Source organism: Taurulus bubalis (genome assembly GCF_910589615.1).
Source record: "Taurulus bubalis genome assembly, chromosome: 7".
Lineage (NCBI taxonomy): Eukaryota > Metazoa > Chordata > Actinopteri > Perciformes > Cottidae > Taurulus > Taurulus bubalis.
In genome coordinates, this window is record NC_136595.1 from 11,485,956 (window position 1) to 11,558,044 (window position 72,089).

The following is a 72,089-nucleotide window of genomic DNA, read 5'->3' on the forward strand; positions in this document are numbered from 1 at the left end:
AAGTGAAGTGGCCTCAAATGAGGCCTTGTGTCTTCTGCTTCACTCTAACCTCCCTGACACTTGTATTACCGAACAGTCTGAATATACAGTGAAACCAAAAGTTAAAAGCGCCTACACCAGTTCTAAGTTGATGATGGTAACGCTGTAGCAGGTCATCCCTCTCTCTCTGTCTTCTCTTTTTCAGTTTCTCTTTGTCCCCTCATGTTTAATTCAGTCAGATCGTTATTTGATCCACGGCAGTGTAGTTATTGACAGCCAGTGGCTCGGAGTGTGTCCGCTAACTATAGAAGCTAAACGTTCTAATCTCAATGCAGATGGATTTTGCTTTGTTGCAGTATGCTCTGACCTCAAGGTTCTATGCTCTGACCTCAGGGTTCTAAACTCTGATCTCAGGGTTCTATGCTCTGACCTCAAGGTTATATGATCTGACCTCAGGGTTCTATGCTCTGACCTCAAGGTTATATGATCTGACCTCAGGGTTCTTTGCTCTGACCTCAGGGTTCTATGCTCTGACCCCAGGGTTCTATGCTCTGACCCCAGGGTTCTCTGACCTCATGGTTCTATGCTCTGACCCCAGGGTTCTATGCTCTGACCCCAGGGTTCTCTGACCTCAGGGTTCTATTCTCTGACCTCAGGGTTCTTTGCTCTGACCTCATGGTTCTATGCTCTGACCCCAGGGTTCTCTGACCTCAGGGTTCTATTCTCTGACCTCAGGGTTCTATGCTCTGACCCCAGGGTTCTCTGACCTCAAGGTTCTATGCGCTGTCCTCAGGGTTCTCAGACCTCTTCCTGCTCAAACTGAACAAATTGACATGTGAACAATTAAATGATGAGACTAATGTTGTCTTCATTGTCAGTGTTCTTTCAGGCCATTCCTGAAACCACACACGTTTTGGCATAAGGAGAAGATGTCTTCTTCTTTTAGGACTGCTGATAGATGAAGTCGAACTTAAACTTGAACATTAATTAGTTAAACATCAAGGGGTTAGAATTCAGAGGCAACATTTAGTTGAGTGCAGCTTTATAACATGTTACCTAGATTGAACCTGAACATTTTTGCTTCATAGAGAGGAAATTGTCAGATCTTTGGTTTAGAAGAAGTCTAATTCTTCTCTGATGTTTGTCTCCAGGAACCTGACAAGCCAGTGAAATCCCTTGTGGAGAATGAAGAGGAGAATCCACGGATCCTGGAAGAAAGCGTCCTGAAGGACATTGGCCTGTGGCCGACCACAGCCGACACACAAGATGCCTGAATTACACACATCCACCACACATCTGCAAGAAATATGCATTTTATATGACATTTTCACTTTTTCTATATGAATACATTTGATAGCCTTAACAGTTTTTTTTAAATAATAACTCTCTATGTTGACATAATTCATTTGGAATGCTTTTGTTTGTGTCTTTGTTGCGGTATTCACAATATTTGTCATTACTGCTAATGTCTGAATGCATTTAAAACAAATTAAAATATGATCTATTTGTGAAACATGAGAACATGTAAATTGAATCTGCAATCGACATTCAGATAATTTTTTGGTCGATGCTTCAGAGTCAAACATGGATAGTTTTCATCAAACCCCCATCTGAGATCTCGTTACAGGGTAATGCCATCCGTTTGCCCCCTCGGCCCCAACGCTCCCTGAGGATACAGTCTGGAAAACCTCAAGTCTGACCTTGTCAGGAAGTCATTTTATGGCTCTTTAGTGTCATGATACTTATTTGTTGTTTTTGTTGAAAGCTCCTATAATACATAACTCAATGTTTTATGGCTTATATTGTGTGTTGATAGAGAAATGTTTTATTAAAGTCACTGTCCTCCCTCTGGCACTGAGAGTAATTACACAAACACTGTTGACGCATGGTTTAGACGTAGGTTGGAGATCAGGCTGGGAGTGAGAGCGGCCTTAGGGTCAGATTCAATTCAATTCAGTTTATTTTGTATAGCCCAAAATCAGAAATACAAATTTGCCTCAGAGGCCTTTACAATCTGTACACATACGACATCCCTGTCCCGGGACCTCACATCGGATCAGGAAAAACTCCAAATGAAGATAGTAAAAACCCTTTCACAGGGAAAAAAGGGAAGAAACCTTCAGGAGAGCAACAGATCCTCTGGCGCTGGGGATTGAGCTGAATGTGTGTTCCTACAGCTCCACTTACTGCAGGTCTGTCTCCCTGACTGTGTAACGTGGAAGGACTCCTTTGTAGTGACAAATTAAGTTTTTCAGCTAATTGAACCTCATCCACAATGCTCTCAGTCCCCGAGCAGCCAGCTGTTTTCAACAAGAAATCTCTAAAGAAATCCTGTACACTACTTGCTCAGCACCGAATGATGAGGCAAAGTTAGCAACTAGCTAGTGAACATTGTGGAGCATTTAACAGCTGAGACAGATGTTTTTCGGAGGAGACGGTGGAAACAGAGTTAGATGTAAATATTCGCTAGGTGGCCACAATCAGACTCTAAATTGAAGCGAATGTTGCTCTCTATCAAGTTGTTCAGTATAACATGTTTTGGTAATGATTCTATATGTCAGTGTTGGGTGATGGGAGAGCAGCTCTTGGCAGCTGATGGACGGCAGAACAAGCCGTCTGTCTGCAGAGGGCTGCACCTGAAAGAAGTGGCCTTGAAATGTTGTCCACAGCAACAGGGAGCAGTGGGAGTAACTGTTCACACAAATAAGTAGCCCTGCAGCAAAACAAAAGTGTGGTGTCATTCATTTTTCAAATTTCACCACAATAAGTAAGATTTTTACCTTTGTCACATTGATCACAACATTTCTCAGAAGGCTGTTTCTGTGTTTGAAAGATACTGTAACAGAGCACAATTCGATTAAGTTAATTTGTTTGCAGGACGCTCACAAAATACGCCTCAGCACAAATTGTTGTGTCTTTTGAGAGGGAATTTTTGGTCAAAGGAATAGTTCTACATATCGAGAAGTATGTTTCTCTCGCCGTATGCTGCGACGAGTAGCTCTCCATCTCTCTGGACTCTATTAGTTTCGCTCCTTCATGGGGATCAAATAAGCACGCCTCAGAGTGCTGGGTCCATCTCAGGTCAAGAGCAGCTCAGAAAACCCATAGTCACAATCTGCCCCAAAAAAAGAAGCTGTAGAAACAGAGGGAGGGGGGGTCGCTGCATAATATAGGGCAGCTGTCTTTTGCCAGGTTTTCACACTGCATCTGAGATGCCTAAAAAAAGAAAGGGAGAGGATTGAGAGAACAGATGAACAACTTCCATACATATGTTTGAACGCTGGGTGAGAGGGGGAAGGAGAGGGAGAAATAAGAAGATGGGAAGAGATGGAAACAGAGTTGTTCCCCCTCAAGAGGCGTGAGCTGTGGTCGACTTCAATCTGGCCATGACTCATTCACGTGGACGGTCCTGTCACGGAGCGGAGGGGGTGGAGGAAGGTGAAGAATGGGCTGATGTGAGGGTGTGAGGGTGCACAGAGACAGGCGTCCATATGGCCCCTGAGGCACCAACAAGGCCGGGGTGACAAAAGGGGCTTCTGCTCTCCAGTCGTCCCCTCAAACCTCTCTGGGAATTCTGTTTTGCAGTCCCTCTCCTCTGCGGAGCCTCTCACTTTCTCCCAGGCCAGCGAAGGAATGTGCTTTCTAAAAACCAACACACACACGCACACATAAAGGGAGTGTCCTCACCTTCTCTGGTTAGTTATTATTGTAATGGCTGATGCATATAATGTTGTGCAATTCAGTAAGCTTGCTTGCAACTTTAACACCTGTGGTATTTGAAGTTCCACATACATATACAGAGACGTTTGCAGATAAAGCTCTGCTGCTTTGCACTCACTCTTCCTTAATGTTTTGGACAACAGCACAGCCATTAAACCCGGTGACCCCCCAGCAATGAAGGATGAAGGGTATTCATGATGATGTCAGATTTTCCCCAGTTGATTTCTTCATCTAAATCCACGAGATTACCGAAAACACAAAAAATAAATTGTTAACTAAGGGGAGGTGTCTATATGGGATGGATTGTCAGCAGTCCAATTTTTTATCACCAGTTCTTTCAAGTTTTCAAGCCAAATCCTGGGAAACAATGTGAGCAGATGCTGGGCAGGAAGGGCTGTAAATCTGGCCTGGCGAATTAAGCCATTGCCTTGGCATTGTTCTGGCTGGCCTCTTAGCTGCTCCTGCTGGGGAGGGTGTTAGGTGGGATGGGGTGGAGCGAGGGTCTGCTGTCTAAATCTCCCAACAAGGGGGCACCCTGCACATTTCACACATATTCAGCCAAGTTGGGCCCCCGCTGCAGACAGAGAGATACAAGTCACACAAACACACAACGTCACAGGTGGTTGCCTCTGAGAAAATTATAACCTCAAAGCATCCACTGCACTGAGTTGATAAAATTATTCCCAGTTAAATCATCAGGCTATGTTTTAATTGCTGAAAACTGTAAAAGCCAATTTTCTCTTTAAAAACTCAGAGAGGCTGTTGGTAGGTTTCATTAGTTGACCCTTGACCTCGTAAGAGATCAGGTGACCAGGGCACTGCTGTGGAATGTTCCCTCTTGACTCCTTTTCATTTTCTAATTTCAAAGCTCTCAATAGTTTGGATTCTTGTCATTTTTACCAGCCCCGACCCAATGTCTGTGCGCGCGTGTGTGTGTGTGTGTGTGTGCGCGCGCTTGTGTGTGTGTGTGTGTGCGTGAGAGATAGCATGTGGACATTTGACAAAACTGTAGTTTGACTCAAGGTTTACTTACTAGCTTGTTTTCTATCGTACAGTGACAGTGTTCATCAGCAGAATTATTTATATTATTATAATTATAACTGAGAAATTCTATCCACAAAGCAATTAAATGCTTGACAGCTCAAAACAAAAGCTAGCTTTTTGTACTGAACTGTATATAGATGTACTTATAGATGTGTGCTGTCTCAAGAGATTGTTTCTCTATATAGAAAGCAAAATATTCTGAAGACTGATATGCAGTTGAGAGCTCTGAAAAAAGCTAGTATGGTAAGTAAACCTTGAGTCGAGACTATATCTTTTCATACTACTTTTTCTAGGATTTTCATGCTCATGACAGTTCCAATGTCCCTCCCTATTTTTGACTACAATTTATTAATTACTATACTGCCCTTGTTTACATGTTCTTTTGTAAAGTTCTTCAGTTATTCTGAGTTTGTACTTCCTTCCAGAAAGGATAGTCTCACTCAAGCATGCTGTGCCAAACAGCATGAAGGACTGATGTTCTGCCGCTTGATCTACTTCAAAAGAAGGCACTTCAGTGAGGACATATCCACAATATTTCTACCAGAGGAATTCTGGTTCAGATGTACATTGAGAAGTTTTTCATACGGTTTCTTGGCATAAACCCAAACCAGGATAGTCTCTTCAGAGTGGGATCTGTCATCTAAACTATTAGTCCCTAAACTAAGGTCTTTCCTATGGAAACTTCAAAGTATTTTTCAACATTCTGTCCTCAGTGATGGCAACAGACATACAGACAGTGTTTGAAAAATACTGTAACAGAGCATAATTCGATTAAGTTAATTTGTTTGCAGGACACTCACAAAATACGTCTCAGTACAAATTGTTGTGTCTTTTGAGAGGGAATCTTTGCTCAAAGGAATAGTTCTACATATCGGGAAGTCTTCTTGCTTGCTTTCTTGAGAGAAGATCAATACCACTCATGGTATTAACTTAGCTTAGCAAAAAGACTAGAAATAGGGAAGTCGTCCGACACAATCCCTGTCATTTTAACACTTCAGATTTTGTATGGTTTACATAGAGTGTAAATTAGTGAGTGTCAGAAATGTGAGTAGGTGAATATAGCCAGCTTTGGACAGAGCTAGGCTAGCTGTTTCCTCCTGTTTGCAGTCTTTGTGCAAAGCTATGCTAACCGGCCACTGGCTGTAGCTTCATATTCCTATATTCATCCCTTAAGAGCAGTGTTTATTTTCTCATCAACCTCTCAGCAAGAATCCAAATATTATAAACCCCTAAATGTGGAACTATTGCTTTAAGAAAAGAGGCTATCCCAGCTCCTAGTCCGCATCAAGGAGACTTCTCAAGCAGCAGGCAAACTAAGTTTTACTACTGACAGCTGAAGAGTGCTCTGCTGACAGGAGGCAGGCGATAGCACACACTAAAATACCGACTGTGTCACTCCATTTCCCCTCCACAGAACAAAGTTATCAGCGTGCCTCATTTCAGCATGATGTTACAGGCTGGGTGGAGGATGAATCACTACAAAAGGTGTACCACCTGCAAGTTTATCAAACCACGGAGGCCCAAATCTTCTCATAGAGCCTGACCACAGCTGCTGTCAAAGCTTCTTTTCAGTCTCACCTTTCACATTTTTCTCTCCCATCAAGCGGAGCAAACCTTCACCCTCATCCTGTCCTCACACTGAAAGGAGATTGCTCTCGTCTGGAGGAGCAGGAGGGGGAGAGGTGATGAGCAGCTTACCTCTTGGAGGGATTAGCCTTATTAAAATGAAATAGTCTAGTCCTGACTGACAGAGCAATGGAGGTGGAGGAGGGAAGAGGCAGGGAGGACAGAGGAGAAGGCCGACGTTGTGTGAGGCCCGGCCCCTGAGGATCTGAAGCACCGCTCCTCTGTGTTCTCCTTCCCTTCATTCTTCACTTTCACCTCTCGCTCTCTCCTCATCTTATCCCCCTTTTCCTCTGGTCCGCTCTCTCATCATCAACGCGGTCCAGAACAGGCGGATCTGTCAGCGGTGCGTCAAGAGATCTGCCCCAAGGCCCTCAGATGAGCTGCCAAGTACAGGGGCCGGACCGTAGGGGAACAAAAGACCCCCCCAAAAAACCATCAGAAAGGCTGGGACCTTGGTAAAATGTGTTTAATAGCCCTACTATTGAAGGGCACTGCATGTATGGAATGTGTGCCCAGGATCACAGGTTCCCAGCAATTACCCAGGCTTAGCTCGCCCATGTTCATAAGGAGTGAATGGGTAGTATGTGTAAGAGAATATTAACCGGCTCGAGCCTCTCAGTACACGTCCAATGAAAGATGTGCCAAAAGGATTGAACGCGCTGAATATGACTTTGTAATGTGTACCTAACGACATGTACACTGTGGTAATCCTCTTTATGCATGTAAAGCCATGCTTGAATCACAAGACCAGAGTGCACACCACGGTTGTGTCATGTGCCGAGACTCATTGAGACACAATATGAGACTCTTGTTGGCCTGAGCACAGGATACATTTACTCCTCTGGAGACAACCAAGAAAGTGTTCAACCCCCGAAAAACTAGGGTTTTAAATTTTGAGTATCTCTCTGCAACAATCTCATCTTTTACACTTTGTCATCTTCTGGATGAGGAATGGATCATGTATTTCTTGTCTGAAGAGCCCTCTTGTTCGGTGTGAGTGTTTGGTTGCTTTGAGACTGTTCACCTTGGCTACACACACCTGATACCACTTCTTGGTAAACTTGGAGCTTAGAGAGTAAACACTTCGACCTGTGTTATTGAATATTTCCATGGGAAATACAGTAAGGGTTATACAAAGCAGAGTAGAGATGTTATTTGAATGTGGCATTGCTCTTGTTTCCATAGGATGTGATTACTGCAGCAGACTGCATGTTGCTTGCCTGAAACACTGTAGTTCAACTGAAAAAATCTGGATCCATCAGTGATGTTAGTTTTATACAACCAACTGCTTTACTTTAAAGCCACGTGGATTTTAAATGTCTGCCCTGTTGTCTCATCTTGGATAACACTGCTCTATGCTGAAAACAAATTAAACAAAGACAGTGTGTTTTTGTGGTTGGCTGGTTGACTTGCAGCCATGATACTGACTCAAAGAAGGTCAGCAGAGATTAAGGGAGCAGGGGAGCGAATAAGGAGAAGGGGAGAAAAGGTCTGGTTTCACATGCAGGTGGCTGTCAAGGATGTTTACCTGAAGACACCCATATCTCGTGTAGCTCCGGGATTAGAAATGAACAAAAGTTTAGTTCAGTTCACTTCAGACAGACGGCCTGATATCAAGTGGCTACCTTGACTATCCAAACAGGCGCCGCTGTTATTATGTCTACCTCTGTCTCCATATGGGATTTCACTCTTGCTTTTATTGGGCCTGGAAGAAGTACTTTAAAAATAGGCACCTGAGTCCTTTTCTCCTCAGATATTTAAAGATGGAATTCAAAATGGAAGAAACAAAAAATCCATGTTTTTTTAATCCGTTTTGTCTTTGAAAGACCCCAAATAAGTTTTTACTCGTCGAGACATTATTAGTTTAAAATTATATACATTTAAAACAGTCACTTAAATATTTGGCTCCGTTGTCTACAAAATTCCAGTGTAATTGTTTATGAGGGTTTATTGCCGGTAGATGTTTTTTCTTGACTATAAACAGGGCTTTAAGGTGCAGACAGGTATGTGTACATTCTGTACCCTCAAGCTTTCTCATACCTGTTCAAGGCAGTCATAAAAATGTGATATTAACCTACAGTGGTGACATCAAACAAGTCTGAAAACCATTTAGTGCTGAAAGGCCCATGGCTGCTCTGACTTCTCACACAAGCTGCCAAAGATTTGTATCACCTCAGGTGGAGCCGCTTACTCGCAGTTTTTATGGTCCTGATTCTAGATCTCATTTTGTAAAGACATACTTCAAATGACATTTAACTGTTTCTGCACACTGCTTTGGAGCCTACCCGTGGTACATGTTGTTCTAATTGTATGTTTATTATCTCAAAAGTGCTCCTGGTCATGTTTTTTTTCTTGGAGCCACAGCGAAAGTGCAACCTTCACTGGACGCTAAATGCAGCTGCATTCTGGGAATGTCCCTGAAGCTGGAAGTTATTCTGGGAGATTCCCACAAGTCAACAAGGGCAATTCCCCGAATTATTTATCTGTTCTCTGCTGAGGCTGAGATACAATGCTCCCACAGCAAAGAGATGAATCTGCAAAAAATAACAGAGTCCAGTTTCCTGAAGTTAAGGTCAGATTTTCAAACTGGTTTCCAATTAAACAAAGATGGTATTTTATTTAGAATGGTTTGGGGAAATGTGGCTGCAATCAAGATGTTTAGTCATTTAAACAAGAGTGCTGTGTATGCAGAATACCACTTTCTTCTAAACATCACAACACAAATAAGTTTTTTGTGAATGAATTCAGTGTTTTAATTCGGTGTGATATGTCTAATTCAGGTTGTTTCTTCGTTTACATCGCTGCATAATCAGATCTGTGAAATACTCTTCCTTGAGCAAAGCTTTAGGTCAAGTGATTGTTTAATTATTTGTAATTCTGGTCATTCAAGGTGATATTGCAACTCAAACCTGACCGATTTACTAATAATGTAGTACAAATTAGGAAATGTCACAGAGGTGAAAGCTCAATTATAATCTTTGCAAAGTATAGCTGAATCCAATGATGGACTGTGTGTCTCTGCCAAAAAAAGAGTCATAGTCCACATGTAAATGTAAAATAATATACTTTATTATGATCATACATTTCTCAGGATCAATACAAAACACTTTTTTGTTTTGTTTAGCGATGCTTTCCAGGTGACATTTTCTCTCCAAAGGACAAAGAGGACAAAACAGAACAATTTACAATCCAAGATGTAACGCACCCAAAAACATCATGCAGTTTTTTGCTGAAATATTCCTTGAAAAGGAGGTGAGAAGTTGGGAGCTGAAAGGATACTAAAACAGACAGAAAGAGTACCTAATGTGTTGCCACACAAACTGCAGGTGATGTTCTCCCACATTGGTGTCTATACTGTAAATGAATGTTTTTGTGTTGCCAGTGCAGACAGATGGTTTGAAAGGAATCCTGCTGAAACCCACTTTCAGCAGACATGCTCAGATGGACAGCAGCAGCCACAGCTTTACTGCTATAAAGCAGCAGGACTGTGAACAGACACCATGCTGGGGAACAACAGTAAAAAATATAAATGGAAAATATATAAATATAAATGTAATATAAACATCAACTGTCCATCTTCTCTTCAAGCCAAATCGAATGACGATTGAAACTGTCTAATGCAACTGCCATATCTTTTCCATTTGCTATAAGAAAAATAAAATAAAAACAAGACTGTAGATGACCAATTGTGTTGCAAATCTGTGATAGTGGAAATAAATGGCCATATTCTAAGATAATGCTAAATATAATGTATCAGGAAGTTTCACAAAGTACATCACTGTCAGCATTTAAGTCCTCTGGAGAAAAGCTTGACCAGTGCAGTCATCTGTGTATTGGAGGAACAGGGCGACGAACAAACGAGCATACATTACAAAATAAGTCTTTTTACACATAAATATCAAATACAAAGGCATAAGAGAAAGAGCCTTGTTTATGTCAGTAAAGCTTTTGACCATGCAACGTTCAGTACTTTAAAAAACAAAAACACCAATGATCATCATGAACACACAGCTTAGTCCACCACAGACACAAAAAACAATATGTCAAATATATACACAATACAATAAAAATATCACTTTTTTTCTGCAAGAGCACGATTTTATCATATATTTTACAGCTAAAGTTGTACCATTAGTCCAGCACATTAAGATGTGTACAGGTAGCTTGAAGGGAGGAAAAGCGACTACTTCTACACTACACAACACTACGAGGTCATCAGAAGTATTTAAATATGCCATTGAAATAGAAGCTGTAAAAAATAATATACTCCGAATACATTTATATAATTATATACATATACAGGTTAAATACTGATCATGCTGAATCCCTGGATTGCTAATAACGTCCTTTGTCAATTTAGGCAGCTAGCTAAGTCGTACTAACCGAAGCCCTCCGCGAACAGCTTTCACTGCTGCTCTGAAGTTGTGCTTCACATTTCGGCTTTGTGTAATTCACTGGTTTGCCAAAAAAAAGATGGGAGAAGCAGAAAGTCTACTGGTTGGTGGTATTTAAAGGAATACTTCCACATATTGAGAAATATAGCTTATTTGCTTTTTCTGCAGAGAGGTAGAAGATTGATAAGTTAGCTAATCTATGCATGCATCCAGTCTTTACGCTAAACTAAGATAAACTAAGATAATGGTTTTCTAGTTCAAGCCTAATATGTAGCATACATATACAACATGTCATCAATCTTCTCATCTTACTCTCGACAAGAAAGTGAATAAAGCAAATTTACCAAAATGTTGGGAGTATTGTGTTCAGCCTGAAGTGAATATGATGCCACATGAAACCCATTTTCTCTGTTTTAGTTGCCTGCTTAAGATCAAATACATCTCTACTGTTCAGAGAGTTTTATTGTATGCCTGTACACGGGTGTCTAAACATCTCACACAATACAGAACGTAAACAAATTTCAAGCCACATCATATTCTTATGTATCTTTCATAGGAGGTTTCAGTGGCGGCTGTTTCTCCCTTGACTCAGTCCACGGTCCATTTTAATGACAATCTACACTACTGCCTGCCTTATAAGTGCATTATTGTTGTACAACATTTTGTGTTTCATACCTCAATAGAAAAGCTCTCTGCTGCCTTAAAAAAGGAAATCCACCCTCAAACAGAATGTACACAGGTTCCTCCTATGATCTTGGTTTGTATTACTAAACACTGTGTTTACATGCTCGAAAAATAAATGGCAATACAAGCAAGACACTCTGAGATTTCCCATTCGGCATTAAAGACACATTTTCTGGACAATAACAGCAGGGTTCAATAAAACAGGGGAACATTTGTCATCCGCTGCCAAAACTGATAGAGGCCCTTAAGAACCACCATTTCCTCGGCACATTCTTTATTAATCTTATTACAAATGTTTCTTGGAATGGAGTCCAATTCTTAATTGAGACGCCTAATGTATCCCATATTGTTTGGCCAACCACTGCTTTGCTGTGTCAGTGTCCAATGTCCAAAAGCTGCTTCAGAAGCCCGCCAACAAAATATTTTTGGCGAAACTCTGGAAGCAGTGGGATGTTTTGGTATGAAAATGGTCAATTAAATAAAGTATATCAGGAATTTTGCCCGACAAAACATCAGTATCAGTGCTTAAAAGATTGCATGAGCAGAGCCCCATAGTACCCTGTCTGCTAAAAAACAAGCACACCTTCAGCCTTTTTCGATGTAAAAACATATCTTCATAACGTCACAGAGGTTATCCTGGTGGTTGTCAACACTGCATCAAGATCACACGAGGGAATGCATTGTATTTCAGGGTGGATTTTCCTCTTGACGTACCACCTTCACACAATTAAGGCACCGTTTAAACCCCTGAGGGGTCAATGGGTTCTTCTAATAAGAAGAGAAGCAACAATAACAACACGGAACACAGAACCGGACTGAAACAAACACACAACATGAAGTAAGAACATTACGGAATGTCTATCGGTAAATTACAAACGCCAGAAGTGCCCCGTTGCATTTCTTCTCACCTTGTCCTTTAGTGTTGTACAGAAGCACCGCGCCAACATCACAGGAGCAGGAGTCAGTATCCAACGTTGAGCTTGTTCTTGTTGAGCTCTCTCTCCAGGTTTCCTATCAGAGTGTCGATGCTCTCCTGCAGGTCTCGGAGGTTGACCCTGTTGCTCAGCACGGGGCTGATGTCCTGGATCTTCATGTAGGCCTGGTAGGTGTGCTCTTTGGGCAGACAAGGAGGCAGGATGTGGTCGCACATCCTCTCCTCCTCCATGTCCTCTAATGGCTGCCCATTGCCTGGATCACTTTCTACTTGCTTCACCTCCTCCTCCTCCTCCTCCTCTTCCTCTTCTTCCGCTTCCTCCTTTTCCTCGTCCCTCACCCCCTCGTCCCTCGGAGGCTGCTCCTGCTCGACAGGAGTAGCCTCAGGGCTTGTGACCACCTGCCCGTTATCCTCCTCTGCGTCCTCAGGCTTCTCCTGCACCTCCTCAGCTGCCTCTGTGTCCTCGGAGGGCACGTCATCATAGTCCGCCTCCTCTTCGTTGGGAGGCAGCAGAATTTCACAAGGGAAGTAGCTCTCGCCGCAGCCGCTCCAGTCGCCAGCGTAGCGGTTGCTGGGGCTGTCCAAGCGCCCCGGTTTGGGCCGCAGAACACCCGCCATGTCCACTTCAGAGAGGTTCAGGACCTGGGGGCGTTCTTTCCTCCGCCGAATGGGAGGAGCCGACAGCAGGTCTGATGAGGCTGGAGCCAAATAGGCTGCATGGGGCTGAGAGGAGGACCGGCCATACGGGTCCACAACTGGAGGAGCAGACAGAAGGCAGGCAGAGTTAATTCAATGTACAGAGGACATTTGAACAGAAATCCTTCAAGGAATGGTTCTACATTTTGGGAAATACACTTATTTGATTTCTTGCCGAGAGTTAAATTAGAAGATCAAAATCATTCTGTCTGGCCAGCAGCTGGTTAGCTTAGTTTAGCATAAAGACTGGAAACAGTGGGGAACAGCAAGAGGTGCTCGGCAGCTTTTATTTGGAAAGAATATTTCCCAAAATGATGAAATATTTGTTTAGAGGGTTAGTTGAACCAAATTACAAAAATAAAAACATCTTAATCATATACCCTTTGTGGTGTCTAGCCATGCAGATATTTTGGGTTTTATTTGTTTTGAGATAACTGTCGTGAGCTTTTTTTACTACCACCCCAATTTTCAAAACCAATATTAGCAGAGCAAGATATCAATAAGAATGAATGACAAATACTATTTTTGTAGTTTGTGTAAAGTGACCTTTTAAGTCCCCTTTAGTAACTTCACGGTCAACATGCCATTTAAAAAACCACAATAACTGAGACCACAGGTTTATGAAATTAACTTATATCCTTGAAACAAAGATATCTGGAGAAGCCAGTAATAAGTTCATTAAGTTGTGGGAGCCCTGACAAACGCCCTGACAAAAATAATGTGAACATGCCATGCCGTGCTCAAAGTCAGACAAACACATGCTGAAGTCACACCACCACACGCTGTTGATGCCATCCTTCTGTGCTATTTGTTATCAACTGTTGACTAAACCAAACTTAAAAATTAACTAAACTCAAACCCTGTTTGGACATTATGAAAGAATCATCTGACTGTGCCACGAAAGGGAACAGCGAGCACTCCACCACAACCAGCACAGCCCGGTTACCTGTCTGTCTTTATCTCTGTGTACCTACACTTGTTGACACTGCTAGCTCTCCCTTACTGGATCGAGAGGAACAGAAAACAAGTGTTAAACGTTATGGCTGTAAGTCATGTACAAGAGGTACAATACACAATACTGAGTTGTATTTAGTCTAGAGGTGTATGAAAAAGGTTTCAAATATTATCTTCACAAAGAAATGAACCATGTTGACTGCATTTCCATCATCAGGACTGGTTGCTGATACAGTAGTGTTTATGTGCAGCGGTTGTGTGCCTTGCAACTCTCATGAGGCTAAAGACTGAAGCAATTATCACCTAAAACAAACAGGAATTATCCTCCTTTAAGAGACAACGTGTTATTTAATTTCAGACATGATTCACTGATGGCAGGATTTAAGTTATTAGCTGTCAGCAGAAACAAATAAAGGCAGGTATCAGACAAAAATATCGCTAAATGTACTAATACAAACAAATGCACACACACACACACACACACACACACACACACACACACACACACACACACACACACACACACACACACTCCTCTTCTGTCTGTCTAACCATCTGCTCACATCTACTCGCACATACAGTTGGCAAACTACATAGTTCACACCAAACGCCCCCTCAGCCTCTTCAACACACATATGCTCATGCTCTCTCACACTCCCATAAATAGTGTCACTAGTGTCAGATGTACTTGCACTTGCCTAAAGACATGCACACTTGAGGCTTGAGCAACAATGCCTTGGCGGGTCAGGTATGTTTGTGTGTGACAGGCGTGGAGAGGTGGCTGAAAATATCCCGTAATGATTGTGAATTGTTAGGGTGAAGCTTCAGGGGTTGAGGGCTAAGGTTAAGCCTGGAATGTCTTTAATTATAGTCCAGGCGTCCTACGCTCTGAGCTGGGAGACGCAGACAGAATGTAGACGTTACCGAGGGTGTGAACAAAGGCTTGAACCTGGGCTGAAAGGTTTGTCAAGGTTATTACAGGTCATTACAGGCGTGACATCAGCTGCAGACAGGAGCGCAGGCTTAAAAACTATTTTTCTTCAGGCCACTTGACCCCATCTTCTTCCATCATCGTCTGCGTGCATGTTCTTCTATCCGCTAAAAGAAAATAGTTTTTGCATTTAGCAATTTAGCAATTATGGGATTCACAAATGCTGACGTATTCAGATGGTGTGCTTCCCTCTCTGTGTGGTTCTTCCACAGTCGATGTAAAGGAGGGTGCTCCTCTTCAGCAGTTTACACAGAGTTTGTTCAACGTGGAAGTCTGACGATGCATTTCAATTCAGAGGCCAGACCAGACACAGTCTGTTCTTATTTGGACATCAATCAGCAGTTCTGGTTAAAGCTGCAGGTGAAGAGCTCTTAGGATTTTAATCCTCTGTTCAAAGTGATGCTGTGCATACTTTGAAAAGATTTTTCAAAGTATGCCTCAAGATACACTGAGACACTCTTCACTGTATTATAAAAATAATGCTTTCTTTCAATTAAGATACATTAAGCAAGCTTAGATTTAGATTGATGACTGTTCATATAAAAAAAATGACCAAATTTGACCAACATTTTCACCAAATGTTTAAATATGTCTGATCAGGAACATGCCAGACAAACTGCCAACTACTACAGTAATACGATTGGTCCCATAGCAGCAGTAATGGATCTTCATACCGTCTTATCTTTTCAACCTGTGTGTCGGCAGAACACACCGGTTCATTTGGAAACGTTTTGTTTCATTTTCCTCGGTAGATGAGACTTTAACTGCACCACAGCAGCCATTGGTTATTTATACCTTTTTCACACATCGATTAGAGATGCAGTGAGCACAAGGTTCGAAAAAAGGAAACGCAGAAGGTTGAGAAATATCAAATTAGTTGCTGTGACAAATACAAATCTGCCTGCGTCTGCAGCTCTTTTCTTGACGCCCTCCTGAATCATTTTTGAATCGCTTCATATCTCACACTGAGCAGACAGCTGCAGCTGGCAGAAGGCAGCTGTGCAGGCAGACAGATGACCTGGTTGTGTGTGTGTGTGTGTGTGTGTGTGTGTGTGTGTGTGTGTGTGTGTGTGTGTGTGTGTGTGTGTGTGTGTGTGTGTGTGTGTGTGTGTGTGTGAAGCTGGTAATGGGTCTCTGTCCTTGGCTGGTGGTTTATCCGAAGACAGGGTGCCACGCCTCAAAAGTTTGGTTTACATTGGGGCTTACTGGCTTGGCTCTGATTGGCTCAGTCTGCCATGATGAAGCACTCTGTGGAGAGTTTCATCTCTGAGGATCCAACAGATGGTGGCCAATGGCTATCAGTCGTACTTGTGCCGCTGGTGGAAAACCTCAAGGATCAAAGCAACCCAGTCCTTTAACAGCCCTTTGTAGATCTGAACCGCAGCGCTGCCGTTGATTCGTATAAGACCCTTTAAGCCAGCAGAGCAAGAGGCTGTGCTTACAGACACACTGACGTTTGTCTGATGTATATTACCTGATTGTAAAACACAATGTGCTTGTAGAACTGTATTTAACCAAATTAAATATGGTCTCAAAATGACAACATTTATTCACAAACGTAACAGTCGCTCACCAGGCCAGAGTTGGAGCAGGTAGTGCAGGACTTCGATGTGTTTTTTGAAGTGCAGCGCGCTGGCCAGCTCCTCTGAGTCAATGAAGACTCGGTTGGTGTGGCACGACGCATCCTGACGCTGGCTGAGGAGCACCGGGCCGAAACACACCGCCAAGTTCTGGCACGTCATCTTGTTCACTTCCTGGCAGGACGCTACCAGCTTTAGGTGGTCAAGAAGCGTCTGCAGTGTCATCTGATACACATAAGAGACAAATAAGACGTGTTATCATTATGATTAGTAGTTATAGTATTACCACTGGCAGCAGCAGAGCTACACTGTGAAATCTACTTCATCAAGCCATTTGTAGCATTACTGTGTGCATGTACTCTGTATATTCCATCAGATAAATAACAAGAGATTGCAGTAAATATATATTTGAGGTAGCATAGAAACTGTCATTACGTAGTGTATCCTTGATCACAATGTGTTCCTCGTTAAAATACTTGTTTATGTTATTTTTGTGTTATTATGTAAAAAAATAATAATCGTAAACTCAGAATTATTGACATAATGGGATCTGTCTCAAGAAGAAAAGTATACAGGTCCAGGCTTGTGGACAGTATGCCACCACTAACATGCCCCGATGTAAAAGCCTACGTGATAGGAGTCAAACAGTAGTGATCTGTCACAATTATCCCTGTCACAACCCTCTTCTGTGACAATAATCTAGGGGTATGAGATACAGCCTTTGTCCTGCTCACCCTCTCCACGTCTGGCAGGTTGTCCAGCAGGCCGACGGTGTGCTCCGTGTCGGCCTGGTCGTTCTCGCAGCCCGCTGCTCCGATCCGCAGAGGCCTCGTGGCCATGCACTCCAACACCGCCTCATACAGCTGCTTGGTGATCAGAGGGTAGGGCAGCTCCCGCAAGTAGTCCTTCAGTACTCCTGAAAGGTCGGAGAGAAAGAGAATACAGCATGAGGAAAAACCGCTGCAGCAATATAGTGAGTGGAGGTTAAATTTGTCAGTGAATAAATAAACGTGTTCTTTGCATCACAGCTGAGGGTCATTCACTTTTCCCAACTGAACTGAGAACACAGGCAGCTTTAACACCTGACAAATCACTAACAATATATAATCATGAAATGTTATTATTTCCCCTCTATTTTAAACCACTGAACCCGACACACCCTCTTTTTTTTGCAAATTGAGGTCCCAGTGTTTCCTCGGGTGATACTGTGGCATCTGGGGGTGCTGATGTCTTGGGCGTTGCGTTCACACCTGTGACTTCAGCCTCTCGTAGGTCAGACAAAAGCTACAGGAAAACTTGAAACCCACGCTGTCCGTGTCCACTAACACTTAAAATATCGCTGGCATGTATTTTCATCAAAGGGAAGGAGAAAAAAATAATAAATATGGGGGAAAAAAGGGTTCCTGGCAGCGTGACAGCTCTTTGTGGCGAGTGTCGGCTCTCTTTTCCCTCCGCATGAAGCTGTATCAGTTTTCAGAGACGGCTGGGGGCTGTGTAATCACTTGGTTGGTTAAGCTCCAAAGTAATACACACGAATGTCTATCTCATATCATTTTACAAGACGTATGGGACACTAGAATGATGAAAAGACCAGCGTTTTTTTTTGTTCTGCAATGCTACTGTTGCTTAAAATACTTGATGCTTGAACAACATTTCATAAACAAGCTCACGTGCCAACAATCATGTCTCTTCAAGGTGACTTTGTTGAGGAAGAGTCGTACTGCTATGGCTGCTAGTGATCCACAACGCTGTGTTTCTGTCACCTATCAGATCAGCTGTTCGGCTCAAACGTGCACTTCAAGACAGAATAAGAGATTTCCCGTCCTTGCTGTCGGCACCTTTGGACCCTGACAACTCGTCCCAAAAGGTTTGTTCTCCGCTGAGATGCCAGCGACTGCTTCTTCTCCTCACCAAAAGCTTGTGCAAACATTTTCATCATATAATGTCTTGGCTTTATTTGATACTATCAGAATGCTGTGATGCAGCCGAGGCTTATGGCTGTGTTATTGATCTCTTGCAGATTAGCTTGTGGATGATGTTTTGGTGTCTTGCTCCTTTCTGCTCCTTAAGCTTCTATTTGTGTGCAATTCTTGCATTGCTCAATTGTAGATTGAGTTTGGCACACACATTATGATACATCCATGCAGTTTATTTATGCAGCAGTGAAATATGAATATTCAGATTGTAGTGCAATGTAGGTTACAAGCTGAATAGTCATTTTTTTGCAGGTTGCTGCATTGTTTCAGAGGTTTTCGTAGGGGAATACTACAAACATGGGTCTCTGCTAGTGGGTTTTAATTGTATATAAGCTTGGAGGAAGTGAACATGAAGACCGAGTCACAAGTTTTCCCTTGTAATGTTGGCTTCATGCTAAACACACACTTTGTATTCAGCTCAGCTGTATTGTTGGTTATGTTGAAGATGATGACCTGATAAGATAATTGTCTGCTGCAAGTCTAGAATATTTGGGCTGTTTAGGTGAACAGCTGGGTGGAGACAATGTTTGGAGGTGCAAAGCCTGAGCAACAGTGAAACAGTAAAAAAGACATCCATGTATTTATGTCAAGCACCATCCGGTCTTCCTGCATCCCAAAGCAGTGTCACAATCCCTTGAGCTTTTGCAACAAGTTCTGATTTGGATGCTGTAAAAATGAGCTTCTACTTTATCACTTCTACATCGTTGGATTCCCTACGATACAGACAAAGTGTTTTACCACTTGCCTTCTATTTATAGCAAACTACAATAAGATTCTGACTAAATCTGCTGACATCCCTTTAGGCGCAGTAAGGCGAATGGAGGGCGCAATTTAACGCGCTCACTTTTTAATCCCAGTAAGTCTCCGCTCTGCTCTTTAAGGGAGCCTGTGGCTTAAAGCTTTGCAGTCTATTCCTTACTGGCATTGCGGGTCCATCACACAATAATCAAATACGCCGGACGGACAAATGTTTGAAAAGGAACATTACATTTTGGTGTTTTTAGGTAACGAAACACTTTCATTTTCCTGTTTTCCTTTCCAGCAGCTACATGGGTATAACATGGGTTTTTGAATATAGGATTAGAGGATGAGAGAAGGTCTAAATAGAAGATCTAAATTCAGTTCAGTGTTACACTTAAGTCTCAGATTAGCATTAAGTTCATTATCTGCACAGTGACATTCAGCAGAAACAAAACACACCACTCATTGGGAGAATAATCTCCTGGAAACTAGGTGTTACATTTATTGGTCAAACTGCTCATCAATTACAATACCACAACATATTTCAAAATACATTTAAAAAAGGTATAAATAACCAAAACTATTTGAATTCTTGTTATCACTTATTTCTTGTTAGGTGTCAAAAGGTATTCCCTACTACTTCTACTTCCTTTTTATCCTTTTTTATTATGTATATTTCTACAGAACTCACAATAAGTCAGAACTGGGATCATTTATGATTAAATTAAAGATCCTGCTCTCAAGCCACAAGTTATCAGGAGTCTTATGAGATTTGAAGTCCAATTTCTACAGATATCTACGCTCTCCAGAGGACAAATCGTGACAAAAATGTAGCTCTGGCCAACATGCCTAAACTCATGACCAAACAAGATACCTGCTGCACATTGGCATGTTAGCATTGTACGCATGCTGTCATTAGCATTTAGCTGTGTACTGTCTTGTTACCCATTTTATGGTATTTTAGCTGTACTCTTTTATCATTTATCGAATGTGTTTTCTACAGTTGTACTTGTTTTGCCTATTGCACTGTGTATGTATTTCATCTCTGGGGACAACCATTACAAATGAGCTGAGACTGTCAATGCTACAATATGTGGAGTTAGATTCTGTTTTGTTGATTATCTAATGCTGTGAATCTGTCCCCACAAAAATAAGAAATACTAGAAAAAAAACTCTGTAATAGATATAAACATTGCTCTCTCAAAGCCCACCCAAAACTCTTTCTTCTTAACTCGAGATTCAACACTACCTCTCACACACACACACACACACACACACACACACACACACACACACACACACACACACACACACACACAGATATGTTGTGCATTCCTGAGGCAGGCAGTGGTGGCTCTGAAGAAAAAACAGCCCATAGCCAAACAAACACACAGGCACCATGTCGGCCCTCCCACCCCGACCAACACGTTGACAGCTATAAGTCAGCGGAGTCAGACTTCAACACCAATTCAGGAAAACGTTCAAACTTCGTAAAATATCCCTGCTATCAAAGATGTGCTCTGCACCCTCTGAAACAGTGCAGCCGACCTGTGGCGACATGTTTCCATGTTTGTTTTGTAATTGTTATTCCCTTTAGTTATCAATTATCTTCATCGGGTTTGGTATGAAATCTTGTATAATCCAAATGGGATAAGGACCCATAAGCACAAGATACATTCTCTCCCTCCTTAACGCTCCTCGACACATGCTGATTTCCATCCTCCGGCTTTCCGTTGTCAATCTTTACCGGGACTTTACTGAGATAACAACAATCAGCTTGTTTCATCGGATGGAACAACACAGACTGTCTGGGAGCAAAAATGAGCCTTACGTTTCCCCCTTATCTCTGCAAAGCAAGGCTTCTTTTCTTAAACCAGTGTGCAAATAAAATGCAGAGGCACCTCTTGATTTGTTTTTGTTTTTTTGTCTAAAATGAAAGAGCCTTTGACCTTCACCGTGCCGTGAGGCACATCGAGACACAACAACAGCAGGACTGGTTTACGAGAGAACTGCTTCATGAAACAAAACATCCTCTTTATGCCTCTCACGCCATGTATGATTACGTGTTTAGGCCGTTTCCATTTCAGTAATTTAAAGAAAATACAGCAGTCAGTGAGACCTTGTGCTCGTGAGGAGAATACAGCCATTCAGGTAAATCATTAGCCTGCTATGAGTCAGTGTGAGTGTTTACTTTTGAATCTTAGCCCCTGTTGGTGCCTGATCCACACGAACACAAGGTCATGGGCTCAGGGGTGAACAGGTGTGTTTCAACTGCAGGTGCTTCACTTTCCTTCACAGCCAAGCTGACAATAAGCCCACGCTGAGTGTCTGTTCTCTCACATCTAAACTGTTGGGGTTTGGCTTTAAACCAGCAGAGATATCAACTACACATACATATACCCAAATATAGACCAAACTGAAATGAGTCCTGAAATCAACAGCCGCTCAGCGATGAAGAAGAATGAACTCCTCAAGTGATCTTTTAAAACATGCAACTAAAGCTACAGATGACACCAGCTAAAAGCATTCTGATGTAAATAATTTTTTTTCGAATCAATTCAGACTTTCAATGTTCCAAATGTGCCACCAAACACTACAAGGCACACAATGCACTGGGGCACGGCTCTACCTTTGACCTCTTGTTCAAACAAAGCGGAAGGTCACTCCTCTTGTCAGAGCAGCAGTCAACGCCTCGCCTGGAGAACAAATGGGGGTTTGTTCTCCGCCTCCCCCCCCCCCCCCCCCCCCCCCCCCCCCCCCCCTGCTGTCCCGCACGCCCCCACAGCACTAGGGGGGGCCAGAGGAGACGTGTGTGTCGCCGCCTTGTCCGGCGGCACGGCACAGCTTTACACTGGGGTTTCTTCAACTTTTCCGTAACCCACACAAACCCAGGAGAAGCAAACCCCACTCCTGAATCTGGAAACAGTGGCGCTCTCATGCTGCATGTGGATTAATCAGAAATATGTCTTAATGATTGCCGACCGCCGTTTAAGAACTGTTCTGACACCCACACAGGCCTGCAGCTCTTTGTAAAGTGGTTGCCTGCTTCCCCGGCCGGCCCAGGGTTCAGCTAATCCCCCATGCGTGAGCCAAATACCATCTGTGTTTGTTCGGCAACAAAGGGGGCACTTGTTAATGACTTTCCATGTCTTCACTGGTGTACTGCCGAGGGTGGGGTGGGGGGCAAAGTAGAGAAATAGGCTACGGAAAAGATGAGTCAGGCGAGGCAAATTAAAAGACCTCAAACAAGGATCAATAACTGGGCTGAGCTGTCAACCAGCAGCGCTTGGGACACACTGGTTTCATTTTCTGAGGATAGAGGACCGATATCTGGATACGTTTGCAGTCATTGGATCTCTTTAGAAGCTTTGTTTCCACACAAAGGCCAAAGCAGGTTGAGCTGAGGGTTTAATCATTTGTTAAGGTCGCTAAAGTGTCCTCTTAAACTGAACTTTTTCACAGTGATTCATTGTGTATTTGTTTTATCCAACCAGGGTGACCCATAAGGAGGCGTGCATTCTGAAATAAATAGCTTTCATTTGGAGCTTTCGCTGTTATACTCTGCTTATGCTTAGTGACACTTGATATCATACAGCCTTAGATTTTACAGATTGGCCTCCATCACCACTCCAAACTAGTGTGTGAAGCCTTCCTTACTGGGTAGAAAAAACATCACCAAATATTTTGTGTAAGTGAACTATTTGACAACACAAAGGCGTGCTCCAATTAAACTTATCCTACAGTTTTAATAAGGGACACATGGATATACTAAGTGTAAATTAAAGTGGCTGAAAATAAGAATACTCACTTCAAATGCTTATATCGTTTGACGTTTGAAAATACACAAATTAGCTTCCTGAAAGTTAGATGGAAAGATCAGTATCACTCTCATACAGTACATTTTAAACAATCACCAACAGTTGGCTAGCTTAGCTTAGCATAACAACTGGAAACAGGGGAAACAGGTAGCCTCGCCTAAAAGTTTAAAAAAAATCCCACCTCCAAGAATCTCCATAGCCTGCTAATTAACAGGATTTAATTTTTTTGTTTAGTCAAAAAAATTAAAAGTTTAAAAACAACAAATTGAGGTTTTATGTGAGTTCATATGTTTGTCTGGCTCAGTAAAGGAAACTTTCAGGTTTCCACATTTTTGGACATAAAGTGTACATTAAAGTAATTAAGAACACAACACTTATCTAAATAAAAGTAGCGAGCTGACCCAGGACCCTGGGGAGTTGTTGGATGAATGCCAGGAGTCGATAGAGGTTATGAATCCCTTTGGTCCTCCTCCACATCTCCCAACATGCTGCAGCTCGACGGTCACACAGACTCTTTCTATGACTGCCGTGTAGAGCGTCGCACATGAACAGATTAACTACAGAGCAGAAAGACTATTTACTGACCACAAACTGCTGAAGATAATTAGTTTTGTCTTGATTTTCAACAGCGTGTTGCTCATGTTGATACCAGCTTTCTGGTTCTTTTGAGTGAATTGTGATTTGAAACAATTGAGGGCCGCGCACTGAGCATGTTTTGCAAGCTTGGGATTGAACTCTGATCTCCCGATAATCCCTTTCACTACCTCCGCGTTTAAATTAGCCGTGTGACACACCAGCCCTCTTAGCTCATCCGTTTGCTGTTCGCTCATTAGCCTCGAGCCTGACTCTGCACTGCAGAGACTCCATTTTAATCCCCAAATCCAGCCTTTATATTTGAAAGACGTAGACTGTAAAACACGAGGTGACGTTTCACTTCAGTTATGAACTCAAATTCGTAGCATTTCTTGAAACATGAGATTACATTTCAAAATATTGGCAAGAAAAAGTTGTACGAGGTCAGTCAAAGGGCACATTTTGACAAAATATTTCAGGACAGTATGTTTTAAGACTAAACCCATGATTGCGTCCCAGATGAACATTTTTGCAACACCATAAAGCCTTCATCTGCCTCCCATCCCCCACGTCTCTGCCCTGTTCCACCCACTCAGGCCCATCTGCAACAGCAGCTCGCTTGGTGGAGCAAATTTAGGCAGCGAGCAAAAACCAACAATCCACGCTGGTGCTGGCCCTTTTTTCCTAACCCGCTGAACTGTTAACTGTGTTCTTTGCCCTGCCATGCAAATGCATGTGGATCAAAGCAGGCATGATAGGACGACGCCTATACGGGGCCTCTTCCCAAAACCAACAGCAGCTCCTACAATGTCCAGGGGCTCCATTGGTCTTCCTCTTTTTGTGGGAGAAACAAAAATCATGACCAAGTCATTTTCTACAACTTTGCCCTCCCCTTCATCTGTCGCACTGCTGGAATCATTACTCAATGCAATGACACGACTGTTTTTGTAAGCTGAAGACTCTGTGAGATGTGCCATAACTCACTGGTTCCATTATTTATTTCACAGCGTCGGAGCGGCAAGAGACTGCAACTCACAGGAGTCTGAGTGGCATTTAAATGATTGGCTAAATAACTCATTGAGAGGAATCAAACTTTCATCACTACTTGTGGAGCAATAAAATAACTTTCACACCGCCATCATTAACCAGACTGAGTACTAAAACGTGTCCTACAAGGGACAATACAGAGCATGTCTCAACCACAAACCTGAGGGAGAAAGAATTACCTGAATGTACAGCGTGGTTTGAATGTGTGTGTGTGTGTGTGTGTGTGTGTGTGTGTGTGTGTGTGTGTGTGTGTGTGTGTGTGTGTGTTTGTGTGTGTATGTGTGTGTGGGCCCTTGCCTCAGGCCCCGGCTGAATGCTGGAATGCTTTTACTACAAACAGCAGACTCACACACGTACACATGTGTTGACCTATCTGCAGAGGACATGCCGGCTCAGACACGTTTACAGGGGCGCAAGCACTGGATCAATAAATCCAGCCTCCATTTAAGTAAAGACCTCTTTGTTTTATTATTAATGTGCATTAAAACATTGATCTCCTAATAAAGTGACTCATTCAGTGTGTTTTTCCCTTCTTTTTTTGTTTGGTTTCCTTATTGTTACGTTTTTAATCTTGTGCAAAGCATTTTGCAACTTTTGCCAAAAAACTGCTGAATACAATAAGTTTCATTACTATCATAATGGCAAAAGTCTAAAATATAGTACACAATGCTCTGACAGGTGTATGGTATTGCGGCTTAACAATGTTTGATAATAACCAAAATAATACGTATTTTTGACATCTTATGCATAAACCCAGACATAATCAAAAATGTTTCACAAAATTGTCACAAACTCTTCATTGAGCTTCTCCTCTTCTACATCCTCTTCTGTTTCATGACAGAACTGAACACACGTCAAAGCAATCACAATGAGAGCTAAAACAATTAAGTAATTAATTGATTATATATCAGAATTTTTAAGTATTTTAAGAATGAATTCTTCTTCTTCTTTGATGGGAAAGTGGACATCTTTTGGGTTAAACATTTTTTTTAAGGATAAAAACAAAGCTCTTTGAAATTGTGATGGATATTTGACTAGTTTCTGACATTTCATGTACCAAAGAGTCTAAAAAAAAGCAATGGTATAAGCGGTAATGGAAATATTTTCATGGGCAGCTTGAGCGTATCTAAAATTTTGGTGTGTATTTTCAGTGTATTTTGGAATATCATAATGAAGTACAGTCAAGAAAGAGGGACAACAACCCTCTTTGGGAAAGCCACCTAGTTAAATAATTATACATATATATATATATATATATATATATATATATATATAGTGTGTGTGTAATGATCCTGAGCTTCTCTACTCTGTTACCTGTGATGACGTTCACGTCAGGATACGTGTTTTCACACAGCTCCACGCCACAGCTGTCTCTTTCAAACGCCTCACGCAGCTCCTTCTTCACGGCTGCAGATCCACAGAGACGGTAAAGACCCACCACCTGAAATACATGGACACACAAGTAGGTCAAGTATACACAACATTGGACAGAGCGGCATTTTCACAACCCTATCGATCGAGTCTGCACTCAAAGAATGTGCTGGACGGAAGCCAAGAATATTTTCACAGAAAACCCACGAGTCTCAAAACTCAAAAGGTAGAATATTATGTCTTTTTGATGGGACACTGGAGAGCCAGCTAGGAGCTGCACCACACCACCACCAGTATTCACTATTTATTTATTTTTACCAAACATATCCTATAGTCTACCTTTCATCTGCTTATTACTGTAATCATAGTTCTCTATATCTTAATTATGCCACATTTGTCTCCTCTGCATATGATGCACCTATGAATATGAGTCCTGAAAGAGGGATGGATCCCTGCTCTGTTGCTTATCATGCCTTTATTTTTCCAATTCTCTTTTTTTTTGCCTGACCTAGGGTTAATGGGTAGATTGAGTTGTATGTTGTACAGATTGTAAAGCCCTGACACAGATGTTGGCTAGACAAATTAAACCGACTCATCTCAACAGAGACGGAGTGTTGAAGCGTGTTTATTTTAAACCTTTAAAGCGAGAAAACATAACTCTTGCTGAACAAAAGTGATAAAACCTATGACATTTATCTATGTGTTATCTATTTACTTCTATACACACAAAGCAAGACTAACATGTGTTAATGGTAAGCTGTCAAGTTAGACTGACTCAGTGATGTCACACAGCGACTGTCGGGGTAAAGTTGAAATGAGCAATGTTGCTTGTGAATTATGCTTTTCAGTTATAAGAGGAAGACTTGTTTATTCCTTCTTTCAAATGATGTGAAGCCTAACTTTAAAACACTGCTGTACATAATGTTCAATACCTCTGTGCTTTTCATCACAGTTTTTTTTTTTTAAACGACTAAATTTGCTGTGTTTTGCCAAACTACACTCAGAGGTGTGATGATAATGTCAAATCTTTAAGACTGACTGGATAAACACTGAGCGTGTCTAAAAAACAGCTGACAGAGCAGCATGACACAGTCAAGCATTAATGTTTCTTTATCTAATCCTCCACAGTGCGACCTAAAGGAACTCTTAACAATTTCCTCCAGATGCTGACATTTGATAGTTGAAACTTGGCACCAATGGTCTCCTTGTTTTGTTGGGATTAAGCCCGGCTACAGACATACCATAATTTCTCCTACATGTGTCTGTCTGGTATGTAGCATAGCAGAGCAACTGGTGCGGTTGCCCTGGTAACGTGTTAAGTCAGTGGGCTGTGAATGGCGGGTCGGATCCAGTTGCACACAAACACAAACACGCACGCACGCGCACGCACATGCACACGCACACGCGCTGCTGGCCTGTCCGGGCTCCAGCGTAGGAGCAGTATCGTCTCCCCACCAGACCAAGCTATTTGCGGGCTCTCTGTCGAGGCCAGCAGAGCTTTCTAACCCTCACACGAGAGGCAGAGAGGAGCTAAGATTAGGCAGGGATTTGCTTTTGTGTGGGAGTAAACAGAAGTCACTGGGCACAATGGACAACAAGTCCATTAAGAAAGGAAAAAAGAAGGAAAAAAAAGAGCCTCTCTTTGCATCCGAGTGCAGGCGGAGAACAGCTGTTAGCAAAAAGAGGACGGCCGGGCGACACGGCAGACAGCACCAGCCAAGACCGATATGCCGAGTGAGGCAGACACAATGACCACAACACCAAATGAGTTCCCCCGACAGGAATGTGGAGTCCTCAGTGACTCTAGATGGGATCAGTTCTTTTTTTTTTCTTTCTTTTTTTGGGGGTCTGGGATTAGCTTAAAGACTTTATAGAGACATCAAAGGAAAGAAAGGAAAGTGCATTTGGACGTATTAATGCTCTTGAGTGTTTGACCAATTGGTCCAGCAAGTTGACTTCCTCTAAACACGACTCTTCTCTTTGATCAGCTTTCTAATCGACACTAGCAGGGAAATAATGATCTGCTCTCAACTTCATCGCCTTTCTGGCATGATTCCAGGACTCCCCACATAATGTACGTGAGCAGACGTACACAAAAGCATTCCTGAGTCCACAACTACACAAAACACAATAAGAACAAAAGTCACCATCGACTAATCGGCCAATTGTTTTCTCAATTAATCAATTCATTGTTTGGTCAATAAAATGCCATGTTTCAAATGTAGTTTTATATTTTGCCATCTGTCCAAAACCCAAAGATATTCAGTTTACGATCCCACAACACAAAGAAAAACAACTAATCGTAACAAATGAGAAACTTGAATGTCTGAATTAGGCCCGTAGGTAACATTTCCATACATATCCAAAGGGCAATCTTATCAGGTTGGTCATTTCTATAACACCTAACCCTATTATTTGAAAACTGTCACATTTGCAGAAATGCCACAGGGTAATAATATACAGAGATTGATTAGATAGAAGAAGAAGAAGAAGAAGAAGAAGAAGAAGAAGAAGAAGAAGAAGAAGAAGAAGAAGAAGAAGAAGAAGAAGAAGAAGAAGAAGAAGAATTGGTCCCTTTAAATGCTGAACATAGAGAAAAAAGCACTCCTCTTGTAAGAATATCCAGCAAACCATTAGGAATTAGGGGAGCCACAACTAAACATCTTTGTGTTTAGCACTATTGAGCTGTACTATAAGAAGGACATCGTATTTTTATAATGTATATAGTTATAATTTACATTCTAGACTATGAAATTATAACTCTGTTAGAGAAAAATTAATAGGGGATAGAATATGGCTGCAGTCCTGTCACGTTTGAAAAGAGCCATTACAGAATACATAAGTAACAGAGACGTGTGTTTGTAAGCCCGAAAGCCATTCCTTTAACAGACAGATGAAGCCATTAATGTGACTGATTCAGTGTCTGAAAAGGGATTTAGTCTGCAGGTCATGTACGGAAGGTAGTATGTGGGTTTCTGGGATAGATCCTTTTAAAACGTGCCTCTCTTTAATGGGGCCTGAGTGCTCACATACATAACTCCAGTCTCCCACACAGGCATTATGTGCAGCCTTTTCAAAACACCCACAATCATGCCGTGTCTTAAAAGCTCGGAGAAGTCCTGAGGACATTAATTTCTAAGAGACTCTGAAAAAGATTCTCCATCAAACATCCACATAATCATTTGTAAAGGTACACCGCTACACGTCTGGTCGCGCGGCCTTCAGTGACACAACCTGCAAATTCCTCCGGGATCCGGTGTCAACCCGGTCCTGACCTCTGTCTGCCTGCAACCTGGGGGAGCTCTTACGCTCCATCTCAGACTGATACTCTGTGCAAAGTCTACTCTGCAGAGAGAGGTTAGAAGAAACACCGTGAGGGACAGGGGCAGTGTCAGATGCAGAGTGGAAAAATTTGCCAGAGGGAGAGACTGAGGTAGACAAGGAGGGACAGAAACAGATGGGAATCGCTATATAGCAACACAAAGCAGAGTGAATTACATAAACAGAAGAAATCTGAGCTCACGAGTTAATAACTATTGGTTAAGGAGCGCTATAGCTGGCCGTGAAGAGAGCATTGTACTTCCACAACAGGTGTCTTTCCTTCTTTCCAATTGGAATTTAAAAGGTCTTCATGACATTCATGCAATGTTTGGATTAAACGTCTCGAGGGAAATGTGGCTCAACCTAAACAATTCAACTGACAACTAATGGTACTCATGCTATGTTTTGCCAGAGGCCTGAAAGCCCCCTTTACTAATCGTAAAGACAAGACAACACTGCACATATGGTGTTGATGAAACATGTTTTAAAAATTAACTACAATTTTGATATTGAAGTGATTTTTTGAATTTATTAACCACACATGCCAAACAGTCTCTGGTTCCAGCTTCTTAAATATGATACTTTGTTTCTTTTCTCCAGCAAATATTATTGTAAAGGTAATATATTTGGGTTTGGAACTCTTCCTCGGACAGAACACGCTTTGGAGAGGTCAAAATGGAGATTAACTTAATATATACATATCAATTAAAAAATTGTAAATACTTGTGAATTATTCAATGGACAAAACAAGAAGTCTGAAGATGTCACCGTTGGGATCGGGAAAACTTTCATTTTCACTTTTTTCTTTTTTCATTTTATAGAACAAAATAATTGAATGGTTTAGTCGCTAAAAATCATATCAACTACATAACTAATCAACAGATGAACGGATGTTGAGAACAATCAATAGTTGGTACTCTCGTCTCATGCTGTACCAACTGCGATATACGTACAAGCTCATTATCTACTGTTTCTACTCCTGCTAGACGCCCGGCTTCCTGCACTAGTGTCCGAGGGCGGGGTCTGATTTGACGGACAGGCTCTTTGTCGAGGCCTAATGTTTGTCTGTTGGCCCCAGGCACCCGCTTCCCCTTGGCATGCCCCCCTAGAGTGATCAGTCAGGAGCAGTGGCCAGACACTTTTACTGCCGCTGTCTCAGCTCTAATTAAGAGGAACGCCGTCGCCTCTCCCTTGGCTTCAAAGGCCACATGAAATGTGGAGGTGGAGGGGACAAAACAAGAGGCGATCACATGATCCAGGGCAACACTCCACCCTCAACACCACGACCACGACAGTCTCTTAACTCCGAGTCTTTCTCTTCTATGAATAAAAGAGGCAGCCCCCCCAGGAAGTGCAATACATCTTCTGTCCATTCTGCTCAGGCCAGTCATCCCGCAGTGCAACTGGCTACAGGGCGAGCGCCTGTCTTACGGCATACTGAGCTGGAAGGATGCTAATTGCTCATTTTCTCCAGTATTATTTCATTGTAAGTTTGATATCTATGTGTTTTGGACTGCTGGTCAAATCAAATAAGACATTTGAGATAAACACCTTGAGCTATGGGAAAGGATTTTCTACTATTAATGACTATTCTCTGTGATGGTTATCAAGAAACAATCAGAAGATTATGTGATAATGAAAATAATCATATTTTGCTGAAACTAGTCGTCAATTCCATCAATCGAGTGAAAAATAATCAGCAAATTTGATTTGAGTAAAAACTCAATAGACCTTTATGGACCTTTTTTATATCCTTTTAAACTGAAAATGTTTTGGTTTTTAGACTGTTTGTCAGAAAAAAACTATCAATTTGAAGATAAGTCCTTGGGCACTCTATTATCTGGCATTGTGTAGTCGCAACTATCAATCGATTCATCAGAAACAGAACAGACAGATTGAAGAATAAAAGAAACAAAAGCTGGTGCGCATATCATGACCAGCAGAAACAAAGCTTGTCAGTGTCGCCTGATTGACTTTTCTTTTACTATTTTGACTCTAAGAGCCAAACTCTTCGGTCCACACACAGACTCACCTGGCAGCCTCTGCTCTCGATCTCATTGATGCACTTGCTTATAAGCAGCGGCACCATCATCCCCGTGTTCTCCCTCTCCACCACCCGCCACGCCTCCACGCCAAACACCTGTGGCTCCCGGTCTCCGTCCGGCCCGCCATCCAGCGAGTTCTGCCACTGCTCCATCAGACTCAGCTTGACATAGATCAGGCCGCGCGGCTCCAGCTTCACTGCCAGCTGGTGGCAGCGCGTCACCCGGAAGAGCGCGGGCAGAACCACCGTGCCGTGGCAGCAGACGCGGTTGCGTCTCGGCATGGGCTCCCAGCTGAACACCACCAGCTTCAAGTGCTGGGCGTTCTCCAGCTCGATGTTAAAGGTGTGGTCCATGTCTAGGAAGGTAGTTCGGCATGTGAGGAGGGCAGTTCGTGCTTTATTAACTGAGTCCACTTGGATGGCGCAATAGACGTCTCTGGAGTCAATGCGTGGCGGTTTGAGGTCCTCAGCACCATAAAAGTGCAGGCTCATCAGTCCAGAGATGTACTGGCTGCACTTGGGCTGCTCTGTGAAGCTGTAATGGCGGAAAGCATCAATGTCCAGCTCCGTGCCATTGAGTTTAGAGCTTCCGCCTCCTCCCTCCGGCTCCTTGGCTTTCCCTCCCTTCACCTCTGCAGAGCCGTGCTTCCCAGATTTGGCCACAAGCTCCGGTGAGTCCCCATCACTGAGGTAGCCACCTTTACTGGCAGACTTTGAGCTGCCGTTGCTTTTCTTCTTGCTGAAGCTGTGCTGTGTGGACACACTGCTGTCCAGGTGGTAGCGTGAGATCACGTTACGGCTGGCCTGCCCACCCCCAGATGCAGCTAATCTAGGCGGGCCTGAGGAATGGGGGACGACCTCCAACCCCCGCGCGTTGTTTCGAGGAGAATGGGCTCTGGGCTCTAAATGATTGCTTCCGTTGCCGTTGTTGCTGTTACTGCTACTCGGGGTCCCCTTGATGCTGAGTTTCCGGCTAAGCTCCGGAAGTTTCTTCATCTTCATGGAGATCTTCCTCACGGTGCGCGGGGACTTGATCTTATCTGGGAAGGACCAGTTGATGGAGCTGCTTTTCTTGGCTGGATTTGGGCTGGAGGGTGGAGAGCTTACAGCATTGGGCAGGTCAGGACCATCTAGAGAGGAAAAAACAGGGCAAAGAAAAACAGGCATTTTGAATTCAGATTATTCTTTGGTTGACACTTTATGGAAAAGTTTAAACAAATTCTGTTGCTGGAAAAATATTTAGAAAGACACTTTTGGATGACTGGCAGGAACAAATGGGTAGGACTAGTCACCAGTTCTTAAGTCTCTGTAATCACTGGTTTCACGAGACGGGCCACCTCACTTCCATGATTACAAGCAACTGTTCAAATGTCCAGTGGAGACAGAAGGAAAGAAAAGACGAAGACCAAAAGCAAAGTGTGCATGAACCATGACTTACAGTTCCTTATGAAAAACACTACACCTTCATGGCACACCATCAGGTGATTAGGTTTACATGCAACCGAGTAATCCATCGACAGACACACAACAGGCAATGCTTCATGAACACTTGGGCACTATGTAATATGGTTACAGTCTTTATATATATGTAAACCTAGACAGTGATTTAGATAGTTAACGGGGGAAAAATTCTAAATTAAATTGTTCACAAAGAGTTTCCTTTGCTATAAGTGGGCTTCATTCAATCAAACCACCAGGGAAATTGAAGTGGAATGTCATTAGCTGCAGCCCCAAGAATAACAGTGGTCTACAAGAAGGGAAATGTCTGTCTGAAGACACCAACTGCTTCAGGGTTGAGCTAGAGTTACTCAGTCATTATTCAAATTGAAAAAAAAATCATTTGGATTGGACCTTGTAGGCAGTTCTCGCCTAACTAGATGTCTACAACATGAAATTTCAGGGTCTAGAGTTCCACGCAGAAGTGACAGCCATTGTTTAGTCTACAGGACTGAGCTGTGTCTTTCAGAAAGCTAGGAGAATCCAGATTGGTTTTCAAACAGCATGCTTACCGAACAGGATGCTGTCTGTGGCTGGATTAATCCTATAATGTTGGAAGGTGCTATACTCAATATTTATCAAAATCACTATGCATAATGTGAATGAATGATCATAGTCTACAGCTCCCCTCAGCTTCAAAGAGTATTTTAGTGTCTTTCAGCTGATTCTTTGGGGTTTAAGGCCTTCACTACCATCCCTTACGGCCAATTTCGGCCAATTTCCATGTTCAAATAATCTATCTGGCGAGAAAGAGAGGAAGAGTTGGCATGGAGCCGTTTGAGTGATTAAAGTAGAATTTGTCAAAATATGAGCATCCTGCTATTTTACCAACGGGAAACTCAAGCTGGCAGCTCGGCAGCCTTTTGGTAAGATGCTGTCCGTGGCTAACCTGCCTTTTTTCACCCTGTAGAGGATGTCCCTCACTGCATGGGTCCATTTGAGATTAAGGCTGCACTACAGGAAGGGTTTAGCTTCTGTACGCGTCGTGGGGAGTGCTGTTAGATAAATAGTAAACAAAACGAAAGTCCAGGGCCTGATGAGACATTAAGACATTTCATTTGATGATGATTTAATCCATGATTTTGGATCGCTCGATTCAATTATAAATGATTTTGCAGTTTTCATCAGCTAATTACTTTCTCCGAATAAGCCTCAGAAACAATAGAGTGATTCTGTAAGAGACAAACAAAGAGATGCAAAGTTGAAAGAAGAGAGGGAGAGCGAGAGCTTGACCCTGCCAACATCACCAGCTCTATTTTCAGAGGGGACCTGCTGTGCTATTCTGGGGCGAGGGCCCACGAGTGAAAAGAGGGAGGCAGAGGAGGTCCAACAGGATGGAGAGAAGGGTAAGATGGGGGGCAGGAGCAGGGCAGGGTGTAGCCGGCAGATGGGGGACAAAGGCGCCCCTTGTCCAGGCACTCGGAGGTCTGGATGGTCGACTGGAAGGTTGGCAAGCTGGCCGGTGAATGTAGAAATGAACACGGCTGTTCTCTCACATTCCTCCCCAAACCATGTTTAGCCTCCTTTTCCCCCTGGCTGAGTAGCCTTCCCTGTCACAGCTTCTTGCCAATAATAGACACAGAGGCGCTCTGAGAAGGGAGAACATGGGTGGAGGGCACCGGAGGTGCAAACTCCCCAAACAACATCTGGGGTGGGGTCGGGTACACAGAGAGCCCTGGTCAGGTCTGAAACAAGGTTTTCAGGAGTGAAATTCCACATACATGATGAAACCTTTGAGTTCTTCTACCATCTTAATTTCTCCACACATGATATTACCAGTACAATGAGAAGGACATGTATAATATAAGTAGAATGCATTTAGCTACACAACTGTAATGTATTAAACTGATGTTCAAAGTGTTCAAATGTTGTTATACAGCAGTAGAATGCTATTTTTAATTTATAGTAGCACTCTTGTCTTTAGTTTAAACTGGTCATAAGTCAGGGCCAAAATTTTTTTATTATTCACAAACTTTCAATAGAATTGTATCATGTTGATATAATCCCATAGCCATAGTTTTACAACCATTGTGTGGTCTGAATTCATGTTAAAATCACAATGAAAAAGTGACAAAAGGAGTTTGGGAAGTTTGGGGTTCGTACAAATCAAGTACTATTGCCACTGAGGAGCACAGTTCATTGCATTGAACAAAAATTGTATTACCTTTCATATGATTTTGCACATATTTGCCATGTTGTGAGGTACGATATTGTGAGAAATTGATGCCAATACAATACTTTAGTTTTGTCTGAAGTTTCAAAAGTTCCTTGATGTAAATATCTGAATATAAATAAACAATTGTAGAAGAATGACCAACTATTATGCACCAACAATTAGTTCATCACAGTGGATACCTGGTCGATACCTAAACTGCAGTATCATACCTATAAATAATGACAACACAGGACACAGGAAAGACAACATCAATGTTCATTTACTTGACTATATAATACTCTCAAATACTGTCATCTCACATTACCTGAAAGCCTTAAAAAGTGAGAATCAAAACAACTATCATCCGTGTCCTGCTATTGTGCAATTACATTTTACAATCAACATGAACTGGAGCAACATCCACTAGCCCTGTGAAGCAGATCAGTTCATGACTGTTGCATGGTTTATTACCGTGGCCACACGCACGCACGCACGCACGCACGCACGCACGCACGCACGCACACACACACACACACACACACACACACACACACACACACACACACACACGCACACACACACACGCACACACACACACACACACACACACACACACACACACACACACACACACACAAACACACGCAGCTGTGTCCTCTGTAGCCTTTGGCCTTGTGGCAGCAGCCAGGAGAGTAACGTGACACCTCACTAGCTGAGGTTCAGGGGCGATGGTTTGACACCTAATCCTCCAGGGCCATGTTCCAGGGTCAAAGGGCAAAAAGTCTGCATTTCTCTGGGTGACACCTGAGTTAGGTAACTGTGTGCACCCCCATCACTTTAACACACACTCACCATATTACTGTAACACAAAGAGAGAGTGCATGTAAATAGGTATGCATTGAGACAAACACACACAGATGCCCTCGATGACCCTGCAGCCCTCCTCAGGCACCCGGCCACTGACACCTCTTAACAAAGCCCAGGAATTTACAACGAGGGCTTTACACAACGCTGGCACCAGACAGGTGCAGGAGAAGGGTGTGTGTGTGTGTGTATGTGTGTGTGTGTGTGTGTGTGTGTGTGTGTGTGTGTGTGTGTGTGTGTGTGTGTGTGTGTGTGTGTGTGTGCATGTGAGGGACAACCTGATCATTATCAGATCGGGCTGGTATTTGTATCGTCCATCTTGAGCCAAATTGTCCTTCTAGCCGACGGCAAGACGTAAGTAATCGGATATGGGATAATGTGAAATTTCCTCCTGTGATACAATATTAGGGAACTTGACTACAACAATGTGTGTTTGTGTGTGAGAGAAAGAGACACACACACTGAGCATACTCTGATAAGCCTTGGAGGGAGACAATAATCTGCTGTCCATGATTACCCCTGTAAAACAACTTGTATTCACTTGATTGTGTGTGTGTGTGTGTGTGTGTGTGTGTGTGTGTGTGTGTGTGTGTGTGTGTGTGTGTGTGTGTGTGTGTGTGTGTGTTTGTGTGTGTGTGTGCATGCGTGCGTACCAGCTTGTACGCTAAATGTGTGTGCTAAATGTAAAATCAGAAAAGACCAGGGTGTGCTGACAAACAAGGGGAGAGTAAATAAACCGGTGAATGGCATACTTGTCCTGTAGTTTCTTCACTCGGTGACCGTGCTCGGGCTCTGTGCTGCTTCCTCTCCTTTTGGCTCTTAATCATTCAGTGCTGGAAGGCCTTTCAGGGGCCGCGGGAGCCCGGCCGTTTCATTACAATGGTTACAAAACCCCTGCTAATATATCCAAGCATGCAGGCCCTCTCACTAGCACAACATGGCCCCCTGCCAAAGTAGCCCTCATGTAGCCTAGCTGGCCTGTCACCGCAGGCATTCCTGCTCTGCTGCGGCTCAGCCGACAGAGTGGCTGCTAATTCTGGACAACCTGCAGCTACACCGGTCTAGCTGCACTGCCACGACCTAAACAACAAGGCGCTAACAGCTACGTGACGAGGGTTGACGATTGACTTATTTTATCTGAAAACAGCTCCAAGCATTTCATGGAAATACGATCTTGATTTAATGATGTTACGATGGAGCATCTTTATTGCAATAAACGTCACCAAAAATTAAAGGCTTTTAATCACACAGAGTGGAATTTATTGTGGATGGCACAAAGAGGCAGAGAGACGCTATATCTTATTGGATCAAATAAAAGTGCTAAAACAACAATTAATTCAAAATAGTTTGACAAATGACAAACATGAAAGTGTTTCTGTATTGGAGGCACTCCACCACATCTACGGTTGTGATAATTTTCCTCGACTACACTGTTGTTGGTTCCAGACCCTCAAATGTGAGGAATTTGAACATCTTTGGGTTTTTGACTGTTAGTCAATGCAACATGAAGATATCCCCTTGGGCTCTCATTGGAAATTGTCACTCTTGTCTGCTAGCAAACAACAGACAATGCCAAAAAGATGCTGTGTCGTGGGATGCAATAGCAACAAGGTAAAGAACCCAAAATTCTGTTTTTATCTGCCCATAAGACTGAGGATACAGACGGTAAGACTTGAGGTGTCAGCAGGAAACTGTGGGATCCTTACATGCTGTATGCATAAAATAACGAGCAAGCATTTTCCCCCAAATGCTAGTTTTAGACAAACTATATTTCTGTATGTTACGCTCAAGCATTTTGACAGTTTGCACATTTTATGTGGAATGGGGATAAATCAGAAACTTGTGCAGTATTACGTTTGCTAACACATACTACATTTAGCTTGCTAGAAGCTAACTTCATCATCTTCATCATCCTTTTAGTTATCAACGGTGCTAAAATAATCTTTAGACATGCTTAAATCTGATGTTTTTAGCTAGCTCCAGGCTTGGTCGCATATTCTGGTGTCAATTATTTTCCCCTCTGGTGGGGGTGACTCTATTGTGATCCCCAATGCATACATAACCAATTAAGGAAGGATCATGCACTAGTGGACAGAGATACAATCCTTTACTCATCAAATCAGAGACCAGAACAGTTTTCTCCAGCTGCTCTGGCAGTGAAATGAAGAGCAGACCAGAAAGAAAGATCCATGAGAAAACTACGTGACCCAAACCCCACATCTAGCGGCAAGCTTAGGAATCTGCTCTGGTTTTGAAGTGCTGCTCTCACAATGTTGCCCCTCCGAGTTGTTGACTTTCTCCAGACCCAACCGTGCCATCGTCAGCCAAGATTAGATTCCAGGTTTGAGCTCAGAGGCTTGAACTCTCATGTAACTTTAGCAGCCGGGGCCAACTCTCAAATGCAGCAGGGAGCGTGACCAAAACAACCCCCAGAAATAGCTCTGATCCCATTCTGAGCGCTGGCCAAGTCAGATTCCACAAACAGGCGCTACAGAACAAGAGATTGGGAACACACCATGCTCACCACCCCCAAAGTCCATCAATCATTATTCTCCATACAAATAGAGCATTCAGATGGACAAAAAGTCAGTCAATAGGCAGCACACGAGGAGTCTGGAGTGTATCCGGTGAGGGAAAAAGAACCAGCCAGCCGGACAGAGGGAAGCTATAGTGGCAGAGAGTCATCTACGTCTGCACTGCTTCATTAATTCAGCAAGCGCTCTTATTCGTGCTCAATCAACGAAAGGCCTGTCAAATCTTTAGCCCTGCACATAGAGTGGAGTCTGTAAGGACTTGTATTTGATGCGACTAAAATAGTGGAGTTCAACACTGTGGCTGCACTGCTTGTGTTCTGTACTCAAAGACTTTGTCAAAGCGTACATCAAAGGTCATTATTCCCTACGAGACTTGGGTACATCTCCCAAAATGTGGCAACTCAACACATGGTGTGGCGTCCTAAACACACATACAGTAGAGATTTAAGACAATGATGTTTCTACAGACAAACACATGTGTTTAGAAAGGTTTAGTTCGGTACCACATTTCCAAATCTTTAGGCATATCAATGGAGATGCAAAAATAGTTTAATACTGTTGCATCATGATTTTCTTTGGCCTAAATAAATCATTTTGTCATTATCCAACAGCCAGAACCTGGCAAAGCATCTTTCTGAACAATAACCCTCCAACCACTGTAGATATTTGTATTTTTATTAAATGTATGAGAGTATGGTAACATGCACGTATTTCCTTTTCTTTTAAGGCAAGCTTTCCTGTCATTGGACAGCTCATATTCGGTACGTCAGTGAGCTGAAGCTGTAAAGGTCTAGTTTATCAGAGTAAAATATATAAAAGCTTTTATTCAATGTTGTATTAGTAATTATCCATGTCCCCTAAAAAACAGGGCCAGTTTGACCCTGTAGTGATGGGACAATGAATGCAGGGTGGAGTGAGCACCCACACCAGGCTGTTGTCCTTTTCACTCCTCTCAACCATCCTCCAACCCTGCCGACAAATGTGAATGGAGGAGGAGCGCAGTGTCATTCTGCAACCAAGTTAAGGAGTTAACAGCAACCACAATACACACACACACACACACACACACACACACACACACACACACACACACACACACACGCACACACACACACACACACACACACACACACACACACACACACACACACATAGCAATTTTCTGTAGCTACAGAAGGCTTCTAACTAAAGCAATATTTTACCTTCTCCACCTTTTCTTTTGATTTGGCACACTGCACCCACAACACACACACACACACACACACACACACACACACACACACACACACACACACACACACACACACACACACACACACACAAAAACAAACAACCACCAGTAATGAGTGTTTCCTCTTTGATGACACGTTGCAGGGCTTGTTGCTCTTTTTAGTTGCAGTGAAGTGTGGGATGGCATCGCCAAACCCACAGGAATCAATTGCAAAGTCAACAGGCAACAGAGAGGGAGGCAGTTCCGGGGCGGGAGGAGAAAAAAAAAACATTTTCACAGCAACCATTCAGAGCAGCAATAAACCCACACTATCACAGACCTGCTACTCTCATGAAGCAGAATCTTATTACAGAATGCAAACGAGGTGTAGGTCTTTAAATGGTAGCAAGCAGTCAAAATGAATCACTTTTTTCAAAAGATATCAGTGAACATTAACAAAGCCTTTCTGTTCACAGAAGCTCAGAACAAGATTTCTTCTCCGTTAAAACTGCTGAGTTATCAACTCAAGCCACCAATTATGTCCACTCATCTGCTTCCCCAACATAATAAAGGCCCTTATGACACCGCCTAATTCCCCCTGTCCTGCCTATTAGGACTGAAACCTATCAAAATGTACAGGCCGAAATTGCCAAAATATAATTAGCTCCATATGCTATGATTAGTGCCTTTCCTGTACTGGAACACTGAGACTAATTCAGGACTGGTTTAATCCTAATCCTACAAGGAGAGACTCTCGGGACGGAGAGTTTTGCTGAGCCACACGTGATGTCAGAGAGTGCCAGGAGTTTGATGCCAGTCAATGAGGATCAAGGAATTGATCAGGAGCCAATCAAACCCATGTCCTTCTATGGGGAAGATTTACTCTAGCAGATAATGCAACACCTCAAGAGGTTAGGGAAGTTACACTCTGTCAGATACACCGTTTCTTTATATGTATATGTATATATATGTCCATAAATATACGGAAAACTGAAGCCTACATTATATTATTTTATTTATAGGAACAGGTCTCAATGACTTGTGGTTTCAACTTTAAAATGGTTGTATTTCACAGAAATGCTCTATTCATGCAGGAAACTGTGCCTGTGAAGACTAAAAGCTTAAGTATTAGACTTCGCTCAGCGTATTCAAATGATTCAGCCTCGCTTGATGCTCCTACAACTAGAAATGGCTGTTACGTGCCACAGAAAAGTGTTGTCAAAAGTTGTAATTATAGGCTCAGCTCAAGATGTGCCAATTGGTTCAAACTACCATGTTGCCACATCAGAGAGAACAAAAAGTCGGAAGTTAGAAAAAAACAGACTGAGCTTATTAAGAGACAGGGAGCCGTGTGCTGGCTGTCATCTTCAAGCCGTCACCGGAGACCATAGTTGTCAACAATCTCCAAGCACACAAGTAAAACAAAAAGTCCAGAGAGAGCACTTCAATTCATGTTTAATGTTAATTCTGCTTAAACTCTGCAGGTCTTACATCATTGTTTTGGTATCTGCATTACACAATACCAGCATTGTTAATGAGCGTGCTTTCAAGGCGAGAGTTCTCTAAAGAACCTTTAAGAACCATCAATTTACAATGTTCACTGTCCTTTGGGTGAGCTGCAGTCACAAGTAAATGGATATTCTTTCCTATGAGGAATGCCTGTTGAATTCCTCCTGGCCAATGTCTGTCTGAGTTTAACTAATGAGGAACACTGATATGAATGGACAGCTCCTGTCTGCTCCTATCAAACAGAGCAGAACTAGAAGAAAATAGCAGCTAGGATGGCTACATTTGTATCTTAAACTCAGCAATACTCTATTTTTGGTGCCATAGCATCCTCAACTTAACACTTAAATACTTTATAGAACTCTAAATAGAGCTACACCAGGAAGCACCTGCAGCTAAATACGTCTGTTGATTGGAAACAATTTCAACGGCTGTAATTTGTGCTCAAGGTGTGCGCAACCACAAAAATCTGAGAGACAAAACAACAGGCAATAATTGGCCTCGAGCATTGGCCCAAAGTAATGTGAGGGAAAGACTGAATGAAAAAGTCGACAAAAAGCAGGAAGGGAAGGAAAGTGTCTTTTTCTTTTGCTTTACCTGTGGCTTTGCTGGTGGAAGGCCCCCCCTCCTCCGATGGTTTGCACGCGAGCATCTGTCTGTGCAGATGTAGTGCCTCTGTGGAATGTACAGCATTCCCCTGACTCCCATCTCCTGAACCACCACCGAGGCTTTCACCGAACGCCTCCGGCCCGCCGGTGCTGCTCCCGCCCGCCAGGTTCTTGCCGCCGTGGCCCGCATCCCCTCCCCTGCTGGGCCTCCTCTGGGGCTCGGCACCCGGGGGAACCCGCAGTCGAAAAGAGGCTCGATGAGCCATCTCCTGTTCGTCATCCTCGGGGATCGGGTTGTACCAGATCTCTCCTTCATCGTCTGCGTCGTTCTCCTCGGCTGGATCCACGCTCCGAGGGTGAGGAGACCCCTTGGCCTGAACAACGGTGATCTAAACCAAGACACAAGTTTCCTCTTAAACTTTTGAACCATGAACAGTTGACGTCATTTTGAGGAAAGGAATAAAGAAAGCATGACGTCACCTGAACGAAAACATTCAGCAGCCACTGTCCCAAGTCCCTTTTCTTTCTTATAGATATTTAGATGAGAAGATCGATACCACTCTCATGTCTGTATGCTAAATATAAAGCTACCGCCGGCACCTGGTAAGCTAAGCATAAAGACTGGAAACAGGGGAAACAGCTAGGCTGGCTCCATCCAAAGGTAACAAAACCACCTGCCAGCACCTACGAAGCTCATCGATCAACACGTTATATCTTGTTTGCTTGCTCCATGGATGAAGGACAACATGTAATGTTACAGGGGGGAAATCAACCGATAAGCATTTTTCCCAAATCTCCAGTAACAGAGAGACCTTGAGGCTAACCTGAGGCAGGTGCAGGCGGGCTGGTCGTGATGAAGCTCCCCCTGAGTGTCTCAGGTGGTCTGGAGAGGGACTGGGAGAGGGTGGCGGCTGATGGGAGCCCTCCTCCTCAGCTCCCAGCATTCCCTGCAGCTCATCCTTGGTGCAGGGATTCTTCCCAAGGGAGCTCTGCTGCAGCCAGTTGCGCTTCTTGGAGACAGTGATGGTGGTGAGTGGTGGTCGCCATGACGAAGACTCACTGGCCCGGCCCACCTCACGGCCATTAGCACAGGGGGTTTGGACATTCTCAATGAAAGCTGAGGGTGTGATGGAAAGAGAAAGCATTACGACTTCTTGGCATAAAGAAAACGCAACTAATTATATTCATGTCCATCAATTAAGTCATTATTGAAGTGAAGTTAATGGCTGAATTAATTTCAGACTGTTCATGTTCTGTCAAGTTGAAGAAAACATCTGCATCAAGAAACCACAGGTGTAGAAACGCTTTATAATGTCATTAGGTTTTATAGAGCTTTCCTCTTTCATCTCTTCTCTTATTCCTGTCTCTGCCTTTTAAAGCCAGCCACATTTGAGTTATGTCTCAATTGATTGTGATATCCTTTATAACTTTAGGATGGACTATTGTGATTTGATTTTTATGAGCAAAGACAAGCTTAAAATCACACCACCACAGTCCCCTTGGAGCACCTCCCCCCTTTTCTCCTCAGTGATTTCTCATTTCAGGAGTGTCAGCTTTTGGAAATATGTGGGCTTTGAATTCAAAAGAGATTGCAGGGAGATAGAGGGATTGAACACACGCATATCTTCCATCAGAGCAACTTGGGAAAGAGTGAGAAACAGCCGACATTACAGCTGTGAAAATAGAGGAGAGGGGGGAGGGTGTGTGTGTGTGTGTGTGTGCATGTAAGGGGGCTATGATAAGTACAGCCAGTGGCAATAGATAGTAGTGAAAAAGGACAAATAATTGAGAGTGATGTGGTCCCTTAATATCCCAAAGAGGGCATTAAAAGAGCTGCATATATTTAAGTGTGTTATATGATTATTATTTTTTCCCAATCAGAAAGTAAGAATAGTTTATTCATTGGAAATCAAAAAACACCTTTGCAAATCATCGGGCTTGCTTTTATTTTCACTAGGTTTGATGAGAAGATACAGGCGGAGAAAAACAACCTCTGAGCATGTACGTGCTGTGTCTGTGTCTGTGCGTGTGTGTGTGTGAGTGTGTGCGTGCGTGACTGGCAGAGCGAGGTGCTGAGGGCAGGGTCTTGCTCTGACATGTACAGCAGGCTGGTGTAAAAGACTGTTTTGATCCTCAGCGGCTCCCAGACGAGCCCCTCCACATGCTATAATGACAACTTATTTTTTCCTCAAGGAAATGCATTTTCATGCGCGCCAAGATACAGCCACCAAATTACAGACACTTTCACAAAATCTAAATCTAACAGAGGGCATCCTGTATGTGCATGAGGAAAACTACAATGTCTTTTGTATTATTAATCCAGAGCAGTCCAAGGGAAGAGAACTGAAGTACATAAATAAAATCACATGGTTTCAAATTACATAACTTCGACTCAGTCGATTGAAACTATGGTATTTTCTTTTGCTTGGTTGCTTTTATTGACGAAGAGAGCAGAGGGCTCCACTGGGATTTACTTTTCTCTGGAAGTCAACCAGCCAATCTGAACTCTGCTTCCCTGTGATCTACAAGGCAATTTTATAAAGCAACTCTCCAATCTACAATGCCTCAATGGGTCAGTTAAGAGACCAAAAATAAGTCTTGAATTATTATTTTTTTAACTTTTTCCCCCCACTTGAGAAATATGATTTTATTTATTTTTTTAAAGTGGGATGAAATTGCTTCTGGGATGCCATTCCTCTGTGTTCCAGATGGTTATATAAAAAGAAACTGCTGAGTAAATAAAACAGATTTCAGTCGCAAGAGCAGGGGCCACTTTTTAAAGCATTTCTTATCACCACAGTGAAAAGAAACCAGCTTGAACGATAAGAGCGCAACCCATCACCGACCCTCTGTCATCCGTTTCATTTTAATTCAAACAGACCTCAACGCTTCCTGGTTATGAAGCACATCTTTAAGTACTTCTTAATTTCTTCTCTGTTCAATTTAAGGAAGGTTTCCAGGCAGAAATGTGAGCCATTAATGTGTTTGCATTAGGCTCAATTATGATGTGTTCATGGGCCTGCAGCTCAGTAGCTAAAACATGTGCCGACTGCTGAGTGAAGGGGGAAACACGCAGTGTGTTTCTGCTTTTGTACCGAGTCCCAGGGGTTAATGTGTAGGCTCAAGCTGGCAAGCTGTAATAATCTGTTCTGGTGGGTTGTTTGCATCTGTTCTGGCCTGGAGTTCTTTGTAACCCTTTAAACACTGTCTGCAAGCAGTGTTTTTACTTAGATTTGAATCGACATGAAACATACAGAAAAGTAGCCTGCAGTACAATAGTAATTAGATATTTTTTAACACTAGCCTTGTGGTTTGGAACAAAATCTTAAAAGGCTTTTAAAAGCAAGACAGATCCAAAACTACTGACTCTTTAGCCTAGGATAGAGTTTTTTCTCTCCAGATGAACTACATCAAATGAAGATGAACTGATATTAAAGAATACACTGGATGTAAGGTCATTTTGAGGCCCAGACTTGAAAGACAAATTTAAATTCAAGAGGTACAAGCTCAGTTTGTTTAATGCCCTTACCAAAAATGAACTATCACACACTTATGGATGGGGAAGATTTAATAAGTTGGGAGGAAAAAAGGTAGAGAAGAAGGTGAGAAAGGGGAAAGATTTTTGAAAACCAAGACGGATCCAAAAAAAGCAGAATCTCCTGCTAACGCTCGATCTGGTAACGCAAGACTGAGGAGAGGCGAGATGGTTATGCATGGAGTTGTTGTCGGCATGCCTTCGTCTTTCAGGGGTCTTTCATAACTGGAAGAGGAAGCATGTTCCGACACGAGCAGCATTCCAGACCACAGCTCCAGATTTAAAGCCTCGCTGCCGTCTCCTCCACTGTCGCGCTGCTTCCCGGGAGGAACACCTTCCCCAGAGCCACGACAGGGCACTCGTTTTGACTGAACGAGGGAGAATCTAGCCATTTTTACTGGTGTCAAATATCAAACCGTCACAACACCGTCCGGCTCCTCTCAACTTCTCACATCAGTATGTCAGCATTTCCCCCTTCATGCTTTTGATAGGAAAACTTGTCTATGATTGATTGATTGATCAGACAAAAATTGATAATAGATTCTCTGAGTCTGCTTTTCTTTTGAATAATCTATAAACTACAATAATAGACTGTTAGCAAGGGGGAACTGTTTTTAGAAGTTAATTAAAATACTCAACTAAAAATAAGTTTTCTTCGACACTCAGAGACAAAGAAAAAAATAAGAGCATTTAAGAGATATGATGTTAGTTTCACGCCTTTAACAAAATAAAACAATAAGAACCCTTTTGGATGGGGATCAATCAGGATATGGTGTTTGTATCAGCTACAACAATTGTGTATCTGATAAATCCATTAGCTGATTGATTCATAGTTTATTTTTTTAGCAAAATTTCTCAGGGTTTGGGATTTGCTGCTTTTCTTTGTCTTATGAGATTGTAAACTAAAAAATGTTGGGGTTTTGGACCGAACAAGCCATTTAAAGACCGCATTTATGAGCTATAGGAATTTGGGGTCTGTCTTTTTTCACAATATATTTTTTTTTAAACAAGCAGGGAAGGATTTCTCAAAAGTTAAAACCAGCAGAATGCTCCAGCGAGGAACACCTTTTTGGAGACTCTTAAAAGCTGACTCTTTAAAGTAAAACTGTTTTATGTATGCCAATTAGTATGTTACCACGTATGACAAGGTAGCTTTCCAAGGAAGAGAAATAAAGAAAACAGCTTCTTCTCCCTTCGATTGTTATTTGGCAGGAGAGACCGATGACCGCCACGAGTTCCTATGCTGAACTCGGATCAACACAATGCAAAGAAAAAGAGAAGAGAAATTTCCATAAAGGAGCAAACAGAGCCTGTATCCCTGTGCAGCGATGGCATGAAGATGATGTGTTCAGGGCACACACACCCCTGACCTGAAGGTAGCAGATGGCCAGAGCACATAATACAAGGGTGCACGTCTGTGTGAGAACATAAAGAGAAAAAGAGAGGGAGAGGTGGACGGGGACGGGTGATATGGGTTTGTCTGAGGTTCCGAAAAAATAGCAAATATATAAAGAGAAAGCTTATTTCCTGGCTTTGCTGGTACACTGCAAAAAAGGAATTTCAAGAAAGTAAAAAAAAGCCTTGTATCAAGAAAATAGGTCATATTTGCCCAAAAAAAGAATATTAATCTTGTCAAGCATGTTTTGATTAGAAAAAAATATCTAATTTTAGGAAAGTATGCCTTACTTTTTCTTGATTTTTGGCTTATTTTAAGAAATCTTGTCAAGCAAAAAAATCTGCCAATGGGGTAAGTTTTTTTTGCTTTGATATAGGATGATTTGGTTGAATATAAGAATGTTTTGCTTCTTTCTAGAAGGGCTGTTTTTGCAGTGTATGGAACCGTGCCACATGAGCCTGACAGTAAACCCAATTATATTCCTGTCTTAATCTTCTGAATCTTTCTCTTCTCTAAGACAAAACACTAGATTCACTTTCCCATAGGCTTTTCATTCATTTCCTGAATTGAGTGCAAAACACACACCAGCTAGTTTTCTCCTCCATACAGACAACACTTTGTTGTGTATACAGAGTGTCATGCTCCCCCCTTCAGAAGGAATCTTTTGCTGTGTGCCATGCATTCCTGTTGACGTTCTTTCATATGGTAATGAGGATTCTCAATGTAGATTTTTCTTTTTACACCCATGCAGGGCTGAGATCGTCCAGGGTTGCATCACATGTCAACACTTGCATCCCGTTGAGGTGTCCTGGCAGCACAGCCTGCCAATGCTATTGCCACTTCCTCCTCAGTGCGTTGGCTTGAAAACCAAATTCTTTTCAATGTTGCAGGTCTTTCAGTGTCTTGTCTCAGTAAAAAAAAAAACTGATAAAAATGTTTAAGAAGGGGGTCTGTACAAAGGCACATGGACTAACAATGGGACCCAATTAGGTCCAAAACACTGTTAATTGTAAGACAAGTCGTTGAAAGGCCCCTCGACAAAGCCTTGTGCAGTAGCTCCAGATAAAACGCTGCCACCTAATAAACATAATCCATTGCGTTTTAATGATAATCAGTCTGTTAAAGTTGGTAGTTTGCCCCACACTTTTTTGCAGACATCGTGTGACTCATTCGTCTAATAAACCATCCTGGTATGAACCCTGGTGCCTCCAGTTTCTCCTTCAACACCTGATGTGTCTTTAGGGCTTCTATTCTCCATAAATCTGTCCAAGTGCAGACACACCAGACAAGACCAATTTATGTGAAAAAAAACAACAACTCTGAAGCTCAGTTACAAGGATTCTGGCACAACGCAGAAAACCAAATGCCACATTATTCTGCCATGACATGACAGTCAAGGGTTATCAGATTACACCTGAACCTTTGTCTTATTATAGCTTTAAATCTACCAAGTAAAGCAATAATTAATGTAATTAAAATGTTGAGCAATACTGCACTGTGGGCCTGATCTTTGCTTCATATTTTGGCAAATATGCCTGTTTACTCGATGTGATTTAGACTCTTGAGACCTTCTTTCGTGTCTGTCCGGTTAATACGAAGCGACAACCAGTGGTCGGTTAGCTTAGCGCAAAGGCTGAAAACAGGGGGAAACAGCTAGCATGGGACTGTCCGAAGAAACAAAATCAACCTACCAGCACCTTCTTTTGCCCGATGCTACTCTTTTCCGTGGTGGTCAGTATTTCTAGGCATGCAAATACAGTATAATTATCCTCTTTCATTTGAAAAGAAAGAAGAGAAGAGTTAAAAACAGAAGAAATCAAAGACCAGAATATCTTCCTCCCAGGAGTGGATCTCATACTTCTGCGGTGTCTTTGGCTCAGTTTCAACATCAGCTTTGACTGAAACACCACTTCTGACTTCAGGTCTGGCCGAAACATGAATCCTGGATACTGCCAAACCTCTGCCATGGCACAGCACATCACAACACAACTATAAATCCTCCAACGGCAACTACAAACATGCATACACACCGGAGATGTACATATGCACGCTCATGTGCACAATATCCCTCACCAACACATATACATAAAACGTGACACACACAGCTGTAGGTGATAATTGACAAAGTAAAAAGTAATTAAAGGACAAGTCATAACTGAAGTAAATTAGCTGCAGTCTAATTAAGCCAATATTATTGTCCAATGACTTTATAGTGAAGTTGCATTTCCAAGTAGCACTCAGGGGGAGGAACAGGACTATTTTTAGAAAGCCAGGATTATATAAATATTTGCATTCATTTATAATAAAGCCATAAACTCAATGAAGAGTTTCAAGCCAAGACAAGCAATTCACTGGAGCTTTTGAGAGCTTTGGCATTTCTTCTTCTTCTTTTTTTTTTTTTTAAATGGCTCTTTGTGAGGTGCTGAGAGGCCCACAGTGGCAAGATAAGCCCAGAGCTGACCTTAATAAATGCTTAATCGCCCTTCATTTTGTTCATTCACGGAAAGGAATTAAGTGACACAACGCAAACAAGTTAAACAACGGGAATGGCATCCTAAATATTCAATGCAGAGTCTCTTTAAAATGCAAGTTACCAGGGAGCTGTCCAGAGCAAACGACTGGGGAGGAAGGCAACATGACAGCCCAACCCCCCCTACACACACACACACACACACGCACACACACGCACACACACACACACACACACACACACACACACACACACACACACACACACACACACACCACTACCACAGAGAATAACTGCAGTGGCTTCTCTACTGCTTTGGATTCCTCTGGCCACAGCTGTGGAAAAGTTCAGTGGGGACAGAGAAGGGAAAGCTGAGCAAAATGGGGAAAAAATGAGAATCAAGTGGGGAAATAGTCCTTGGAAACGAATATCAAGAAGTGCCCCATCTTTATTTCAACTACAACACAGCAGAGGAAAGGGTTTGAGTTGTAAAAGATGGAGCTATGTTGGGCCAACTGTGGCTGGAAGTCAAACACGGGCCTTCCGCACAGCAGCCTCAGAGATCACACTCTATTTCTAGCAGCACAGCACTGACAGTCAACAACCGCCTGCACCACTTGGCAGGTCATCGATTTACTCTGGAAAACACTGTCAGAACAACACACATGCACACTGGCATTCACAAGCGTGCACACACACAAAGCTACGAGCGGTGGAATAAAAAGGTGGTGACATGTCTTTGATCCATACCAGTCCATTTCCACATTGTGTGCAACAAATGTCAATACAAAGTTTCCACTCAGGCAGTTTCCGGATCCTGTGATTAAACTAGCCAACAGTTTGTAGTCAGCTCAGGGCAGCATGGACAAAAGGAACAATTCATGTTGTAAATTCATGCACGACATATTATTATTACTATTATATAATAAAAACTATTGCAGGTTACCGTCACTGCACGGTGGTGTAAAGCATCACATTATTTAAGTGCGATTAAATGTGTGTATAATAAGTGGTCATTAGTGTCAACTTTTAAGTCAACATGGAGGAGAAGTGCTCCATCTGCAGAGGAAAATTGTGTGATATTATTAAAAGCTCCAGAGCATCTACTATATGGACCTTGTGGTGAGATTGTTTTGTCAGCTCTGTAAAGTTTAGACCAATATACATCCCACCTAATCCCTGACTATCTCACATTTAAATTGCACGTAAACAAACTAATTTGGTATAACACACTGTCAACGGTGTCATGACACAGATGTTTTCTTGTTTTTTTCCAACACATCAAAACACAATCAGAGAATCATTTGGCATTTCCATGATCAAAAAGTCATTCAAAAACACATAAACCAACCCACCACCAACCAACACCATGAGAAAACACCACTGCAGCTAGCAGAGGAGGGAGAGTTAGTTGTTACTGAACTACACTGTGAGTGATCCGACATACAAACCTGATGTGCTATTAATTCAGTGTTAGAATGCACCTAAATTAGTGTGAAGAACAGAACCCGCCACCGGTTAGAGAATCTAAAAAAGGAAAGCAAAGAGGTCTGAGGTTTCTCGTCCCTTTGCTTTGCATCCAGAAGAGGAGGAGTGCAGGGTGAACCGCCACCAGATGGAGTTTACTATGAGTGGAGGAGGATGACAACAATCAGGCGGGAGGAAGGAGGGGGAGAGGTCTCTGATTTAGAGGATCCACGGGAGTTGAGGCCACTCCGTGTAGCCTTCCTACCTGGCTGCTGGTGCTGTGGTGACTTGGCCTTGACAGATTTGACCCCTCGGTCGGATGTCTGGACCCCCGGTTTAGACACACCGAGGTTGCCCTGAGGACAGGGCCGGTCCTGGCTTTGGCCTCCGCTGCGGGGCAAAGACGAGCCCTCGATGCGCTGCTTCATCTCAGAGGACAACAAACGGCCCTTGTGCATCCACTCTTGCATCTTGTTGACAGTGACCCCGTGGCCCTTGTTGACGGAGTTGTTCCCCCGTGCTCGGGCGTCCGCCGGCTCCTGCCTGCCGTCATGGCCCTGATTCGTCGATGCATCGGCGTTGCTGTCTGAGGAACCTGTGAGGCTGTTGACTGAGCCGTCGCTCTCGTTGAGCTGCCCGCCGTCATCTTCGTCACCGCCAGCATCTTGTAGCAGCTCGTCGCTGCTGTTGGTGTTGTACAGCACCTGAGGTTCGGACGGCTCACCCGCCCCCGTGGCCCGAACCCAGGCCGCGTCTCTTGCCTCTGTGACCCCTTTATCACCGCTGACGTCCGGGCCTCCAGGGTTCTGAATACAGAGCGAGGGTCCACCTGCACACCGGATACCTCCCTCACTAGCAGAGCGCCGCAATGTGGGTCTCGTCCTGGTCTGGGACAGGTCCACCATGCTCTTACTGCTCAGCCTGCCGCTGAGGCCTGACTCGAGGTTCCCGCTGAGGCAGAGTAGGAGTGAGTCTGTGTCAGACACCTGCTGGGGGCTGTGGTCGCCTCCTGAGGACCAGGAGTCGCTGTCCATGTTTTTGGCAGACACCCTGGAGCACAGGCTATCCCTGGAGTGACTACTACAGGAGGAGGTGGCCTGCTGCTCAGTTAAACCACCACTCACCTGTTGGACATCCAGGTTGATATCATTCATAGCATTGATAAGAAGGTAATAGGCTTCTTTCAGCTGGATCCTGAGCCTGTCTGTTTCCTGCGCACTGTTACTACCATCCACCTGTCCTTTATCCTGACCAAGCTGTGGCAGCTCCGCCAAATCTCCCTCACCGTCACCTTTTGCTCTGAGCATTTCGTAAAACGGCAGGATTTCGTTATCATAATAATCATCATCTTCGCTATTTAAAGTGTATCTCAGCGACTCCTCTGTGGCGCAGAGGGATGCCACGTTAATGTCGCATATGTCTAACTCTGTGGGGAAAAAGGTCGGGCTCTGCGGACCACCTGCAGTCCCTCTCATGTCCCCTGCATACTCAGGCCCGTAACTCTCAACGCTTTTGATAACGATGTTTTCCTCCGTGTTTCTCTGCGCACGTTCGGCGCGAACGAGCGAAGTCTGGCCGCTGTCAACTCTCCGGTTGGCGTTGTGTTCATTCGCAGCCACTACGGTGCCTACCATGTGCCGGCACGGTCCTCCGTCCCTGGGCTCCGACGTCCCATCACCGTCGGCGGCAGCGACCCGGTTCTCAGGTGGCTTACCGACCCCGGTGTGCGGCTCTACCTGTGCCCGGTGCAACACGTGATTTGAACTGTCCCCAAACCCGATTGAATCCCCGACGCTGCACTGCCGCGGCACCGACACGTAGTGGTTCCTCTGGACATGCGGTCCTCCGAGCGGGACCCCGGCAGATAACGCGCTTTTGCCAGCGGGTCCGGGTGGCCCCCGGTGGCTCCTATCCAGCTCCGCAAACCCGTGCCCCCCAACGCGCCCGTCTCTTTGAAGTGAGACCCCCAGGAGCTCCTCGTTAACCCGAACCCTGCCCCCGCCGCCGCTGCTCCGCTCCTGGGGACGCGCGCCGGACAACTCCGCGGAGCAGCAGCGGCTGGCCCGCACTACAACAACCCCCTCTGTTCGCACCGTCGTCGCACCGTCAACACAATTCTCGTACGTACTCATTCTCTCTGTCGTGCAATCCAGCCCCGCGGGCAAGACTACCGGGCTAACCTCGTCGGGGTCGCGCTGCGTTTGCAAAACTTTTTCTTTACCTTCTCGGCCCCCATTCGCAGCAGCAGCAGCAGCAGAAGCAGCAGCAGAGCAGTATCCGCCGCCGACCGTCGCTCCTTTCTTGGATTTCTTCCCCCGGAGTTTCGCTAGTAAAGTCCTCCGCAGAGGATCAGCCATTCCTTTCCTTTGCCCCCTAGTTAATTCCTCCCGGTTTCGTTCAGCACGATGGCTCCAGAAGGAAAGGGCCGAGTGGATTCTCCTCGCTCGCCGCGGTCAAAACTCGCCGGGCGGACGGGCTCTTCTCCATTCTCCGCTGTCACCTCCGCTCTGTCGCCTCACTCACTCCTGGCTCACTCTGCTTAGCTGCACCACCTCTCTCTCTCTCTCTCTCTCTCTCTCTCTCTCTCTCTCTCTCTCTCTCTCTCTCTCTCTCTGCTCCACACACAGACACACGCACTTTGCCCTCCTCCCTCATCTGTTTCCCTCTCTGCCTTTCTTTCTCTCTAGCGCCTCACCTCACCTTCTCCTCATGTTTGCAGCTCAGACAGGCTATTTGGCTTTTTTTTCTCCCGGCTCAAAGTTCAGGGACCTTGCAGATGAATTACTCGGAGAACATTGCATGAAAGCGTATTTAAAACAACCGAATAATACATGAAGCGTGTGCATGCTTGACAGCAGTACATCATCATAATTGGAAATGTGGAACTGAAAATTACTTATAATGAAGAACTAAGTTACGGGTTAATCAATAATAATAAAAATGATCTTGTCAGACATCAATCATGCTTAAAGTATCTTTTACTTAAAGTTGTGGTGAGGAACTTTTATCTGGTTATGAAACTTATCTGTTTCTGATTGTACGGAAGCCTCAATATGACCTACATTTTGTCTATTTCTAGTTATTCTGAGTTCTCATCTGTGCTACTGGGTCCAACTCGATGGAATCATTCAGGTTACCCAGAAACTGCTTCAGCACAGACTCCAAACGGGATAACACTACCACCTTTGTTCACAGGGACAGCCCAAACCAACAAAGTCCTGTGTATAGCTTTAAGTGTAATACATAAATAAATACAGTATTACATAATCCAATATAAAAATACTCCATTAAGGTAAGGTTGTACTAGAAAAATATGTTTAAGTACTATACCTCCAAATTATATGCACTGGAGTACATTTGCATACTGCCAGTGAATTCCATACATTTCATTTCACCTTTAAAAAGTGCAAATGCATTTTTCGTATGAGGAATGCAGCATTTATTATCTGAATGTTTCCTGTTTTGTACTACAGATGTGCATGTATAGATCTGTAGTACAAATGTTTTCTGTAGTAATCTCATAACCAGGATGAGACTGTACATTTGGGTCTGGGTGATGCTAAGTGAAATGCAGCTCCAGCCTCTATATTGAAATTCAACACATATTTGTGCCCGAAATGTGAAATAAATTCTGCTTGCAGTGAGCCAGGACTTTAAATTACCACCTTCACTGGTAGCTGTGAAGGCATTCCAGCAAACAGCAGGGAAAACAACTCTGGTCTCAGGGAATAAAATGGGCTCGATCCTCTGCAGAGAAAGACAGAAAAGCAATAAGGAGGATGCCGATAACCAAGAAGCTCTGAATCATCTCATTTACAAATGAGCAGGATTGTGTATGTCTTGAGGAATTGGTCTTTTCGCAGTTTCATCTTCATTATTACACACCCACAAAGGCAATTTTTCATCCTCCAATGGCAACGGCAACCTAAAAGCACAGCCTGCCACATGATGAATCACTGTCGATTATCGAGCTGACACTTTTATCTGAAGTGTATCTTGAGTAATCCTCTCCTCTTTGACCTTGCATCTAACCCTTGTCTCTGCTCGCAGCCCAACCCGAGACTTAAGAGCGTCCGAGACACCACAGAAAGGAATGAAACATACTTCACTTGAACCTTAAGCCATTTGTTTGCTGTTGCCTCTACTTGGAATTTGCAAGAGGATGAGCTGCTGAAAAGCTGCAGTGGTTGTATGAGTGCACATGCGCTCTCGGCCTCTCTTTAAGGCACACATAAACTCAAAGACCTACACAGTGTGCTCTTTCTGCCAGAAAGAGTAAATGTCTTGTAACTGAAAACTGTGGATGTGTATGGGGCTGTTGATCATCTGATGAATGGACATAATCCAGTGTTTCCCATTCCTTTCCTATGGCGGTCACTTTTGACCGCAAACACCATGGGTGTTACAAAGTTGACTAAACCACAAGAAATTCAATGAAAGTGGTGATCAGCAATTTTATATGTTCAAATGCCAAGTGTGGAGGATATCATAAGGCCATGAGACAATCAGCTGTAAAACACAATATATATGATTGATTAAAGTTGTAAATCAGTCAGATTTGACCCGAACACGACAGAAGTGTTAACATTGAAAGGAGCTTTGCTCGTTGTTGTGCAGTTTTTTTTTTGAGGGACAAGAGGGCGATCTGTTCAGTAACTGTACGGGACAGGTTTGCTGTTTATTGCAGGACGAGGAGGAAGACGTCTGGTCCGACTGGAACAGCGGAGATAAAGAGGAGGATGACGAAGACCCTGAGGACGCAGCGCTCTCCACTTCAGGCCTCGGATCGTTCACCAAGAGGACCAGAGACGAGGACTACAGATGGTCTGCACCTTTCCACTTCAGGCTTTTCACTTTGCTGCAGGATTGTAAAACCTTTATGTCTGACTTGGTTTGGTGATAGGTTGCATCTTGCAGCAGAGCTTGTAAATATCTCTTCTTCTCTTTTATGGATTTTCCTTTTAAATGATAGTTGATGATGCTAGATGTAGAAACCAGAGGTAAGTTATTAGTGAATGGTTATTCCTTTCCCACTGGCCATCCTCTCCCCTTTTGGTGTGGAACGTCTTGAAGAAGCTCCGCCCTCAATCCCCCAGAAGTCTTGCAGCAGAGCTTTTAAATATCTCTTCTTTTTTTCTGAATGTTCCTTTTAAATAATAGTTGATGATGGTAGATGCAGAAATCAAATCAAAGGTAATTGGAAAGTAAATGGTTGTTATTCAGTAGATATACATGTATTTTCCAGACAAAGGCAAGTCAACACTTAATACCAGCAATAACACAAGTCTCCTGAAAGTGTCAATTAACACTTATTCAAAGATTTTTCATGTTACTCTATTTTTAGTTAGGTGAAGGTGGCTGAACCAGACGGCTGTGTGGTAATATATGACTAACGTTAAGAAAAGTCTCCAAGTCTCTTTTACCCAGATATCGGTGGCCGTGACACAAGAAGCAACATCCAGGATCTCCTTGACGACGAAGAACATGACAAAGAGGGAGCACCAGAGGACCAGATGAGAAGGATGGAGGACCAGAGGACCAGATGGAGAGTGGCGGTCACCTTTCTTTCAGTGGTACGTAAGTAATCCATCACTAAGACAGAAGTAAGAAAATTCCATCATTGGAGGCCAGATTCAACACAACAGTGTCGTTCAGCCTAAAGTGCCAGTCTCCTTATGAATTTGTGAGCAGATGCAAACAGCTGCTTCCTGTGTGTGTGTGAGGAGCTTCCCGAACCCACCAGCACAAAAAAAGCAGACGGAGACAAACTTCGTCCTCTGTGCCGGTGGGAACGGGTCGCTCCTCGTCCTCTCGGCTGGAGGGTGGTGTCGGGGGTTTGGGTGGACAAGGGGGGATACTGATTGTACATCACTGAGTCTGGGAGTCTCTGGGGTGCTGAGACTGGTTCAGTGGTCTACTGTGGGTCTGGGTCTTCCTGGGATGACAGGTTGGTTGAGATCCACCCTCCCTTGTCCCAGGAGTGAGACAGAGGAGTCATTATTCTAAAAGCTTTAAAGTATTGAATTAGTCACATACAGTATATTCATGTAAACTGTGTGTATACTGTTTATCTCCTGAAGGGTTTAATGAAATAAATGTACAGCACACTTTCTAAATATGTCTTTTTATTATTAAAAACTACTGAGTAAGCAAACACCGGGTTATGATCTTCATATTGGGTTATAACTCAGAACTTTAATGATTGATAATGTTATTTGGGTTATTGATCCATAATAACTATCGTTTTTTTTAAAGTAATATATTTCTGCTGCTTTTAACCAAAAAGTGTTGTTAGATTTTATGCCAGTGCTCTGAAGTTTTCATCTTCATAACGGGTAAACAATTAAAGAAAACCCTTTTTTAGTTTTCTGTTTTGGCTAAAGAAATTCAAGTTTTACCTTTAAAATTGCCAGGACAAAATTTAATTGTACAAAACAATCTGCAACAAACAAAAGTTCACATTTGTCATGTCAGTTGGCAACAATCAGAACAGATACCAACCTTTATGCATCATATTTATATTTACAAGATTCTCAATGACATACATAGAAAAGAGGGATGTATCGAACTAAAGATGTTTTTCCTGTTTATAAATTAAAATGTAAAACCACGAGACTGAAAACGTAATTCATACACTTTCAGGCTACTCGTTAGCTGAATTTAAACCGCTTCATTTTTATTGTAGCCTGCAACAGGACAACCTGCATCAACCGTGTTTCCTAGAAACGACGAGTGGTAAATAATATTCTTATGATTACAAGATACAACATGCAAGTCATGACTTGTGTACTTCTAATAAAAACCGGCAGCCCGACTCTACGAGCCTGTCTGCTTCCTTCATGATCCAGGTCTGACACACCAAGAACCATAACAATAACTAGAAATATATTGTTTTCAAAATGGTTCTAACTCAAGTGGATGGTGGAGCCTACTGACAATCAAAAACCCTCTGAGTTTACAAGAAATCACGTTCAACACGACAGATGACCAGAGACAGCAGATACAAAGCACTGGATTTAACTAATATATATCTTATTAATAAGAATATGAATCATAAGAACAAGGAGAGAGATGCTGTTGATTTCAATAAGTACACTTTATAACTGACAGAAAATGTGTTCACCACTAATCCAGCCTCATATGGAACAAAGACACCTTCATGTTCCTGACTTCCACACGTCAGTTACCCGTTTTATTTTGGCTTTCACCAAGATGGGGAGGATAATTAAGTCCTTTATGAATGTTGCATCTGATCTCAACTATCCATCTTTGAACATTGCGATCATTCGAGTGTTTAGAAGAAGGGCCTCCATGTTTTGTAAAAGTCTTTTTGAACTTGACTCGGTGTCAGTACCTGAAAGCAGTGGACAGCTGCATCGTGTGCTCGGCCCCACTGAACGTGAGCGTCAGTGACGTGCAGTGAGGCTTGATTACTAAGCCTCACCAGCCTCACCACTGACTAATGGGATAATCAGCCCACTAGTCAATGGGCTGATTAGCACATTGACTAATGATTGCACATTAGTCATTGTGCAATCTTTCAGAGGGACATTTACAAATATATGAACCCAATAAAGTAGCTCAAATCACTATTTAATTGGCAGCTTGCACATTGACTAATGCTTGTTTTTCATATTTCATATCAGCATTCTTTACACACACAAAGGTAAGGTACATATTTGATTCCACCAATTTAGAGAAAGAGCACATTTCCTCTGCACCCTCCATGTGCTTTTAATTTTCCTTCGCAGATCCACAATTCATAGTACAAATATTACAGTGGTGAGTGTACAAAAGGCATATAAAAAAAACAAAAGGCATATAAAAAATGATTGAAATGATTGAAATCATAGAGCAATTACATTTATGGCACAGATCAGTAGATACATATGAATATTTATCTTTATTTTATCATTACTAGTTTTTTACCCTGCCTCCCTGACCGCACAACCCTGCTACACACACATCCCCCCTCTCTCCCACTGAATCTGACTCCATTCTAACCCTCCTGGCATCATGCCCTACATTCACCCTCCTTCTACCCCACCGCCACTACTACCCTCAGTAAAACGTGATAAGCATCTGTTGTTGCTCTGCAGGAGCCGTGTAGGCCCTGACGCCTCGATCTGCCTCCCCATCTGAGTAGACCCTGTCTGAGCATTTATTTACAGGTCAAAACCTGTTGGCTGCATGGTATGTTTGTGTGTCACAGAGAGAAAATGGGAGCGTATGGGGGAGAGGCATATGCATCAGGGAGGACACAAGCAGAAGTGTTGCAATTATTCAACACATTCACGGGCGGGCATATCTTTTTGACAAATAACGTCTATTAGTGCAATTTTCGTGCTGCAAATGTTTTGCATTCCTAAAAAACATGACTTTGTCTCGTGATATGTCTTAGTGCCCGCGGTGATACAGCAGTGTACATGTACATGCAGTGGTGGATTGTTGCATGTGTGGCAATAGAAAACTGGGTTGTAAGAGGTCACTGAACATATTTATCCAAATGCTGCAAATGGGTAACATTTTGAGGTGCTTTATTTAAAGTTACTGTCAGGAACTTTTAACTAGTTATGAAACAGTCTCAATGTAATACTGATGCCTCACGTGACCTAGAAACAAAACCACCAGCAAGAAGGTATTTCTACTTCTACATAGTTATTCCTAATGCTTGTCATCATGCCACCAGTTCAGATTCCGTATAAAATCCATCTTCATCTCAGACTCAAACGGGGACTCAGGCAAGTAAGAACCAGAACCAGGTCTGAGTGGGGAAGACATTACCTTGCTGCAGTATAACTTATCAAAATAGATGCTGATTATTTAACTTTCTATTTACTACATATTTGTTATTTGGTCAGAACCAATAGCCGTGGTGCTGTAGCATTGTAGAAAGCATAGTACATGTGTATATTCATTTCAGGGCTTGTAGTATTTTGGCTGTGGTATTGCTACTTGCGTAAAGGATCTGATACTTTGTTCACCACCGGTTAGTGTCATTCTGCTGTCATTTATCTGAAAGTGATATGGCTTACTTACAATACTTCTTGGATACACATCTTGTATGTGTCAGCCACTAATGAACAACATTGGCATGTATGACATAAAATAGACACGTAATAAGTTAACTAAAACACAAAAGGCACTTGTCAAGAGACTCGGCATGCTGACTCAACACTGCAGTAGAAACTTAAGAAGTTTGTTTCCCTTTTCTTTCTTTTCCTCCACCAGTAACTTGTACCCTTTGTGAAGGCAGTGGCAGAACATCTGCTTAGCCGGCCCCCTTTCAGATGGCCGGGCCGACGAGTGTATGAAGAGGAAAGCTGTGTGTGTGTGTGTGTGTGTGTGTGTGAAGGGGGGGGGGGGATATAAATGTATATGTGGGTACATGTGAGTGTGTGTTGGGATGCTGGGCTTCGCAGCTGTTGGGGTTCTCCCCTGATGGCTGCCCATTGTTCCTTCTCTCTGTGTCTCTCTCTCGCTCTCTCTCTCTGTCCCGGCTGGTTTATGGGCCTTCCCATTTTCTCAATGCACACCGCAACTAAATTTATGTCCTTGGACACAAGCCTTTCTCAGGGTATAAATCAGGCTGGATGGTCCCTGTAGAGTAGCGTTGTCAAGCGCCTGCAGCTTTACGTTCCATTTAATGCAGAATACAAATCTTTAAATTTGACTTATTTCTATAAAACAATGAGTCAGTTTTAAAATTCTTTAATGTCACAGACCATGTTGAATCTATGAGCGTAACCAATAGTGTAATGAAATCATTCATTTGAAAACAACTAAAATGCCTTACAGTGTTTTGCTGCATCAGTGCGATCATGGTAGGGACAAACATTATAACCTGTACAAGTTCATATTCAAACTAATAAAAGGCCAATATCAGTGTTTGAGTTGGTGCGAGCAAACATCATATTGTCTTGTCCTGAACACAGATAGGCTCTTATCTCATTATAGACATAAACCTGACTGAGATAGCTGCCATAATAACCTAAATATACTGTTTGCTCTTGCTGACTGGAACATCTGTGAGTGTTAAATTAAGATGCATATCACAAATAAAAACCAAATAAGGCCCTCTTAGCTGTCAGTGTTCCTCTGAAGCACACACAGGGACTCATGGGGGGATATTTGGTTGCCAGTAAGACTCTACAACCTAAACTTCTTTTAACAGAAGCTGCAACTAGAAAAAATTAAAGCAAAGCCCTCATTAATCAAACATTTTTAGGATCAATGATACCAAGAAGGATAGTGATTTTAGATAAAGATAATGGAATTGAGCTGCATTAACCTTTTTTGTAACCTTATTTGCATTGCTTTGAGTAGAACACAAAGACTGCAAAATAGATAGAATAAAATAGCAGATTCCCAATACCCAATCACACATGGAAAACAAGCATAAAGATATATTTATTCATTCACATCATTCTTTACATCACTATGTTTATTTTCTTGATTAATCAATTACATGTTTTAAATATGATCAGAAACTGTAAGAAAACAAAGGCCCATTGCAATTTCTGGGAACACAATGTGACATATTTAAATAACATTGTTATGTCATAAGCACAAAGATATACATTTTACTGTAAAATTTAAAAAAATTAAAATCTGGAAAACCCCACATTGTAGAAGCTGCAAGCAAAATGCTTGACATTCATGCTTGAAAAATAACTTATAACGATTCATAGTTTATTAAGACTCAATTGACTAATAGTTTCAGCTTGGGCAATTTTGAATTGATTGGTCAGGAATACATTCAAACATAAGTTGTCGTGTTACTTAAAAACACATCCCCACTGACAAAAGGAAATACTGAAAATCTATGTGAGCAAACTTAAAGAACTCGCTGTACCCACTTAAGCCTGATTGGGTAAACGCCAGCACAAGGGTGGAGATCACATTATTCACAGATAGTATCTCCTCCATTACCGACCAGCAGCCAGGTTAGAGGACCGCCGCTGACTGAGACACACACACACACACACACACACACACACACACACACACACACACACACACACACACACACACACAAACACGCACGCACGCACACACACACAGAGCCTGTCTAGTCGACTGTTCCATGCCCTTATCAACAGACAACCTCTGACATGGTTATCATGAGAGAGGTCAGACTGCTTGTCTCTTGCTACTGTTCTCTATCATCTCCAAGCTGCCAAAAGACGTTCCTTTCTCTGAGTGCAGTCATCATGTCACCAGGCCGAAAATGTTGCGCTTAGCAAGTCTGTCTTCATCTTCTTTCTGTCCTTGTGAAAACTAAATCACTGTGTTGCTATTTCTTATCTTGCACGCGTTAACTTTGATTCCAGATAGCACTCAATATCTTCAAAAAAGAGAGTTCAACAGATTTAACATTTACCTTATTACATGCTATTTTTTCAAAGTGCTAAACCTTAAGATTCCCACATATAAAATAACTTCTTACTGACATATTTGTGGTAGCTTTGTATTGTGATTTTATAACTCCTCCTAAAAGTTGTCACTGGTGCAGACAGGCATCATTCGCCTAAAAAGAATAAAACACATGGGAAAGTATTTTTGTCTAATAAGTTAAATTTAGACTGTTTAGGTCAATTTACAATAGAAAAAAATAGTAATTTAGTATAACAAAGTATTTACAGCACAAACCAATTGAGCTATTTTCCTCAGATTGTTTCTTCAATCCTACATTTGTGATACATTTCTTTGTAATTTGTTATCCCATAAATTCTGAAATGTTGTTTGCAGCCGATGAAGTTCAGATGAAATCCTACAGATGTTCTTCAGTGTTATTAAAGGCATGGAACCAGTACGTCAAGGGGGATTGGAAATATTTAACTGCGATCAGTGGCCAGTACCACAATCTTCCTGTAAATTACAAGATTATATTACTGCCTCGCCATTGTTTGGAAAATGTTACTCCATGGTGAAAAAGAGGAAAGAATCTGTGGTTCTTCTCTGAGCCAAGCAATCATTGTAATCTTTCAAAAGACGTAATTTCACCCTACCATACATTACCCTCTTGATATTCTCTCAAGTGAAAACTCAAATGACAGGTTAGAGGGTTCTGTTTGTCTCCGGCTCCACGGAGGTTTTCTCTCCTGCTGAACATCTGTTTCACACGACTGGCATGACTGCTGGTGTGAAAAGCCACTGTTTGCCTCTAGAAAACATCCAAGGATGAGTGAAGGTTTTAGCGAAGTCAACAAGTCAGTGAGTGTGTTGACATGGAACCAGCGTCCTAAACTGGTGTAGTGTTTGCAAGAGTTTAGCCACACGGTCATTGGCAAAGACTGGGTCGAGACCCGCAGAAGATTTTATTAGGGTCGCCAAATAAATTAGCAAGATTTCTCCCATAGTCTTTTATTCAACACTGTTATCTGCAGTACATATTTGAGCCACATCAGGGATCCTGAACGGTTGTACTGTTCTGATAATAAACTGATAATAAACTCCAGCTAAATGCATTTATTTTGTGTCATTTATAAAGTGTCTAACACGTTTATATGTTTTCAATAGCACATGCATATGCCGGAGTTTTTGATTAATCAAACGTACATCTCTTTAAAATGGCTGGTTTACCTAATCAAGCTAATGTGAGGTGATGCCAAAATGGCAGTAAAAATGGTCAGGGACGTTCATTCGGGCACAAATACGCTTGCAGTTTGGGAAACACCGCGCTGGCACCATATCTTTATGGAATGAAATGTCCATCTGTCAGTTGGTTTGACCACTTTGATTCAGATTGAAATATTTCCACCACCATCGAATGGATTGCCATGACATTTTATGCAGACCTTCGTGGTTCCCAGATGATAAAATACTGTTTTTTGGTGACACCATGAGAAATTGTCATTGTTAGTTTTGAATGAAATATGTTGAGAACCAGATATTTAAAGTCCGCTGGAGGATAGATTCTACTGACTGAATGTGTTGGTTATGACAAAATATCTGCAAAACTGTGCTTTTTTAAGTGCTAATTAGAAAATACATGTTAACACACTCATCTCAGAAGACGGACATGCTAGCATGTTAGCCCTGTGGGCATGTTAGCAGCACTGTGACTTTGAGTACAGCCTCACAGACGGTGCTTGCTGGGCTGCAGACTCCTAGTCTACTATCAAAGAAAAACAGAGGAGAAAAGCATTCTTCTTGCATCGGCCTACAACAGCCACAACTCCATTTCCATACAAGCCGCGACATTGTGCTCACTGTGTGAAAATGTCATAAGTCAGATAGCAGCAGCTGTAGGCAGCCAGCTCAGTGAAGGTCCCTGAATGCTCAATGGCCATCACGAGGTCTTGACCCGCCAGTAAAGGTGTCACAGTGATAAACGGTTAGTGTGACTGACACTTTTCATCGCCCTGGCTGGACCAGAGAACACTCCTCCTCTGGCAATTTAGTTAATAAGTCACAATAGTTAAAAGCATCCAGGTGAACACAGAATGTAAACCTTGACATTTTATTTAAACTTGTTGAGGTGAAATGTCTCAGTCTTTTAGGGACTTCAGTGACTGATGCTCTGATAGTATGGAGGGTAACATAAGACCGAGGTGTTCTCTTTTATCAAATGAAGATAAGGTCATCTGTGACATCCAGTGGGACGAAAAAAATGCTTTCCCTCTGGTAACATGATCTCTATTATACAAAAGGAATACAGTGAATACTGTAGATATCATATCATATCAGAGAACAAATTCAAAAGCACGAAAACACCAGCTGGAATTTACGTTTTCCACGATTCTATGGATAGGGAATCGCAAAACATCTATTATCTGGGAACTTTCCAGCCACTGACAAAAGATTCGTAAACACTGATGGCTGTGACCTCGCTAGTCATTACTCATACAGTCAGTACGGAGAGTTATTTGTGCGTAAATATGGCCGATAACATCAGTCTGCTGCTGCTGTTGTGAAGGACCAGGTACGCGCTTCAGACCAGGCACATACCTGGAGGCTGGAATCTTATCAGAAGCATATTTTTTGCACTACTTCATGTCAACCCACAATGGCAGATAGGCCAGGAATTCCCCTGATGACTAAACTGTTGCAAAGTGGAAACTTTTCTTTTTTTCAATGCTTGGGAAACCATTATACTTGCTCCAATGGTCACAGAAATTCAAAGAATTTGTAGCATCGTATAGTCTACTTCTTCTAACTAAAAGTATTTAGGCCGTTTTTAGAACTTTGCTTTCCACTGAATGTAACGGGGGGATTTTCTGTTAGAAATGGGACGATATAAGATTTTATTACGCATTGCTATGAAGACTCACATTGATCATTATCGGGATGATCGTGAATATTTTTTTCCAGTGACTTGGAAAGTCTGGTGAGCTTTTTAAAGTGCATCTTGTATTCATGGAGGGGGGCCGTATGGTTACCTTGTTTCAGATTAGTTTTTGATAAAAAAAAAAGAATGCTCCCTAAAAAAGTAGTAAAGTAGGTCCTCCCTTTGGAGAAATACAAATATTAGTTTCTAAAAAAAAAAAAAGTAAGATAAAATGAGGCCTGTATGTTTTGGTTCCATTTTAAGCATAATTTGGAGATTATCAAGAAAGTATTGTGAATAGCAGCTATTTTGCAGCCAGGATAATCGTAACATAACCGTCCCGTGCCCAATTTCTGTAGCACTTTTGGAAATTGCACTAAATTCAAATGACTGACAGAACAGCGTTCTCCAGTAAAATACTGTATTGACCAAGTGGTTTATGATGAACAGTAGAACAGAAACAGAAAATCCATAAAACAGTACAATGTTCCAAAAACATTTGGATACTAAACATGCAAGATGTTTTATTCCACACAGATGTAACGTTGCAATACAAGGTACATGAGACTGAATCCACAGTCTGTCTGCATCGAGTATCTCAAGAGAACTGAGATGAGACTAACTTCCAAAGTGAAGATCAGAACTCCTCCTGACGAACAGCATGTACACTGGACCCTTGTTGTACTTTGGGTGCCCAATGTTCACAAAGTCAGAGTGAAGCACACGTCCCTACAAACATAGAGGGAGTGTTTGCTAGTGAGGCTTATGGGCGACATCTAGTGCTCAAAAGCAAAAAGAACAAGCAGTTGTAAAAAATAAAATTAAAAAAAATGTAATTTCAACAGATTCACAGCCATTTTAATCACATTTTTATAGGAAAGTCACTGTATTAACACAACACACATATATTTCATATGTCAGTGATGATTAGATATTTTATACAATACCAGACAAACACAGACCAAGTAATCCACCACAGCTGGACTTCACTGTTATTTTAGCTCATTAAAATAAAGCAAACAAGAGGCAAAGCCAACTAACCACGTTTATGTTCCTGTATGTTCAATGTGTCCCAGCAGGCTAAACCCTCTCTCAGAGTTAAATCATTTGTTGCAGTTTTGGTCTTAACTTCATCTTGATGTCTAGACTACATATTCGGAAGTAAAGCGATGCCAAACTGGGACCAAACCTGTCTCGGTAATACCCAGTGCACGTTGTAAAGCTGTGTTTCGTGATGTCCGTCATCCCTGTGAAGAGAGCTGGTGGGTAAAAAGAGGGATGACGACCGAAACTATGAAAATACAACCCAGACCGTAAAACACCTGAATTTTCCTTAGACTTGGGAAAATAGTCCGTAAAGATTTACCAGAACCTGAGTTCTTGAATTGAAACATTAACAGTGGGACTGCCATTAACTATACTTTTAAAAAGTGTGCCGACAGTCCTTTGAAGACAAAACAAATACTATAATATTGCAAATGATGTCAACATGTAGGTAAAATGCCTATTTTATGTTTGCAGCATACCACCTACTTGACCACTGTGCTTATATCTGTGAGCGTTTTCAGCCGACATAAAATATTTAAATTAGAAACAGATTGTTGCAGGAAGGTTGGGCCTCAATCGATATTTTGCCTGAGGATCCTTTTCTCCTCTTCTACAAAATTCTTGTCAGAGGTCGCTTGTCCCTGGTCCCTCTTCCTCTTCTCCTTCTGCTGGAAGGTCTCCACTCGCCGTTTCTTGGCAGACAGGTCTGAATCCTCATCTGATCATCAGAAGCGTGGTGGTAGTTGGTTTGGGGATTTGGAGTGCGGGGGGAAAAAAACGTTGAATTACTCAACTGAATGCCATTCAAACATATCAATAGGCAAGTCTTTTTTTTTTTTTTTGCTTGTATGGTAATGATGTGCCTCCCAACATCCATTTTCCATCAGGATACGTGGAGTGATTCAGCTGAAGCTCAGTTGTGCATCTCTTGGTACTGACGACAGGCTTTAGTTGATAAAGGACACATACACAGAATCCTGATAAAAACCTTATTTAGTATGTTGGGTTTCGTCTGTCATGTTGGTGTCAGCTTATTCATACTGAAAAGAGAGTAAAACAATTTATCGTTGCATTTCAAGACTAACCTGATTCAGGGAGTTCCTCCTCTGTGGGTAAGAACCGGGCGGTGCCAGTGAACGGCTGTGGTGCATCTTCCCCATTGTCCTCATACACATTGGACCACTTTATTGCCATGTCCATGCCTGGAGGAGGTCCCTTCTTTTTCTCTGGCTCTGCAGTGTAGCTCTCAGGAGGGGGTACAGCATTTGTCTTCCATGGCTTAAACTCCCTGGCAGGCTTCAACGGCACAGAAAAACAGGATGTAAACGGGCTAAGACAAAGTACCAAAGGATAGTCTCCTCATCAACAGACGATTCACAAATTTAAGTTTTTAGTTAATTGCAGCTCTACTGTCAAAAATTCAGTAAATATAAAACTGCAGATTCCAGGAAATGTATTTTAACTGTTTTACCTGACAATCCTTCAAGTTAAAGCAACCATTAATAAATGTATCTTTTAATGACACAATACCCATGCTTTTTGCAGTGCAGCAGTAAAATATAGGAATATACTAGGGCTGCAACAACGAATCGATAAAATCGATAAAAATCGATTATCAAAAGTGTTGGCAAGAAATTTCATTATCGATTCGTTGTGTCGCGCGATTATTACGCCGGGCAATAAGTCGCGGAGAAGAAAAAAAAGAGCGGAGCAGAGCAACTGGCCGGCCAGCGTTTCTGAGATTGGAGTGAGACACGAGAAAAACTGAGGTTGTGATGTTCTCAAAAATATAAGATCTTTGACGAATCGAGTCTTGGCCAATCAGCGTCTTCATGTTCCTCTAACTTGTTTTTAATGGAAGCTAGTCAGCTTGCTATCGCGTTAGCTAACGTGTCTGGGTTGTGTATTGTCGTTAAAGTTGCGTTATGTTCCGTTATAGTTCAGTCTTGCTTGTAAAAAAACGTAACGTGATGAAACATGCCGTCACCCCCCGGTCTGGTTCAGTTCACGCTGTCACTCGTTAACGTTCAACCGGGACACCGGTGGATCTGGCTGCAGGTTTTTGTTTTTTTTACTCAAAGTAGAATGAAGCAAATCACGTCGTTGGGCTTAGCCAACAACGTGACGTCGTGGTCATAAGAGACCCAGAATGAACGAGTTTAAGGAAGAAGACGCTCTATATGGAGCAGTACAGCTTCCCTCTGTCCCAGTATTTCATACATATGTACATGCACTTAAATTCAAATTCATGAAGAGCTGGGTCTTATTTGCCCCGTCTTGTAATAATTCATGTTGTTGATTTGGAATCATGGGTCCCCTTACATGGAAGCTATTTAAAGACAATGCAATTATTTTCTATTAAAGTATTTATTTAAGAAAAAAAATAGTAATCAAATAGGTGTGCAAAATGAAATCAATTTAGTAGAATTGTTTAATTATCATTTTACTATTACTAATACATCATTACGTTTTACTACATTACTGCACGATCTGTAGACACAGTTTATACATCTGACTTATTATACTCGTCTACCACAGCGTTGTACTTCCTTTTATAATGTATATTCTAGGGCTGCAACTAACGATTAATTTAATAATCGATTGATTATTTTTTCGATTAATCGATGAATCGGATAAAAAAATGTTTTTATCAAAAAAGCGTTCATTTCCAACCCTTTATTCAAAAACAGAAGTGACAGTGCAAAACATCTTCAGAAAGTGCACAAACAGGTTGCTCCTTGAACATCCCTGAGCTGTTAATTAAAACAATAAAATGGACTAACACTAAAAACATACACATGTATGCTTGACATCTGCCAAATGTGAGCCCTTTTTACTGTAATTGATCCCTCCAGAGGCTGCATTTAGCATACCCTGCTTTATCAATATGTATGAAATACTGGGACAGAGGGAAGCTGTACTGCTCCATATAGAGTCCTCTTCCTTAAACTCGTTCATTCTGGGTCTCTTATGACCACGACGTCACGTTGTTGGCTAAGCCCAACGACGTGATTTGCTTCATTCTACTTTGAGTAAAAAAATTTAAAAAAAACCTGCAGCCAGATCCGCCGGTGTGCCGGTTTAACGTTACAGCGTGACAGCGTGAACTGAACCAGACCGGGGGGTGACGGCATGTTTCATCACGTTACGTATTTTTACAAGCAAGACTGAACTGTAACGGAACATAACGTAACTTTAACGACAATACACAACCCAAACACGTTAGCTAACGCGATAGCAAGCTGACTAGCTTCCATTAAAAACAAGTTAGAGGAACATGAAGACGCTGATTGGCCAAGACTCGATTCGTCAAAGATCTTCTATTTTTGAGAACATCACAACCTCAGCTTTTCTCGTGTCTCACTCCAATCTCAGAAACGCTGGCCGGCTAGTTGCTCTGCTGCGCTCTTTTTTTTTCTTCTCCGCGACTTATTGCCCGGCGTAATAATCGCGCGACACAACGAATCGATAATGAAATTTCTTGCCAACACTTTTGATTATCGATTTTATCGATTCGTTGTTGCAGCCCTAGTATATTCCTATATTTTACTGCTGCACTTGCACTATTCAGTGTGTTAGATTACATTTAGACTTTGTTCCACTTATGTCCTTTATATATTAACTGAATAGCTCCCATGACACTAATTTCACCCGGGTGCAGATAGACACACCGTTTTTTGAATAACGCCAGAGGACTGTTGGCGGGAGACATAACAATTTGATTGGCAATAACTGCTTCACTGTAATTGTTGCACAGATTACATATAATATAACTAAATAAAACAAGGTATTATCTCCTTAAAATATGAATATATTGGTGGTCCCTTAAAAACAACCCAGTTAAGAAAATCAACAACCGTCTCTCCTCCTGCCAACACGAGATGAAACAGAGTAAGAAGCAGAGATGCTCACGGGTCAAAGTACTAAATCTTTTACGGTTGTAATGCATTGCTTTTGTTGGACAACTCGTTGTGCATCCCTGTGTTGCATAACGACAATACATCCTCGAATCGCCTGCTGCACGCCACCTAGTCTGCTCTGCACACTGCATAGCTACATCTAAGGAAAACATGTACTTCATCATCATCATCACTCCTTTATATAGCAGCATACAGTATCAGAATTGACTAGATGTTTTGGTATGTATATGTGTATATAGACACACACCTGTGTTTTGCTCATACAAATGGATTCAGACTAACATTACACGACTAACAGGGACACATTGCTGACATTATTCGGCATGCAATGGTAATTATAATCTTTTTTCGATGGCAGAGTACACACGTATGGTGTAATTACACTGACTATCCCATGTAAGACATCTTATAATCCCCTGTAACGTGACACGTTTAACGGTACCACGTACACGTGAATGTGTATAAATACCCTCCTCCCTGCCTGTTACTAACTATCAGTTACCGTTAATCTAGTGAGGTGTAATGTTCACACATTCACACTAAAGGTGACGTCAACTGTGTAACGTAAGTAGTGCATCGCTGTGTAGTTAACTTGTGTCTTTACCTCCTCGGGAGCTTTGACCGTGAGACTCTCCCAGTCTATCTCCTTGTTCAGCGGGTTGTAGAGGAAGGCGGGTTTGGACACGGAGCCGAACAGCTCGTCGGGTTTGGGTAACGGGGCTCCGCCGGCGGCTCGTTTGGTCCCTTGTTGGGAGGACTGAGCTCCGCTTCCCGCAGCATCTGTCCCCGGTTTCTTCTTCCGACTTTCTCCCTCCTCGTCGGAGTCGCTGGCATCGCTGCTGTCGCTCAGATCGTCGTAGCTTGAAAAGAAACCGAGAGAGCTGGACTTCTTTTCTTCTGTCATGTTGCCGGGGTTCTTAGTTTTATAACAAGCAACAACCTGTTTCTGTAAGAAACAATTAATAATACGACTGTAAAGCTATTCGGTTGAGCTCGGATTAGTGCCTGTAAACCTTACTCCATTTTGAATCAGCCTCCAAGAGAGTCGTAAAGCTCGTAAGTAGTGTCGTGGCGACTGTCGTAAAGCTGTTTCATTAAAGGAGCAAGCCGAGTAAAAACTAAAGAACAAAGTACTGTTGGCTTTGAACTTTGTGTCATTTTGACAACATGCAATCGACTTTTTTTTGCAGAATAAACGACTTTCTATCTTCAATTTATTTGCATATATATATATTGTGTAGTATTTAATTTGTAAATAGCCACACATTTTATATCAACTATGTGAAATAGCAAGATATATTACAGAGTGCTTTCACAAAACTTGGCAGTGAGACTTGGAGCTGCAGTCATGCTTCAGCTGTTGCCCAAATAGCCTCCAGATGTAACTGTTCAACTTTTGACAAAATACACAGAGGTTTAACTGAAGTAAAAGTAGCAATACCACTGGGTAGAAACACTTTGTTACTAATAAAAGTCCTGCATTAAAAAGTGTTTTTGTTCAGTTTGTTTTTTGATGTTTTGCACTGTTCCATTTAATGTTCACATCTATCTGAAGAAATGCTATTATTTGTATGCCTAACTATACATTATACCCCTTCATTATGTTTACGTTATTGCACTCTCCAACACAGTTGTCTTGAGCTGATTGGGATCATTCGTCTATCACTGTCCCCTTCCAAGATAGTGTGTGTCTCTATGGCAAATAAAAGTAATTACGTTTTGAACATCATTTTTCATCTTAACGCAGCAACATTATTTGATTTGTAGTTAAACTCTTGGGAGCTGGATTTTACTTAAAAACATTGCCTGAGGCCCTAAAGCTCCATCTGTTGAACATACAAGTAATTGTCATGCTGTGTCCTGGGATTGAGGTTTATGATTTATGTCTCTTTGCTTAATATTGCTGTCTCTTGTATCTCTTGAAAGAGACAATATACAACTTAACTTATATTTCGCACACCCAAAAGCAAACGGTCCCGAAGCACTGTCGTCCAGCCAGTATTCTCAGTGAAGAGACATTTTGGATTATTAAGGAAGCCCTAATTTATTGTGGAGCTATAATAGACACTCAGAGTTCACTATATCATGTACACCTGGACAATAATGCAATCCAAT

General features: G+C 42.4%; 3 protein-coding genes across 3 annotated transcripts in view; 1 reads left to right on the forward strand and 2 right to left on the reverse strand.

Moving 5' to 3' along the window:
• The window catches only part of dnai3 (dynein axonemal intermediate chain 3), a gene marked incomplete at both ends in the record, with an annotated part of 16,506 nt that extends 15,253 nt beyond the window's left edge, over positions 1-1,253 (forward strand). The window contains one exon of the mRNA XM_079221554.1: positions 1,131-1,253. Within this exon, the coding sequence (XP_079077680.1) occupies positions 1,131-1,253 (123 nt within the window). The remainder of the gene's footprint in view (positions 1-1,130) is intronic.
• Positions 1,254-12,408: 11,155 nt separating this feature from the next.
• Positions 12,409-53,092, reverse strand: syde2 (synapse defective 1, Rho GTPase, homolog 2 (C. elegans); the record flags this gene model as incomplete). Its single annotated transcript, XM_079221524.1, has 8 exons — positions 12,409-13,136; positions 16,596-16,827; positions 17,337-17,518; positions 26,072-26,198; positions 31,482-32,623; positions 41,857-42,256; positions 42,692-42,984; positions 51,001-53,092. 8 exons carry the CDS (start codon positions 53,090-53,092, stop codon positions 12,409-12,411), a joined length of 5,196 nt encoding a protein of 1,731 aa, XP_079077650.1.
• A 13,451-nt stretch (positions 53,093-66,543) lies between these two features.
• cUnh1orf52 (chromosome Un C1orf52 homolog) lies at positions 66,544-70,878 on the reverse strand (the record flags this gene model as incomplete). Its single annotated transcript, XM_079220505.1, has 3 exons — positions 66,544-66,772; positions 67,140-67,350; positions 70,579-70,878. The coding sequence occupies 3 exons, from the start codon at positions 70,876-70,878 to the stop codon at positions 66,627-66,629; spliced, it is 657 nt and encodes a 218-aa protein (XP_079076631.1). The 3' UTR covers positions 66,544-66,626.
• Positions 70,879-72,089: the final 1,211 nt, after the last annotated feature.